The sequence below is a fragment of the Vicia villosa genome, linkage group LG2 (assembly GCF_029867415.1).
Source record: "Vicia villosa cultivar HV-30 ecotype Madison, WI linkage group LG2, Vvil1.0, whole genome shotgun sequence".
Classification (NCBI taxonomy): Eukaryota; Viridiplantae; Streptophyta; class Magnoliopsida; order Fabales; family Fabaceae; genus Vicia; species Vicia villosa.
In genome coordinates this window covers 213,941,630-214,013,718 of record NC_081181.1, presented here as the reverse complement: position 1 = coordinate 214,013,718, position 72,089 = coordinate 213,941,630, and the positions used below count along the sequence as shown (strand labels likewise).

Sequence of the window (72,089 nt, the reverse complement as noted above, 5' to 3'; positions counted from 1 at the left end):
ATCAATACTAAAATATCATAAAATTCATCAAGTTGGTTGTTGTTTTGTTAAACTTTGTGCATGCATCACATTCATTCAACTTTCACTATAAATGATACATTGTATATGTTGTGATTGTGTATTGGTTTTTAGAACTTTTACATGCTTGAGTTAATTATGTTAAATGAATCTTGCAGGGGTGCATGTGACTTTCAAAATTCTATTGGATTATTAGTAGCACAGAATCAACAATAACAATTCATTGTAGCAATTTTTTCAAACACGTGGTGGCTGAAATGCAAATACATAACTTAACAACCTAAAAATGAAATTTCAGCATAAGGTAGAGTTAGCTAATGCATATATCAGTGAGAAAAACTTTCAAAGTTTAATTGAACTTTTATTCATCGGCGTCACAGAAAAGAATGCCCTGTAAAAAAACAAAACAATAGTTCAAGTTTAATGTTCAGAGAGATATAAAAAATTTAAAACAATTAGTTTCATGCTTTTGCTCTGGTGATTTCCGGCGAACGTGTAACAACTTCTGACGAGAATCTCCTTGATACTTCTACGGGGATTTTCTCACTTCTGTTGGTTTAAAATCCTAACCTTAGGGTTAGGGACCACGATGGTGGGGGGAGATTTGTGCGTGAACTGTCTTTACCTGATTGAATAGGATGGGACAAGGGCGAGGACGTCTGAAGGCAAAGGTCTCAACGCCGTTGGTTCAACCACAGGGTCAAAAGGATACAACGAGTGTGCTAGAGGGTCAATTGGGAAGTAACATTGATGATAGGGAGGAGGAGGGAGACACAGAGATTCATGTAACCCTACCGGTAGAAAAGGAAAGTCCGAAAGAGGTTGAGAAAGAGGAAAAGAAACTCTGGGTGGATGTCATTAGCGGAAATAGACTACCGGCAAATGGATTGCAAATCGAGTACCAGGCTCCGAAATATGTTGATGGTGAATTGGAAGTGGATATTGTACAGGAGGATCATATCAGAATTACAGTTCTGGGATAACACGATTATCATGTATGTACTGGGAAGAGATCTAAGTATGAATGCAGTGAAGCAATTCATGACGCGGTGTAGCAACCTGCCCTAAAAATTTAAATGTTTTAGAGTCGCCACCTATTCTACCAGGGCGAATAGGAAACCCTACGCAGTTAAGAGATCGGGGTAAGATATTATATTCAGGTCAAGGGAAGGTGTTAGGCACCCTTAACCCTTTCCTAAGGTTTTGTGTTTAAAGCAAAGGTTTATGGCTAAAATAGTTAGGTTTAATAGCTAAGGAAATGAAGAGGGTGAAAAGTGAGATTTGAATGAAGTGAGGTTTTAGGGAAGGGGACTCGCCTTGTTGCCAAGTGCCTACGTATCTCCTTAGGGAGAATCAGAGTCAACGTAGTTCGGGGCAGGGTTGTACGCCTTATATTTGATATGGATGTTTGAAGGTATTTTGATTTACCTTATCATAGTTTTGAAATGCGAAGTTCGCGAGGTATTTTGAATGACCTTATCGTAGTTTTGAAAATCGCATTATTGAAGAGATGAGTTTTGAGTGTTTTAAATGGCGTACAACCCTGGTTTAATATGTTACCGTTAGTTGCGATGATCAATAGGTTTGATCACCATAGTTAACGGATTGAATGAAGGATTGCTAACCATTCTGATCGATAGATTCAATTATCACGAATAGCGAATGAATATATTTTAAATAATTTTAATTTATCGTTATCCCTCATAATCAATAGGTTTGATTACAAATAATAACGAATTGATAAGGAGAAATGCTAATCATCGTAACCAATAACATGGTTAAAACCTTTTAGCAAGATAAATGTTATTTTTATTTCAATTGATTAAATAATTAGATAATTGATTATTACCCATCGCGACCAATAGATTTATTCGAAACGAATAATAAATTAAATCCTAATACTTTGGCCAAATGGCCAGTAGGATTGGGCAAACCCTAATACCTTGATTGATTCTCTAAGGTTTTTATGATTTTTAATAATTAAAACTAATTAAGTAAATTAATCGAAATAATCGATTAATCAGGAAATAATCTTAAACCTTAGTCATTAGTCTAATCCTAATTTATATTTTAATCCTAATTAAACAAATCAATTAAATTAAACAACATTATTTAATATTTAATCTAAATAATTAAACAAAATAAAAAATATAAAGAAAACCTGGTTTTGATTCTGTGTGGTGAGCCTTTGAATACCCATGGTATGCATGCATCTTCCTGGGCGTTAGATTTGAATTGTAGGAGATCTTGTGGCTGATAACGAGGGTGTATGGTATGCGTTCAGCGCTTGGCTACATGGGATCCGCGAATAAGAAAATGCATGAAAAATACTTGTGTACTACCAGGGATCGAACCCTGGTTTTCAAGGATGGAAAACACTTCACTTGGCCAAGTGAGCTGCACATGTCATTTGTCAAATATGTACCTAATAAGACTCATATAAAAAAACAAAAAAATAAACGAAAGGGTCAAAGGTAAATGGCGCGTGGGGCCCGCTGCTGGAACATTGAGCCAATCTAATGAAGAGAGAGGGACAACCTCGTTGACTGGCCAACACGATACTGCCACGTAACGGTCACAAAGTCCCAGGGACTATTCATCATCTTCTCCACATTTCCTACGGAAATGCCTGCGATTTTTCTTGCGCCTTTACCTGCGATTTATCCTTCGAATTATTCTGCACTCATGAAACCTGCAAAACAGACGTTAATAAGGACGAAGACGAACCCAGGCCCATGTAAAATTGCCCCCTGAGTTCAATGGTGATGCTCATTTTATCAAAAACCCTCGTAAATAGGAAATCGAACGTCATCCTTCCTCATGCCCTAAGAATGGTGTCTTATGATTTTGGTCCCCAAACTCGCATGTAAAGCATCATAATTATTCTAAATCCATCCAGAAACATGTTAGTATCGTCAAATTTCACTAAAACATGGTGATATATAGTATACGAAATTCAAAGATATGAAAAAAAGTGATACTCATGGCATACGAATTCCACACGTGATTAATTGATATATATTACCTGGACCTATTCTATAGTGTATCAGGAATCGAATAGGATGAGTTTTTGGTCTTGAGATTACTTGGAATCATGGATATGAAAACTCACCTATTCTTGAATATTTGGAACTTGAAACCCTAGTCTTCCTTGGCCAATTTTGCGTCCCCCTATTATGTTGTGTGTCTTGTAATATATATAGAGGAAGTAATTAGGGTTGAAACTTGAAGAATGATCAATCAAATGAGTGACATGGAAATTGAAAACTATTTTGTATAAAATCTTTCTATTTTGGACATTATGTTATTCCATGCATATTTCCTCTTTGATCATGGCCATTGAATTGATTTGATTGGATTAAATATTTGGAGAATTGATTTATAAAATGTTATCTCCATAAAACTTGATTTTACTTGATTTAATTTGGATTTAAATGAATAAAAAATCAAATATAAATGAAATAAAATCATGAAATCAATTTATATGACCAATTGGCCTCCCTCAAGCTTAAAATCATGTGGAAAGTCCAAGCCTTAAGGCCCAATTCTCAAAAATATGAAATATGCAACTTAGGGTTTCCAACCTTTCTCAAAATCGCCCAACTTGTGCAAGCCATAACTCCTTCAATTTTTATTATATGGAGATTATCTAGGACTTTTTGGAAAACTTAAAGAGTCCTCTAAATGACCCTTTTGGTTTCATCTCAGTTGGAGCTTCCATGCTCAAGTTATGAGCTTTGACCCAAAAGGTGTTTTTTGTTGACTTTTTGGAGGACCTATAATCTCTTTGCCCATATCTCTTGAATGAAACATTTCTGACCTTGGCTTGTGAGAGACAAAGTTGTATAGAATCCAATTTCCTTCAGAGTAGGCTTTGGTTGAGAAATATTTGATACTCCATGTGAAAGTTATGACCAGTCAAAGTTGAGTTGACTTTTCCTATAAAAAACCCTAATTTGAACCTTTTGACTTTGTTCATTTCTGAGTTTTTATTAATGGATCATGATCAACCTTTGATCAAATGATGGATATAACCTCCAATACTTGATGTTGACCAAAAGTCTTGAAGTTCGACTGTATTTTGACTATAGTTGACTTTTAGGTCAAACTAGTCGACTGTGGATCATCTGAGCATTTGAATGAGAAATTCTTGGGATTGAAGCTTGATAATTGACATGGAGATACCTTGAGACATATGAGACACCTTGAGATCCATTTAAGGCCTTAGAGATTCAAATTCTATTGATGAAGTGCAAACCCTAATTTAGGAGGCCCTCGATTAGGAGAATGTTGCTTGAATAAACCCTTGAACCTTGAACCCTTGAAGATGAAATGAGATGGGAAAATTTTGGGGTATGACACGCGGTACTAGAACTTTGTGAAGCTGCCAAAACTATTCTACCATGATGATGGTTACTTCCTCATGAAATTTCACTGCAGCAAAGACAAGGAGTTGGTTCTAATGAGAGGCCCTTACTCAATTCACAATATGCCTAGGATGCTGAAGGATTGGTACCCAGGATTTGATTTCAAGCGTGATATGGTTAGGATGATACCAGTCTGGGTAAAGCTGCTGAAACTTCCTCTGTGCTAATGGAGTGCTACTAGTCTGGGCAAGATAGGTTTGGGCAAGCCTTTGTTTACGGATGAGTGCACCGCAAATAAGCTTCAGATATCATTTGCGCGTATTCTTTGTGGAGGTGGATATCACGAAGCCAATGAAGGAGACTATCACAATTAGAGATAATGAAGGGAACAAATTGAATCAATTGGTGGAATATGGTGGAAGCCACTTTTCTGTGAATCTTGTCAGAAGATTGGACACCAATGCAATAGAGAAAAGAAGGTTTCAGTTAAGCAATGGCAGCAGGTTAAGGACAAGGAGAAATCACCATTACCTGAGGTATGTACTCCCAACAATCCTATAGAACAAGCATCATCCTCTTGTACTGAATTGACTAAAAACAAGACAGCTAAAGGAAAGATTGTATTGCCTGACCCTGAGAAGATTGATGAAGTGCCTTGCTAAAATGGATTTGACGCTCTTGATGGTAGAGTGGTAATTGGGGAGGGGGACCAATACCTGTCCCATGATTGTGTCCTGGAATATAAGAGGGTTAAATAATGCATGGAAATATAGGGAGATTGTAACCCGTCTCAAACACCTAAACCCTGTTATTAGTATTTTGCTAGAAACTCGAGTTAAGATGAATAAGGCTTCTCACATTAGCAACCAGATAGGTCAGTAGTGGTCTGTTATTGACAACTATGATAAGCATTATAATGGTAGAGTTTGGTTCATGTGGGATAGTACCAGAGTGAGGGTTGAGAAGGTCTTTAGTACGGATCAGTGTATCCATGTGGGCATTTACAACCTAAATGGTACTCTGCAGCAATGGTGCACTACTGTCTATGCCCAGAATACCTTGAATATGAGAAGAAAGCTGTGGGATGATTTAGAGGATATCCACAAGAGAACTAAAGGCACATGGTTTGTTATTGGTTACTATAACAATGTTCTATCTGTGAATGATAGGCTAGGTGGTAATAATGTTAAGGAAAGTGAATACTCGGATCTTGCTAATATGATGGATAGAGTTGGGTTATTTGAGAAAGAGAGTAAGGGAGACCACTATACTTGGAACAACAAGCATAGCTTAGGCATTATTTACTCTCGAATTGATAAAGTGATTGGCAACTTGGATTGGCATCAAGCTAATATTGAAAATATGTTGGAAATCATGGAACCTAGCATATCTGATCACTGTTTGCTAAAGCTACAGCAAAAGGATCAGGATCATCAGCATAAGCAATACTTTAAATTCCCTAATGTTGTAACTATCATAGAGGGATTTCTGAAAGATGTTGAGAATAACTGGAACCAATATATGAGGGGTAATATCATGTATGTGGTGTGGAGGAAACTGTGTAGACTACAACCAACTATCAAAATCTTGATGAAGCCTATGTATGGGATCAAGAACCAGATTGAAGCTGCTAGGGGAGAATTACTTGTAGCCCAACAACGTCTAATGCAAAACAGAATGGATGTTCACATGATTGATAGGGTCAAAATCTGCTCTGAAAAGGTGATTCATCTGAATAACACAGAGGAGGATATGCTGAGACAAAGAGCTAAGATCAATTGGATTAGACTTGGGGACATCAACAATGCATATTTCTATGCAACTTTGAAGGCAAAGTACAACAGGTCAAATATTTGCTATTCGAAGGACAAATATGGGAATCTTATTCAGGATCAAAAAGGTTTGGAGAAGGAGGTCTTGAATTTTTATAAAGAGTTTTTTGGAACTAAAAGAGATAATTTTAGAGAGATAGACATTGTTGCCATGAGGAAGGGTAAACAACTGACCATGGAGCATTGCAATAACCTGACTGCTAAAGTGACTGAGAAAGAAATATATGATGTTATGAAATCCATTAATGACCTAACTGCTCCAGGCATTGATGGATATTGGGTTTTCTGACTCTACATGTTTATCTGTGAACCCTTCCAAATGCAAAACATATTTGGGCAATGTAGAGGAACATGTTGGGAGAAAAATTATGCAAATTACTTCCTTTGCTGAGGGGATTCTTCCTTTTAGGTATTTAGGGATTTCATTAACTAGTAGAAAACTTTTTGTTCATCATTACTTAGGGCTGGTGGAAAAGATAGTGTGCAGGATAAAGCATTGGAGCTCTAGACTTCTCAGCTTTGCTGGTAGAATCCAGTTGATTAAAAGTGTGATGTTTTCTATAAACAATTTCTGGATGCAGTGTTTGCCGATTCCAAATAGCGTGGTGTATAAAGTGTAACCTTTTTTCCGGTCTTTCTTCTGGTCAGGAACTGATGTCATAACCAGGAAATCCCCAGTGGCGTGGAAGAAAGTTTGCTGCCAGAAAAACAAAGGAGGCCTCAATGTCTTAGCCTTACATAATTGGAACAAGGCCTGTTTGATGAAAAATGATTGGAACTTATCGGGTAAACCGGACAACCTATGTATTCGTTGGGTTCACAGTTACTACATCAAGGATAAGGACATTATGGCTATCTCAAGCAAGCAATCAGATTCTTGGATTATGAAGAGTATTATGAAAGTTCGTGATAGCGTTAGCAGCTTGCGGGTATGGCATAATATGATGCAGCAAACTAAATATACTACTAGGAAGATTTATTATGCCTTGTGTAAACCGGGCCAAGATGTTAGTTGGAGGAAACTCATGTTTAACAACCTTGCCATACCTCGTGCGATTCACACTTTTTGGATGGTGTGTCATAACAGTTTGGCCACTAAAGAGAGACTGTGCCAGTTTGGGATGATTAGCAACAATATTTGTCAATTTTGTCAGGAAATTGAGACGCAGAATTATCTTCGGTTCATGTGCGACGGTTTGAGACCTATTTGGGAGAAAATATTGGCTTGGATGGGAATCATTCATAGTCCGGATGAATGGGACAAGGAAATACATTGGTTAATTAGTGAGTGCAAAAAGAAAGGGAGTAAAGCTCGTGTGCTGCTGTGTGCTTTCACGAAGACGGTCCATGAAAGCTGGCGCCTTAGAAACCAAGTGATCTTTGGCAAAGATAATGCAACTAGTTCCGCGATAGACAGAATTGTAGACGTGGTTGTCTATTGGTGTTGGTCCAAAGAAAAGCTTAGGCGATTTATTAGCAATTTATTGATGTGCTCCACATAAGTTTTGTGTTTATGATAGTTTGTTGTCTAGCCTTAGTTGGATCTAGATGAGATCACTTGTACTTCAATGCTTTTGGAATATAATAAAGTTTATTTCTTCCAAATAAAAAATGTTCAGAGAGATATTTCAGGATGCATAATGATAATGCACGTGCAACTATATTGAAGTTAGAGAGATGTCAGGTTGATCTTACAAGGTTTTTTACCCATGAGTTTAGAATATTTATGGGGAAACCAAAGTTCTGGGAAAATGGAGTACAAATTTAAGGTTGACTGGAAAAACATTAGCAGCTAGAAGAAGAGGAAGGAACGTGGGTTTAAGCTACATGGTGAAGAAGAAAAAGAAGAGTAAGAACAAGAAGAAGATTACTATATTTAGGGAGGTTTAAAACTCCTATAATCTAAAGATTTTTTCATTATGTTGACTTTAAATGACGTGGCGTGCCACGTCAGCTTCTGTTAGAGGAAATAGATGGTAGGAACCAAAAGTGTGGACAGAAAACTTTAGAAAGATCATTTTTTAAAGAAATTTTTTTGAGAGACTTAAATTGAATGTTAGGTTATTTCCATGGCCTAAAAACATATTTAACCCTAATATATATAATGATAGTCTACTTGATTTAGAGAATAAAATATAGTGATTATGCCATACAATTATAAGATGTTTTGGGATATTTCACATGAACTAAGAAATTTATATTTATGATCCAACTATTAATTCATTCTTAAAAATAATAAACTCTTTTGGTTAAGAAATTTTGTCTTTCTTTCCTTTCATTTTATTACATTTTATAAACAAATGCGCACAGCATACTAGTACGCGTGCGTAGGCACAGGTATTTTACTTGTTTTAACTAATTATATATGACTTTTAAGTGACTCTAAGAAAATAATTATTTCAACTAATTCTAAATATATTTTAATCAATTAATTATACTTTTATCATATCATTCTTTTAATTAGCTAATTATAATAATTTTATATTTTCCTAGTTGTTTGTAAAATTAATTGAAAGTATTTTTGTTACTCGACTGCAATTATAGTTTGAGACATATAAATACTACTTGTATGCTTTTGTCACTCTATGTCACAAGTATAAGTTGCTTTCGCTAACCAAAAAACTCTCAATCTCCAACTAAATGTTTTCCTTTTCTACTCCCTCGCATGGGGCCAACTGTCCCCTGGCGGCGGCGGCGTCTTGAAGGTAATTTCAGCATTTTTCACTAGGCCTGAGGAGGAAACTGGACCAATTGATTTTTAGTGTATTGTTGATAACAACAACAACCGCAAAGGGTATTGGTGTCGGCATATTAAAGGTGATTTTTACGTTCATCACTTCCATTTCTCCATTAATCTTAAAGTTGTTCACTAGGCCTTAGGAGGAAACTCAATTGATTGATTCTCAACGTATTGCTGTTAACAACAACAACCGCGGCAGAGTCTTTGGTGTCGGCATATTAAAGACGATCTCTTTTCATCACTTCCGTTTCTTCATAAATCTTAAAGTTGTTCTAGGCCCGAGGAGGAAACTGAACTAATTGATTCTCATGTTGTTAGCAACAAGACCGGCCTAATCAACTCGAAGGTCTGATCTAATTTTAAAAATGGAACTAAATTTTTTATTTAAAAATGCAACTATTATAGTTACAAATGACACATAAAAAATGTAATTATATATTAACTAAAATAATTTAATTATAATTATTTTAACTTTTGATAATCTCATTTTTTATGTATTGAATTTTATCATAGTATTTTTTATTGAGTTTTTACTATAGCGTTTTTTTATATCTATTAATATTAATGTGAACAAATATATATTTATTTAGCATAGTCTATAATCATTTAAATTTTAGAAGAATTAAACACAAATTAAAAAGTAAAATCACAAATTAAAAATTAATAAATATAGTTAAGAGATAATTAGCCTTTGATAAATAAAATCACAAATTAAAAAAGAAAATGAAATTAGCAATCGTAAAATAAAAAAATAATAATAATTGAAAGAAAAAAAAACGAGATATATTAAATTTTATTTAGGTAAATTAATTTGTCTTATTTATTCACCCCATCCCTAATTTTTTTCTTTTATTTTAATTTGGTTAAATAACCTATGGAAATAAAATTAGAAAACCATAGCATGTATAGAAACTATAACACATAGGTCCTAATTTTCTACCATCATGTAGGATGCTATTTGTGATAAACTTCTATCTTTTTATTTATATAATATAAATTGAAATACATATTTTTGTTTTGTTTAAAGATAAATCCCTTCAAATTTCGGAGCATTACACTTGCCCATCTTGCTGTTGCCCAAGGGCGGACCTGGTTAACAACCGCGGCAATAGAGTCTTTGATGTTGGCATATTCAATGTGATTTCTATGTATCACATTCGTTTCTCCAGGAATTTCAAAGTTGTTCAATAGACCTGAAATAGAAGACTTCAATTTTTAGAGCAACACTGAGTTACTCATCGAGTGATGCAATAACACTATTGATTTTAATCCTCGTATACTATTGGTCATAAGTTTAAATTTAGTTGTTTTTGTTGATGTAGATTTACTTATATTTGTAACTCGTCATAGTGACAGGGATTTCCCGTTGTTTGATATTAAATGTTAGTCAACACTTAGGGTTTACTAATTCTAGCTAAAATATTGGCTTAGAACATATTTATCAATTGATTTTGTTGGTATTAAAATTTTCAAAATGGTAGCTTGAACTGTATTATTGATCCAGTTACTTTCTATTTTAGGTTATAATTAATTGTCTCTAATATTTATTATTACTCAAACTATGTATAGTATGTAGTAGAAAAATTGCAGACGCCGATATTGACTAAAATATTAGGGATAGCTGTTACTATCAATTAAAATATTATGAATAAAATTTATCATATTTACATAAATATTTTTTAAAGATTTACAATAAATTAAATATATATATATATATATATATATATATATATATATATATATATATATATATATATATATATATATATATATATATATATTTACTCCAAGAGTAAGTGTAGAAGACTTACTCTAAATCTTAACCATTGATTTTCATTAATCTAACGGTTTTAATTGATTATGTAATCTAATTATTTTTGGAAATATTTTTTTAAATAAAAATTTAATTAAAATCGTTAGATTAATGAAAATCAATGGTTAAAATTTGGAGTAAGTCTTCGACACTTACTCTTGGAGTAAATATATCTCTCCTTTTATATATATATATATATATATATATATATATATATATATATATATATATATATATATATATATATATATATATATATATATATATATATATATATATATATATATATATATATATATATATATATATATATATATATATATATATATATATATATATATATATATATATATATATATATATATATATATATATATATATATATATATATATATATATATATATTAGTTTTATCTATAAATTTACTTAAAAATATTCTTAATTTTGGTAATGTCCATAGACAACATAAATGTTATTTATAAGAAAAATATTATAAAAACTTAAAAATAATTATATAAAAAATTAACGTTGTTAACGGAGTAATATAAAAACTCAAAAATGATTATATAAAAACTAATAGTAATTATTAACAATAGATTTTTTAGTAATTAACATTGTTAGCGAAGTAATATAAATATTTTTACTTTTATTTTTATTATTATTATAAAATAATACTATGTTAATATGATTATTTCTAATATTAGTTGTCTTGTAACTTAAAATATAATATAATTATTTTGATCTTCAATAGTACGATATTATTATTTAAAATAAAATTAGTATAAAAATAGTAAATAAGTTAAATTGATCATTTATAAATATTAATACAATAATTTACCACATAAGGTAATGAAATTAAATTGAAACTCTTTTCAAAGTAATAATAAAAATTTATCTTCTAATTAGTCATATCATATAACCCAAAATTTTCAAAAAAACATAAAAATTATATTTTTGAGGTTGAAAGTCAATAGCTAAAAAAACCCAATAAAATTAAAGAAATCAAAATGTTATTTGGAGGAATAAGAGACTTTTTTGTCTACTCCAATAATAAGAAGTTCATTACTTTAGCCTTTTATTTTATTTTTTAAAAATTTTATTATGTTTAAACCTTTTTATTTTATTATGTTTAAACCTTTATTTTTTTTAAACTATATTAAAAATACAAACTATTAAATTATTAATAATTTTTTTATAAATGCAATCAGCATAAAAAATCATATTAACATATTTTAAATAATTTTTTTAAACTTTACTATTTTCTCTGACAATAGATACTTCCATTTATTTTTTTATCTCACCGTCATCAATAGCTTAACTTCTTCGACAACAGTTTTATTAATATATATATATATATATATATATATATATATATATATATATATATATATATATATATATATATTGCGATTTTTCAAACCCTACATCTGCAAAAATAATATAGATGATAATAAGAAAATAATAAAATTAAGAATGAAATAAAACAGAAAAAAATAAAGCAAGACATATTAATAATGATGGTTAAATATGGTTGGATCTCAACCTCAAAAGCTAGCTCTAAAGGTGAGGTTGCCCTCACATATTCATACACCCAACAACTCGAAAACCTAATTAATATGAGATTTCAAACAAACTCCAACAACACAGCTATCAACTTCAACAATAAAAAAATTATGATTCATAAAATAGTAGTTGCATGATGAATATATGGTTTGGGAAACATGACTCAGAAATAACAAATTATTAAAAAAAATATTGGTAAAAATATTGTTGAAGAAGTTGAATTATAGAGAGTGGATTAGAGAAAGAAGTGCAATATCTATGGACTATGGTAACATGTAAATTTTTATCTTTTGTTGCTTCAAAGTTAGCAAATAAAATCAAGGCACGTGAAAAAATAATAATTGAATTAATAGAAAAGTATAACCTTACACAATACACCCCTGCTCTGTCACACCAGAAGCTCTTCTCTGCCGCAGCTTTACGTGACTCTACACATTTTTTATTCTGGAACAGATTAATTATAATAAATACAAGAAATTACAAAAATCAAAATTATCCCTAATTTAGACGCCAATATCTCTTAAGTGACTTAAACAACTATATATATCCATGAGTTACACTCGCTCAATAACTTCACATCGAATAATTATTTTTTAAAATCAACTGTTGGGTTGAAACATATTATCATATAGATCATATGTATAAAGTTTGAGATTAATCTATTTTGATTTACTATGTCATAAAATTACATCAAAATTAACGTTATATGAAAATTTATTTTAACGTTAATCTTTGTGTGTCTTGATCATATATATATATATATATATATATATATATATATATATATATATATATATATATATATATATATATATATATATATATATATATATATATATATATATATATATATATATATATATATATATATATATATATATATATATATATATATATATGGGCATATCACTAAATTTAAATTTTGGGATTAATTTAGTGGTGGTATATCGATCACTAAAAGAGATTTTATGGGTTTCTAATATCTTTTAGATCTTTATTAAATCCTAAAACATCAAAACTCATACAAAATCTAGAACACCGAAACACATCCTATTATACAATATAACCAGGGCCGGCCATCCCCAGGTGCAGCATGAGCTGCAGCACTGGCCCCCAAATTATGGGGGGCCCACATCAAGTTTAATCTTATTTTCTCCTTGCTTCTCGTTCTCACCCTGTTACTTATCTAATTTTCATTTTTTTACTATGATTGTGTGCCATCAAAACTATGCCAAAGGCTAGTATTAACTTTAAATGTGTGAATAATAAAGTACGTCAAAAATACTTGTTTGTGCCATCATAATTAATTAAGTACTACGTAAAATTTATATTAAATATTGTATGTTTAATCTTGAAAAAGTTAAAACCATTTGCTTTAAGACAAAATGTATATATAAGTTAGTTTGATTTGCTGATAAAATATAAGTTAGAATTTTTGAGTGAAATAAATATAAATTAATTAATAGATATTCTTTAAACTCTAAAGTTTTAGAGTGAGATATTATCTCTTCAACTTAAAATAATTTATATAAAAAAGACAACATTTTTATTTATTTTAAGAGAAAATAGACGATGCACTGACATTATAAAATAGTTTTACATTACATATCCATTAAATTCTTATTTTAACTTATTTACCTTACAATTTTTTAATCTTAATAGGACCAAATTTTATTACATTTGAAAACTCATTAATAAAACAATTTTTCTATGTCATTTTCAATCTAACTTAATTATACATTAATTTAGAAAACAAATAGATTTAATTTGTTTATTTGTCTTCATTCTAAATAAAATATAACTCAAATAAATTAACATGTTTTATAAACGGGCTCCAAATGTGTGGAGTCTAATAATTTCTTTTTTAATTATAAAAATAATAAATTTTACATCTATTTAAAAAAAGAGTTTAAAGGTAGTGCACTGACATTGTAAATAAACTATACACATATATCTAATTAAAATCATGGTTGTGATTGGTTGACAGTGTAAAAATATTTTACACTATCAATGCATATTCCTATTTCTCTTAAAAAAAGTGTAATTTGTTTTCAGTAATCAATCATTCTATATATGTTTTTTTAAAATAAAGTGTAAAATTATAATTTTAAAGTATTTCTTAAATTTAGAACAGGGCCTCTAGATTGATTGGGCCAGCCCTGAATATAACTTTGTTAAGTGTGACTTTTCTCTAATCGAAATTTCAATCAAGCAAAACCAACTTACCCTTTGCTTCATATTTCAAACAATTTTAACAAGTGATAAACCGTAAAATGTTACATTTTAAGTGGCCCCTTCGTCCTTTATTCTTCACTATAATAAAGAGTTGTCATGCAAAACTTATAGCAAAATCCATGGATTACAAACTCTCCAATGACTACAATAGCAAAATTTTCCCATTTTTATGCCAAATGATCGACAACCTTGTCAACAAGCACCAAACATTTAGTCATTCAACAACATGCGTAGTTTGTACAACTTGAGCATGTGGTTTTTCCGCTTTTTGCAGTTCCAGTTGGAATTTTTGGAATGATATTAACTTAAAATGGGAGTTGGAATGATTTTATTAACATTAAATGGGTAATAAAAGAGCACAAATAAGAGTTAGTATGAAAATGAATTTGAAAGGATTCATTTTAGTCTCACATTGGAGGGAACACAAATATTAGTAGTGTATATATATATATTCTAACTTGGACAATTGTTGTTGGGCCCAAGGGCACCTAAAATTTTGTAAAGAAGTGAGGACACACTCATATACCATCAAGACACGCACGCGTGCCGCCGCCGACCGGATGGCCGGTTCGGCCGGTCCAGTCTAGATGAATTAATTTTTTGGAACCCGAATTAGTGGAAATTAATTGTCATCGATTAATTAATTAATTCGGTGAAAATTAAATACGAAATAGTGACGTGTCCTGCTTAGACCAAGTCTTAACCTAAATTTTGACTAGTTTACTTGCCCACCAAGAGTCATACGTGTGAGTTAAAAAACGGCTGCTTTGACTTGACCGGTTCCACTCTCCCACGATTTTTTCCACTCAGTTGGATTTGTTGCCTATAAATATAGTCTCTCGATTCATTTGCAACGTACTCTAGAATTCACATTTGAATTCTCTCTTCTCTCTTCCTACTCTGCTTCATCTAAATTCTTTTTTCTCTATTTTCGACTGGATTAATTCCAGATACTACGACTGGTTACTATACCATCTGAAGGTGTACTTCGAACGATCTATCACAATGCAAGTGATACTCGTATTCTCTGAACGGGTTGTTTTATCCTGGAGACGTCGTCGAATCTCGAACTGCAGTGCATAATTATTGGCAGTACGGTGAAATGTCTTAAAGAAAGCGACCTAGTACGCGACTCATCGCGATAATTTTCTTTGTGGTATTTTTTCAAAACTGAAAAACAACATTTTTAAGACGATTTCTATAACTGCCATGGCCACTAAGGAAATTATCGGTACTAATGCGTCTGCTACTGTGAATGACAAACCATTCAAGTTTAAGGGTTCTAATTTCAAACGTTGGGAAGCTAAGATGAAATTTTTCTTAACACTGAAAAAGGTTGCCCACGTTCTAACTGAAGATATCCCTATTGCTCCTTCTGGAGCAATCGAACTAACTAATGGTAAGTCAACTGCTGAATCAGATGGAACTTCCAAAACAGACGGAACTTCTAAAACGTCTGAATTAGACTCTATTGCAAAACTAAAGCTGCTGCAGATAACTTACAGCTCCGTAAAGAAATTTCCCTATGGCAAGAATTTGATTACCTATGCAAAAACCATATTCTGAACAGTCTTGCTGATGACCTTTATGATTACTACAGTAATTACAAGACTGCTAAACAGGTTTGGGAAGCTCTGCAAATGAAATATGACACTGAAGAAGCTGGTGCAAAGAAATATGTTGTTAGCTGCTACTTGAACTACAAGATGGTGGATGAAAAGTCTGTGGAAGCTCAAAGCTACGAACTTCAGAAAATTGCTCATTAAATAATTACTAAAGGTATGCCCCTTAATGAACAATTTCAAATTGCTGTTATCATTGACAAACTGCCCCCTGGTTGGAAAGATTTCAAAAACGTGCTACGGCACAAAACAAAAGAATTTTCAATCGAGAGTCTAATTACTCGCCTTCGAATTGAAGAGGAAGCTCAGAGACAAGATCAGGAAGATGAAGTCTTAGTTGTTTCTAACAATAAAAAGAGACTCGGTGCGGTTCTGAAGCCTGCTAGCAAACCATTAAAGAATCAGAACCGCAATGCTGTGAACCGAATTAGGAATAGGAATCCCTCAAGGGACACATCTGCTCTATTTGCTAGGCAGCAACCACCACCTCAAAGAAATGACGCTCCGGTTTTCACTTGCTACAATTGTAGAAAACCAGGTCATATGGCAAAAACATGTAAGAGCAGGCCTAAACCTATCGCTGGCTCAAATGCTCAGGTTAACTTGACCGATGAGCCATTCGTTGCTATGATCACTGAAGTCAACATGGTTGGTGGAAGTGATGGTTGGTGGATAGACATTGGCACCTCTCGTCATGTCTACTATGATCGTGCTATGTTCAAGACATACAGTAATGCTAAAGATAAGAAAGTGTTGTTGGGAGATGTTCACACCATTAATGTTGCTAGAATTGGAGATATTGAGCTGAAATTCACCTTAGGAAAGACTTTGATCTTGAAGGACGCCATGCACGTTCTTGAAATTAGGAAGAATCTTGTTTCTGGTTTTCTTTTAAATAAGGCAGGGTTTAGTCAAACTATATGGGCAGATTTGTACACCATCACTAAGAATGGTATTTTTGTTGGGAAAGGGTAACCCGCTGATGGCATGTTTATGTTGAATGTTGATTTGAATAAAATTTCTCCTTCTGTTTACTCTTGGTGTGGTTTTAATATTTGACATGCTAGACTTTGTCACATTAATAAGCGAGTTATTTCTAATGCAAGCAACTTAGGCTTAATCCTTAAACTAAATGTCAACGACTCAAATAAATGTGAATATTGTAGTCAAGCTAAAATAACTAAGACTTCGCATAAATAAATTATTAAAGAATCTGATCCCCTAGATCTTATACACTCTGATATATGTGAACTAGATGGAACTTTAACTAAAAATAGTAAACATTATTTTATCACTTTTATTGATGATTGCTCTGATTATACTTACGTATACTTAATGAAGAATAAAAGTGAAGCGCTTGACATGTTTAAGATGTATGTAACTGAAATTGAGAATCAATTTAATAAGAAGATTAAGAGACTTCGTAGTGATAGGGGAACTGAATACGATTCTGGGTTATTCAATATTTTTATATTAAACATGGAATTGTACATGAAACAACTGCTCCATATTCTCCTGAAATGAATGGTAAAGCAGAAAGGAAGAATAGAACTCTCACTGAACTTGTTGTTGCAATTATGATGACTTTTGGTGCTGCACCTCACTGGTGGGGGGAATTTTATTGACTGTTTTCTATGTCCTGAATAGAATACCCAAGTCTAAAAATAAGATCTCACCTTATGAGATATTAAAGAAAAGACAACCAAATTTGTCTTATTTGAGAACTTGGGGCTGTCTGGCTTATATCAGAATTCTGAATCTGAAACGAGTTAAACTCGCTAGTAGAGCATACGAATGTGTATTCATTGGGTATGCAGCAAACAATAAGGCATATAGGTTTTATGACCTAAATGGAAAAGTGATCATAGAATCAAATGATGTTGATTTCTATGAAGACAAATTTCCTTTCAAATCGAGAAATAGTGGAGGCACTCAATCGAGTCAAACTCATGTGATCAGGGACGGACCTAGAAAATTTGAGTTGTGGGGGCAATTTGTAAAAATTTGTGGGGTTAAATAAATATTAAATTATATTTAAAAATATAATTATGTTATTATTATTATTATTATTATTATTATTATTATTATTATTATTATTATTATTATTATTATTATTATTGTTTTCTACAATATTTTATTTTAAAAAAATCTTAAATGTATTTTTATATTCAACATTATAAAAAAAATCTCATGATTAAACAAGTGAGTTTGAATTTTACTCCTTTTATCTTTAATTATAAGCATTATTTAAAAAAAATTCCATAGAGACTACTTATTTACGTTGGGAAGTGAACTTAAACACATCTATATGCAAAAAAAATTAGTTATAGTTATAAATATAATATACACATTTATTATATTATCAACTTTTCCTTAAAATATATATTTAAAAGGCGACAAAATTACTTATTTATAAATAATGAGCAATTATTTAAATTATGTGTATAGACAAGTATTGCTAAAGTTGCATTTTGATAATGGAATGGGCGTAGAAGGTCAAATTATCTACCTGTATACTAGAATTCATATACTTTCTCCGTTTTTTATTATAAGTCGTTTTGGAAAAAAAAAATTGTATTTAAATATAAGTCGTTTTATAATTCCAATGAATAATTAATGCTATTTTTCCTATTATATCCTTAAGTATTTATTATTCTCTCTCATTTCAATTATATAAATTTATCTTCCACATGTCATTAATGAAGGATAATTTTGTAAAAACCTTCATAATTTCTCATTTTCATACAACAATTATTATTTTCTTAATATGTGTGAAAAGTCTAAAACGACTTATAATAAAAAACGGAGGGAGTAGTAGTTAACAAAGTTTAGCAAAACGTAGTGGAGGCACTTGACCCCAGAGTGACTAACGTAAGTCCGTCCCTGCAAGTGATAAGAAGCAAAGAAAGCAACGACAATGTAGAAATAGAACTTCAACGAAGTAAGAGAATAAGATTTTCTAAAGACTATGGGCCTGATTACGCGGCTTATAATGTAGAAGAAGATCCAATAAATCTTCAAGAAGCGTTGTCATCTCTGGATGCAGACTTATGGCAAGAAGCTATTAATGATTCTTTGGAGTCCAACAAGACCTGGCACTTAGTAGACTTGCCTCCTGGTTGCAAACCGATCGGCTGTAAATGGGTTTTGGAAAAGAAACTAAAACCTGATGGAACTATTGATAAATACAAGGCTCGCCTTGTAGTCAAGGGTTTTAGACAAAGAGAAAATGTAGATTTCTTCGACACCTTCTCTCCAGTCACTAGAATTATATCCATTAGGGTACTTATTTCAATTGCTGCTATTTATAACTTAATAGTACACCTAATGTATGTTAAAATAGCTTTTTTTAAACGATGACTTAGAAGAAGAAATCTATATGGAACAACCATAAGGTTTTGTGATCCATGGACAAGAAAACAAGGTCTGTAAGTTAGATAAGTCTCTGTATGGACTAAAACAAGCTCCTAAGTAATGGCATGAAAATTTTGATAACTTAATGACATCGAATGGGTACAAAGTGAATGAAAGTGACAAATGCGTTTATTACAAATCTGAGAATCGCATTTGCACTATCATATGACTATATGTAGACGATCTACTCATATTTGGATCAAACATTCAAGCCGTTAATGTTATGAAATCATTGTTGTGCAATAACTTTGATATGAAAGACCTCGGAGAAGCGAATGTGATTCTTGGTATCAAGATCACGCGATCCGAACAAGGAATTTTTTTGGATCAATCTCACTATGTGGAGAAGATATTAAAGAAATATAAATAATTTGATTGTAAACCAGCATGCACACCATATGTTCCAAGTGTAAAACTATTTAAGAACGCTGGAGAAAGTGTGAGACAATCCGAATATCCGAGCATCATTGGCAGTCTTAGATATGCCACTGATTGTACTAGACCTGACATTGCATATGTCGTTGGACTATTATGTAGGTTTACGAGTAGGCCGAGCAATGAGCCATGGAAATCTATTGAGCGAGTCATGAGGTACCTTAAAAGGACCTTGGATCTCGGCCTACATTATAAGAAATTTCCTGTTGTACTAGAAAGGTACACTGATGCAGATTGGAACACCTTATCGGATGATTCCAAAGCTACTAGTGGCTATATATTTAGTATAATTGGGGGAGCTGTATCTTAGAAATCAAAGAACCAGGCCATCATGGCCCAGTCTACAATGGAGTCTAAGATGATAGCACTAGCCACTACTAGTGAAGAAGCAAGTTGGTTGAGATGCTTGCTATCTGAGATCCCGTTATGGGAAAAACCAATGCCAGTTGTGTTGATCCACTGCGATAGTACCGTGGCTATTACAAAAATTGAGAACCGTTATTATAATGGTAGAAGACGTCAAATAAGAAGAAAGCACAGCACCGTTAGAGATTGTATCTCTAAAGGAGCTGTAAGGGTGGATCATGTATGCACTGATGAAAACTAAGCAGATCCTTTGACGAAAGGATTAGCTAGAGAGAAAGTCCATAATACATCCAAGAATATGGGACTAATGCCTATACAGAAATGAGTTGGTCATGATGGTAACCTGGCCTAAATGACTGGAGATCCCAAGAAATAGGTTCAAGGGTAATAACAAGTTGTGAGTAATATGTAGCAATCATGCTAGAGTAAATATGAGAAGCATGAATCCTGAAGTAATTCGAGGATGAGATGATATAAACTTTTAATTAGATATATACTCTGTATGAGGGAGTACTTAGGCTACAGGAGTACTCTTGATAGACTCAACTATGTGATTGTGGAAGTGAGACCGATTCCTATGGAATTTTGAGGTAGAATTCCTAAAGCCTTCACTAAACCGGGATACACATGCAGGGCCATTAAAAGCACGGGCTATTAAGAATACACCTTAATGAAAAGGTTGTGTGTGGGTCTGATGTCTGAGATAGAGTTCAAGACAATAGTGTCACTCTTGTTGAATCGGAATCCTACTTGCTACGCAAAGGTTCAAGTCGTAGACACCTTTGCTTATGCACAATCTTAGAAACATTTTGACGTACTTTTAAAAATCACCTTTTAAATTCAAGTGGGGGATTGTTGGAATTCTTAATGATGTTAACTTAGAGTGTGAGTTGAAATGATTTATTGACATTAAATGGATAATATGGAAATGAATTTGAAAGGATTCACTTTAGTCCCATTGGAGGAACACAAATATTAGTAGTGTATATATATTCCAACTTGGACAATTGTTGTTGGGGCCAATGGCACCTACAATTTTGTAAAGGAGTAAGGAGACACTCATATGCCATCAAGACACGCGCGCGCACGTCGCCGCCTCCGATCGATCGGCCGGCCAGCTCAGCTCTGTCCGGTCCGGTCTAGATGAATTAATTTTTTGGAACTCGAATTAGTGGAAATTAATTGTCATTGATTAATTAATTAATTCAGTGAAAAATTAAATACTATTATTTAATAATAGGAAATTAATTAATATTTAATATTAATTAATTACGAAATGATGTGTCCTACTTAGACTTAGTCTTAACCTAAATTGGTCGGTTCCACTCTTCCACGATTTTTTCGCCCACGATTTTTTCCACTCTGTTGGAATCGTTGCCTATAAATAGAGTCCTTTCATTCATTTGCAACGTACTCTAGAATTCACATTCAAATTCTCTCTTCTCTCTTCCTACCCTGCTTCATCTAAATTCTTTTTCCTCTGTTTTCGACTGGATTAATTCTAGATACTACGACTGGTTACTATACTATCTGAAGGTGTACTTCGAACGATTTATCACAGTGCAAGTGATACTTGTATTTTCTGAACGGGATGTTTTATCCTGGAGACGTCGCCGAATCTCAAACTGCATTGCATAATTATTGGCAGTACGGCGAAACGTTTTAAAGAAAGCGACCTAGTACACGACTCGTCCCGATAATTTTCTTTGTGGCATTTTTTCAAAATTGAAAAACAACGTTTTAAAGAAAGCGACCTAGTACACGACTCGTCCCGATAATTTTCTTTGTGGCATTTTTTCAAAATTGAAAAACAACAATTCCTTATGAGAAGTAAGGTCGATGATAACATGTGTAACTTTTACATTGATGAACAACAACATCATACTCAATTTCTCGTATATCTTATAATATTATGCCCAAAACAACATATTCCCTCCGTTTTTATTATAAGTCGTTTTAGACTTTTCACACAGTTTAAGAAAAATAATAATTATTGTATGAAAATGAGAAATTATGAAGGTTTTTACAAAATTATCCTTCATTAATAATATATGGAAGATAAATTTATATAATTGAAAGGAGAGAGAATAATAAATATTTAAGGATATAATAGGAAAAATAGCATTAATTATTCATTGAAATTGTAAAGCGACTTATATTTAAATACAAATTTTTTTTCCAAAACGATTTATAATAAAAAACGGAGAGAGTATATAATTATTTAGCAATGCTGCAAAAGTATAGTTTTAGGTGATATATAACTCCTAAACAACATATGTTATTTATAATCTAGCGGATGAACATTTTTTTAGGTGTGTGTCATCACAAGATCCATCCCTTATTTAGAAGTTCCATATTTGCAAAATCCATCTAACCATTATATTTCTCAAAAGCATTATAGAAGTTGCACTTGTTGCACAAGACACCCAAAGAAAGTTAAAAAGGTTTAAAAAAATTATAATTTATAAAGTTTCATTGAAACCTAGAACAATGCATTGCAAGAAAGATGTTTGATGAATTGCCCCAAATAATAGTGATTTTGTGCAAATATGGTTATGTTGGATACAATATGAAATTATAATTAGTGAAAGACTGTAAGTTGTTTTAAGGAAATAAGTTGTTATTACCGTATAAATAATCATGGATGATTTTTCTATTAAGAAGGTCTAATATAACTTTGAACTTGAATTGGTGAGGAGGTATGTCAAGCAGTTCAACTTTACAAATAGTTGTCGCACCGTTGAATATGAGTTTAAGTTTGTTTTCACAAAACCTTCACTGGGAAATTGTTGTCCAATGGTTCCCTATTGTATAATGTATAAGTTTTGTGTTCCCTTAAATTCTCCCTACAATTTTTGTAATCTCTATGGCGTGTCAAAACCTGAATTTGATCAACCAATTAGGATTAAAACTAAATGAGTATTGCATGATTAAGAAAAGCAATACACAGAAAAATGAGTAAAGAATTAAAATGTTGTTCATCTTTGAATCTTGAATCACCATCTCTAGATGTAGCTGACCAGTGCGCTCTTTCACGGTGCATAAATCAACAACTCTGATAGACATTTTCCAAACCTGGTTCTTTTTGTAAATTGTTGATAAAAATTGATAAAAATTAAATGTTTTGGCATCTAAGACAGTAAGATGAAGTTATAGTAGACGAGAGAACATATTTGAAAATCCAAAAAAAAAAACACAACATTGATTATATGCCAACAAATCTAGATTTGGTCCGCCCCCTATAAAACAAAGATTCTGTTTTCAGAAGCCCCTATTCCTTGTTTGAGTGACTAGGCCTGGGGAATCTGCATAGGTGGATCATGTTTTTACTAATTAATTGTTAAAATAATTTATTGGGCCTAAAACACAAGTTCACATCATATAGCAGCCCATTATCTAGATTTTTGTTAACTAAGGTTGCAAAGGTCTTTATAAACAATTCTCCTTCTTATTGATATGTCGATGTGGGACTCTTTGTACATTCTAGAACCTGAAAACTAAAGAGCAACACCTAGTTTTGTATGGTGCTGGAGCATATATTTGTGGTGAGGAAACCGCCCTCTTGGAGAGCCTTGAAGGGAAGCAAGGTAAACCAAGATTGAAGCCTCCTTTCCCAGCCAATGCAGGGTTGTATGGTTGTCCCACCACTGTCACAAATGTTGAAACCATAGCTGTCTCTCCAACCATTTTAAGGCGTGGGCCAGAATGGTTTGCCAATTTTGGTAGGAAAAACAATTCTGGGACAAAGTTGTATTGTGTGTCAGGACATGTGAACAAGCCCTGCACGGTTGAGGAAGAAATGAGTATACCATTGCAAGGCTCTCGTACTTCTACAAGCATGAAAGCTGCGGGCAATGCACACCATGCAGGGAGGGAACAGGATGGCTTTGGATGATCATGGAAAGAATGAAAGTTGGGAATGCCAAGCTAGAAGAAATTGATATGCTTCAGGAGGTGACTAAGCAAAATGAAGGGCACACAATTAAAATCAGGAAAAAAAGGTATAATTTAACTTTTTTTTCTTTCAATATTTTCAAAGTCAAACTCTTATTATATCAAAATCTTGCATTCAATAATGTACTTCATTTGCATGCACGTGTGGACTATTCTGATAGATGAAACCATGGCTGCAATTCTTATATGCACATGTCTCTGTTGAAGAGACAAGAACTGCATTAGTTATTGTTTCAATGCATTCAAATAAAGCTGTAAACTTATTGTTTCAATGCATTACTCTCTGTTGAAGGGCACACAATGAGTAATCCTTTAACTTTTCAGTTTTGTGTCTTTGCCTTTGCATTGAGTATGCATACTGCTTCCAGGTTTTTATTCATCATTTCTTTTTAAAATGACTATTTAAGCAAGATATTCCAACTTGACGCTTCTAATTAGCCTTTCATTTAATGCCCAATTACTTACAGCTGAGAATTAAAATTTCAGTTTGCTGCAATGAATCTATATATAAAGTGTTGGTCTTAGTGTTAGTTGCACAGCCATTTGTGTGTTGAGGATTTTACTTACGGGGAACAACCATCCAGTTGTTGTTTCTGCTTGACTTCTCTATGGCTTTCTCAAAGAAGTCCCACATTGATTTCTACAAAGACAAAATAAGTCTTTATATAGAAAAGACACACACACATATATGAATTTAAAATACATTCATACAAATGGGCTTAAGCTGCAACAAATACAGAATTAGGCCCAAATCTTAAATTTTAGAATTCATAAAAACTAATATAATTTATAAAAATTATTAAAAACGTAAAATAATTTATAATTAAAAAAATGCCACTTGGATTTAAAAAATATTTAAAAGCCACGTGGAACGCCATCTATGCAGATTCTTTGTTTTATAGGGGGCAGATCACACAAAAAAAACTTCAGGGGGTAAAACCAAAACTCGCCCTATTGGCAGGGGGCAATCGTATATTTAACCCCTAAGTTTATTAGTGAAGTGTGTAAATTCACTGAAATGACAGCTAAACAAAAAGAAAGGACGGGCTTAATTAAAGAAAGAATAAAAAATTGTATTTCAAGTTAGCCAAGCATAAAAATGTGTCATGATAACTTTGGTATGTTTTCATAACCCCTAAACATGTGCTACATATTTAAAAGTTGAAGGATCAAAGCAATTTTTTAAAAAATTAAATAATCAAAATGAACTCCTAGCCAAAGATAATACACACTGAAGGATATTAAACTTTTACACTACCTATTCATTTGCAAATATGCTGCCAGAGAAATTGCTCAATGAGTTCAATTTCACCAAGAGCAAAAATCCCTAACCGAGAAATGATAATAATGAGGAAGTACAATAATATCAATCTAGTATCAATTTCATTTTCATTATATTCTCATTCTGGTTAATTATACTCATTATTATAACCCGATATTATAATCCGACCCTTCGCTGAAACAAACATGGCAAATCACCACAAAAGGCTCAATATTTTCACCATATTGAAGCATGTAATATATTACAACAATTCAACTCGTTGCTCGAGCTGTGTTCCAGATTGAAACACGGTGAGCTAGAATATACAACAAAGGAGGAAATGTCGATCCTCATAAAAATTTGGTAATCCAGGAGGTCACTCTATCTAGTGCCTAAGTATAATGCAAGCAAAATATTAGCAACCACATATGTTACAAAAGCAAGCTTCTGCCTGGGTGTAAATAATAAAACTAAAATTTAACTTTCCTATCCAAGTTGTTGGCTGAAACTTTACAGGCTAATTGCTATCCATAGCAGAGACAAAATTGCAGATATAATAATTTGAAGTATCAAATCTGAATGCCTGCCCATCTGGACAAAACAGCACTATCAACTATCATGTGACATTAGGACAACTCTGAACATATCTGCATAAATAAGTGAGGACAGTTGCAGCCAACATCCTTCATTCCCAATAAGGAAATGACACAGTACATGAACATGATTTTGCCGGGGGGGAATTTGTAACGCTGCTCCAAACAGAGAGAGATGCTTCAGAATACAACAGCTTTCACTGACTTAGGACCAAAAATGCTGCTCTAACTTTCTTTGGTTTATTGTAGGTACAAAATGCGGCAGTAAGGGCGTCTAAAGCTGTTATAGTCTAGAGATGGAATATCCTCTACTCTGAATCTGAATCAATAGAAAGATTCAAGCGGGGCCGTACGGAACGTTTTTGACGGGGAAATGAGAAAGGGCCATATGATCTTTTCCTACTTTCTTTGTCAGACCCAGCATCGTTCATACCAAGAGGCAAAGAAGCTGCATGAGAAAAAATAAGTCAAGAAAGTTAGTGAAGGAAAAAAGACATTTAGAATCACTAAATTTGAACATGAATAGTAAGAATACCCATGTTTTAAAAACTAGTTACTAGTTTACTAGTAGCAACATAGAACAACAAAATGCAAGGAAGGAGATGAATAAATAAAAATGCACAATCAAATACAGCTAATGTTTGGGCCAGAGATTAGGTTCCAGGTTTTCAAGATGCACAAAGTAACCATTAACTTTCTACAGAGGCAAACAAATGATAGTCGTTTGGACAAAAGACCAATGCATCATGATTTAATCAGGGCATCATTCTTTGTACGTCCTCTCCCTATGGTTAGATATTTGCTCGTTTACACGAGCAAAATACTTAACCCTAGCAAGCAATGAACGTGTGTTTTTAAACAGAGACTACTCAATAGTAAAACACACAAAAGAATACAAATTCAATTTGTATTAACAAGAATCGAGAAACCAAATTGGTATTGATTATATTGATCCGGAAAAAATAATCTCCAAGTAATTAGTTAACAGGATATCTTAAATCATCATGAAGTATATATGTAGTTTAGTAAAACACTATTTCCTTTTATGCATGGGCTTCCAACTAATCAACAAAATTAGACAACTACATAGTATAGAGATTAACAGAATTATGCAAACTATTTTCCCTGGTCTACATTCGATGTCTGTCCCACAATAGCATCCACGTAAAGAAAATGAAATAGCCAGTTCCCAAACCTCATTCATTGGAGCATAAACAAACTTGATATGGGGCTTAGATAAATCCTAACGACCATCCATGTAAAAGAATTAAGGAAAATATCTTTCCTTCTCAAAAACCTAATAACACATTCATTTAAGAAATACTGGAAGGCAAAGAACGCGGGTGCGGAGGGAGACAAAGAGAAGAATAGTTTTAGAGTTGAAAGTATTTTTTATTTTAAGAATTCATACAATGATCTAAATATATTACTTGCTTCATTGGAATAAGCAATTGGTTGTTTATGCACTTGAAAATGTGAATGATACTATAACCTAGTAACCTCCATATGTAACAAAAAAAAAAAACAGAAATAACTTGCCCACAAAATGAGATTTAGATTCAGAAAGTAACAAACCAGTATCAGTTAAAGAATCGGTAGCATCTTTTCTGGATGTAATCTGCGGTCTGGAATTCAAATCATTTGGGGTTGAAGCATCACCATTACTGTCACCAGCTCCACCCCCAAGCCTAAGAGAGACCCAATCCTCTGTATATTCACCATTTGACACACCATTGTGATCTCTTAATTCATCATGCTGCACAGATGATTCTCCTGGTCTTGTAGGGAGAAAAATCTGAAGCGAGGGATCCTCTCCACCAAATGCCAATGGATTGTCAACTAAGCCACCATTTAAATCAGTGTCAGATGGATCAGTGGATGAATTTGGTATTAGAGTATTAGATCCCAAACCAGTGTTCGGAGCCAATGTATAACTATTCAGTGATGAGGAGCAATTAATATCACCATGGACCAATGCATCAGACACATCCACCTCAGAACTGAACAGTTGGAATCCCGAGGTTGCCTGAGTTTCAGAATGCAATGGCCAGAGGGAGGAAATCCCAAAATCACCTTCACTGGGATTACCAAAAACTTCCAAGGATGGATTTCCACCAATATTGTGATCTTCTGCATATGGGTCGATAATTCCAGGTGGGGGCACTGAGTAAGTATCAACTGGATCGTCAGTTTGATTATTATTGCGACCAACTGTAGGAGATAATAACATATCATCATCTTCAGAATCACTAAGAACAATAACTTCTGCATTAGCCATTGGAGCAGAAGTGTTAGGAATAGTATATCCATAAGTTGAACCAGCATTAGTGTGACACAAAGAATCTGCCTCAATCCCATTGGTAGTAGAATATTCTACATGCCCACCGCCGCTCTGATTTACACTTTGATCATCGCCATCCAATCCACTTCCAGTGCCACTGCTGCTCATTTGAATAACCACAACTTCATTATTTCCTAAATCCGCATTCAACCTATCATCAGAAGAGGTGTTTGTGTCCTTGGGTTTGCTAACTTCCCAAACTCCATTACAATTTTTCCTAATGCCAAGTCTTATGCCGGCAGGACTGTCTGAAACCCCTTCCTTTTTGACATTCAAAGTTTCCACTCTCTTGCCTTCTCCACTAGTAGAAACAGAGACGGAACCGTCAGGAGAGTGCCATTCAGCAAGATTCCCTAACTCGCGGCATTCACTTTCATTCTTAGCCTTGACACGCCAATAACCATCAGGCTTCACCTCCACCTCGGTAAACTCCTCCCCACAATTTTTCATCTGTGCCAGAAAACCAGTTTCAATAAGTACTGGTTCAAAAGACTTAAATGTGAGTGTGTGTGTGTGTGTGTGTGTGCGCGCGCGCGCGTGTGCGTCAAAGAGGAAAACATTACCATAGAAGTGACGCGGTTGAAATAAGGATCAATAATGATATTCTCCAGAGCGTAGTTTTTGAGACATATGGGGCATTGCCACTGCAGAAACGATTAATGCTTCATTTAACACTTATTTTAAAATTGAGAAAGGAATAAGATAAATCATGCACAGTTTCTGAGGATTTTACCTTTCTTGAACGTTGATTCATTTCCACAAAAACTTCAAGATCAAAACAACCTATGTGAACACAAGGTTTGAATCTTCCTGCAATCTTTATTCTTGAACCACTCATCTACAGATTTCACAAAAGCATAAATTTTGTAAAACTTCGACTGGTTTGTAAAATTTCCTGAATTACTAAGATAATCTAATACATCAAAGCCTTACTGGACAACGAAGGTTGATACTAATAGTATCTGAAACCACTTCCAGATCACTGTCACTATCAGCTTCGCCCGCAGAATTTCCACCCCCAACACGACAACAAACACGTGCAAGAGCATCATCAAACCGCTCACCATGGAACTCCTTTGGAATCATGTTCAGGATCTAGATACCAAAGACTAAATTATTTAATTTAATGGAAAATATGGAAGAAATTATGGATCAATCAAAACATAGATGCTTTAAAAAATCAAGTACCAGCAAAACATATTTCAACAGTATAGACCAAAAGAACACATCTTTATTGAATTAAATCTCTGTATTACTCAAGGATTACATTGTTTGTCTTTAGGTGTGAAGGATTCTTAATTTCCTCCTCGCTACTTATGTTTTCACTCTAGTGTTTCTACCCATTTGAGAGGATACCTTGGTTTCTCTCTTATGTTTCTACCCCTTGTAAATTGCTTTATTTTGAAAACATGCACACATCCTTATTGAATTAAATTTGTATCTAACTCAAGGATTATATTGTTTGTCTTAGGCTTGGAGCATTCTTAGTTTTCCCTCGTTATTTATGCTCTCATGTTCCTACTCATTTCAGAGGATATCTTGTTTTCTCTCTTGTGTTTCTACCCCTTGTATATTGTTTTATTTAGAATCCATGCACACACATCTCTCCAAAGTCAACTGCTTAGGTAAGTGGGTGCACTTTGCAAAAGTAACTCGGGAAAAACAAATTTGATCACTAACTAAGATATAAAAAGTATACGTAAATAATAATGTACAATATCATTTGCTATATTTAGGAATACCAAAATGTTATAAAAAAACAACTTCCGTATAACCAAAATGCAGATTGATGAAAACATTCCATAATGAAACCAATAGAATTGAGGTCAAAATGGTTAATAAATCCTCCCCTCCCCCAAAAAATAACCTTAGTAAGATATATCAAAGAAAAAAGTAACAACAATAGAGCACAAAGCCTGAAAAAAGACCAGACTGGACCAGACGAGATGATACAATTAATAGACAAAATCAAAAATCACAACAAATCCACAACTTAGCAACAAAGAGCATCAAAAATTCAAAATCGGGACCGATTCACATATCATAAGGTTTGAAATGACTAAAGATTGAAAGATGATGGAACTGAGCTCCCCTCATTAGTTGGAAATAGATTTGTAGAGCAAGGTCTCAGCTCATCAAAGTTGAGTTCATTCACCTCGTTGGCTTGTTGGGTTCATCGCAAACTTGCAAAAATGGGGTTGTTCGGGTTTTTTGGTTCATGATTTCATTTATGTTGGGAGCTATGAGTCTAGACCAATGTTAAAACATGTATTCATCACATTGACATAGAAAAAGAGCCACACAAGCATTCCAAGTTTTATCAAATTTCTCACGAAACAGCCTCAGATATCAGAACCTTTGGACAGATATATACCATGCAGATTCTCAACATCAAACTTGACTATTCTGATAAGCCTGGATTAAAGAAACCAACAGACATTCATCTTAATAAAGTTTAAAGTTAAAGAAGACAGAAGTCTACCTGTTGCAAGCTGCGCTTTTTAATAATGCGGACCCCGAAACAGAAAATGCGAGTGTCACAGCTCGTCAAAGAAATCTTGTTAATTCCTTCTTTTATTTTTGACGTGATCTAACAAAAGAGAAATAAAATAAGAAATTGAATAAAACCAAAATAGACAAAACTTAACTTAATATAACACTCTAAAATAATTAGACTAAATAGCTCCCCAGCATAAATATCTAAATTTAAAATACACGTTAAATAAGACAACTGCAGAAAATTTGGAATAGTTATAATACTTAATGACAATAAACTCACAATTGCGCCATCATCGCGACCATTAGCCCCAAGCATCTGAGAACCAGGTCTATTAATTGCACGAACATCACAGCCTATATGATCATAATCAAATAGAACAAACATTCAATACAACCACAAAATTCATGAATTCCAAAAAATAATTGATACTTCACATGAAAATTATGAGCTTTTAATTAGATAATAATATAATATGCAAACAAAACAAAATCTACAACACAAAACAAAATCAATTAATGGAACTAAAATAACACCCCAGGAGAAGATTACTTGCAATAATAATAACATACCATTGACCACTAGGTTTGTATGTTGCGGCCATTGCATCCTGAATGGAACTTTGTCATTCAAAAGCATACACCAAGCCTGTATATGATGTGATTTGGCAAACATAACAAAATGCTTAAATAGATTAGTAGAAACTAGAAAGTAACATATTAATACTTACACTGAGAAATCAAACTAACCTGAATATCAAAATCCGATTTTAATACTAAGTCCTTGGTTGCTCTGGTAATTAGAAATGTTTTCTCAAGACTCTGCATGGGATTGGATCTGAACCATTCAAACAGAAATACGGTCAAGTCTTTCAAGTAGAAAGCCACTACAGAAACTAGGTTTTGTCTCATTATTCTTTCATGCACACTTCTTAAGAAAATGACAAGTTATGCAGATGGATTGTCTTAAGTGAAAAATAATTTAAGAAAGAATTACTCCAAAGACGCCACTTATAATGAATCAGAGGGAGTATATGTTTGACAGCCAGACAATTTTAGTTGACACTATAAATATGAAATAACATACATTACAATCCATTTAAATGGCACAAAACCTAAATGTAAAATGTATATAGAAAGTAACCAAAAGATATACACAGCAGTTAAAGCACGCACGTGTATTAAAAATAACATTCACTGTTGGAATTAGATCCCTCCTTCACCCAACCCTCACTTCAACCCACTGCTCTAAATGAAATGGATAGTAGTCAGACCAAAATGAAGAACAGAACATGTATACCAACTTAGGCAACAAAATATCTCCTAGAGGCATATAAGATACTAAGAATATCTAAGTCTCTACTGATTAAGTTTAAGCTTAGGAAACAAAATACCTTCTAATGGCATAGAAGATATTACAAAAACAACACATCTTGCTCAAAGACATATGAACACAATTACACAACTATGTCCAGCTACAACAAAATAACACAAGGTACTCACCCATCAGTTGGAATACGGGTTGTAGTCAACTTCACTGGAAGTAAAGGGTGTGTCATTGAAACCGAAAACCTGTAACAAAGAGAAGGACATGTGTAGTAAAGAAAATGAAAAATAATAAAAGGATAGGAAACTTCTTCCAATTACACGAGAACATAACGAAATAAGAAAACTAAAGAGCCATCTAATGCAACAAAATAGTTAGCATACTCAGGAACCACATTTACTAATTTGAACCTCTAGACCTAGTTATAACTCAGACTAAGGTGTTTGGGTGAATATTTGTTAAATGTAATTTTGGATCAACATGAATTTGAAAATTTTGGTTTGAAGTGAAGTTATCTATATTTTGATATTTTTACTCTAAAGGCAAGTTTGATGTAAAATTTGGTGTGAAGGTTTTAACCTAACGCAGAAGATATTTTTCATCACTTCTGGTCAAACCAAAATTTGGAGGCAAAATCAATTTTATCTAACAAAAACCAAGCATTTTCATTTTTACTAAAATGAAGTTTGATAATAGGCCAAATCATTTTTATACTCTTTATTCATGAAACCAGAGATATACTAAGATATAACTCCTATCATAGATGAATAAATATGCATATATTGACCATCTTTACAACTATCAATATCATTATGATATATTTAGAAGAATTGATAGTTTTTTTTATTTTTTCAGAAAAAAACACTTTTCAATTAAAAGATGTTTGAAAATAATAATTATATAATTAATGTTTGAAAAAGAAAAGACAGTAAACAAAAGTGGGCCTTTCTTGCAAGTTGAAAAGAGTACAGTGGCATCATAAAAAAAAAAAAAGCTTCATGATGGAATCAATTCTTTTTAAACTGAAAACAAAAATGGTTCCTTCTTAGGGTTCAATGGACCAATAGCAGATACAATAGCTCAGTAATAAAAAATCACAACCGAATTACTTCAACCAACACAAACCCTTGTCAAGATAGAAACAGAAATAACTCTGGCAGTGAGCATAAAAATAATTCAACACAATACTATAATATGGAGAAAAAACTAGCAAACAATTTATTCCCACTCCATATAAGCTGAAATAAAAAGGGAAGGGAACATGACATACGGGTCTGCTCGACTGAGACGGCATATTTCACAATAAAATGTATCCGGGATTGGTGGCATTCCTTTACTGGGAATATCCGGAATAACAACGCAGTTGAGATGCTGCGAGACAGGGCATTTTGTATCTTCACACTGTAAACAATGCCATAGTTAGCAAATATAAGCTGTTAGTAGAGTTCTTAATTAAAATCACATGACATCAAGGAAAACAATGGAAATGATCAATGAAATCATATGCAAATGTAAAGAAGCATATACTTTTATGTATCATGAGGATAGAAGAAATATATTGAATATTACACCTTGATCAGTAGATCTGTTTCCATTGAACTCCCACAGAGACAGCGAACCTTCATATCTGCTAGAAAGGAATCATCAAGTTCACCTTTAATTCTCACATTAGCTCTATCTGAAGCACCCTGCCCCTTTGATGCTACATCAGTGGCTCCAGATGCCTGCAGTTTTCTGGGGGAAAAGAAAACACAACATCATGAAAGAAAAACTTTGAAATGAGGGCATTATGGCATGTATACACCAGTACAGTCAACTTAAAGCAAACCTAAAAACAGAACACCATATCATGTGTTAACTATGAGTTTATCTATAAAACCTCAGCCATTACATTAATCTGAAGTATAACAAAACTAGATGAAGAAAATATCATCAACATGTTGTCTCTGACACTAACCTATATGTGTCATCCACTAACTTCACCACTTCTGCTTTTCCAAGAATATTCTTCTTCTTAGCACATGCTCTGAAAACTAAGAAAAAATAAACAAGTTGCTTAGTTTACAAGAGAAAGCGGAGGAACATAAGAAACATAACTTCACATATTAAAATCACAAAATTGAATTAGAAGCATAAAAGTTAAATATTCCAAATTTTTCACATTCGATAAACCATGTCACCGTAGAAGTTACCACTACTCCAGTACTCCTAAAGAACTGTTTGAATAGAAAGTTAAAATTAACAGGTTCAACCAGTCCAAGCCTCAAATAAGATTGGAAATGCAACTCAAACAGTATAAACATGTTTGACTCAGACAGTATAGAGCCAGCCAGCTTTCTCTTTTGAAGATATTCAAAGACAAATAAAACATTGTATAAAAACTTCAGTATAAAATATAAGCTTTCAGTTTTTCACACAAATCAAATAGACAAAAAGTTACAAAATATAAAATAGAATAAGTGAGTACTAAAGGTTGAGCCATCTATGTGTCTATGATAGGAGATAATATAATCATACCTTCTTCATCTGAGAGAATAGATAATATCCTATCAACAAGATCCTACATAAAATGGAGAATTGACATCATTACATTGCCCGAAAACTCCAGAGAATAGATAGCACAGCATGATGTGCAGTTAAGCAATTAAAGATAATAATGTATCGGCTATACTCCAGAGTTACAACAGTCGTGTGAATGTCCATTGCTCGGATTGACAATATCAATACTCTCTTAAGAGTTTGATTTTTAAACTTGTATTCTTGATTGCATGTAACCAAGTGGAAAAAGTGGTACAAATAAATAGTGTAAAAACTTAGCAAGTAATAAGTCAATAAACACCATTCAATCACACTTAAATTTAAAAACCACTCCTCAAGCTTCAAAGACAATATCTCAATATTGAAGATATATGATCAGTAATATTAATTATCTTACCTGCTTCTTTCCTTGCTTTGAAAGTCCTACCTCAGTAAGCACATCTTTGAGATCTTTTACACGAAAATATACCAATTTCTCCTGCATGAAAAGTTACTAGGTCAGTAAAGTAGGAAAGCATACCCTCGTATCATTAAACCCCAAAAATAAAAAATAAAAACAGCACTAAATACCTGGTTAACAAAGTATTACAATAAGTAAACCAAACAAAATAAAAACTGAAAGACCAACCAATGAACTAGATACGAAACTAGACTTAAAAGCATATAATGTCTGTTAAGAGTTGTGGTTGGGCCTAACTCAACCATACAAAACTGGCTTGTCGGGTGAGGATTGCCCTTATTTATAAACGCATGTCCAGGCCATTTATTGTCCGATGTGGCATTCGTAACACACCCCTTCACGCCCATGATTGGGCATCTGGAGCATGGAAATATATGGTGGATGGCCCAATAGCAGAAATCTGATAGCAGGTGGCCTAAGGGATCTTAAACCTGGCTCTAATACCATGTTAATAATTGTGGTTGGGACTAACTCAATCCTACAAAACCAACTTGTAGGGTACCCCCACTTGTAAGCACATGTTCAGGCTATATATTATCCGAAGTGGGACTCTTAACATTGTAATTTACCAGGAAAATCAATAACTGCATTATACATTCGACACTTTAACAATGAGAACCCTAGCCCGCATAACTCATAAGAAATAGGTAAACAGAATCCATCAAGGTAGGCACCACAATTCAAACAAACAACCAAAAAAAAACCTCTTTGATTGCACACGGTCATCAAAAAGGCTACTTTAACATACATTTTAAATTGCAGTCCTCTTACAGAAAAATTGAACATCAAACGTTGCAACTAGAAATCTAGTCAACACAATTCATAAGAACTATGTAAACAGAATCCATCAAGCTAGACACCCAATTCAAACAAACCAAAAAAAAGAAAACTTTTTGATGGAACAATGCCATCAAAAAGGCTACCTCAACATACATTTCAGAGTGATCAACACTTCAGTCACAAAACATGTAAACAAAGAAGCAATCACAAACATTATTGATCTTAAATTGCAATCCCCTAACAGAAAAACTGAATAGCATAACATACCTGGCAAAGAGAAACTAAATCCATTTTGCCCAGAATCCTCAGCAACAACAAACAGCTCTAAGCATGCTGCCACAAGCAATAACTGATCAATTCAATTCAAATCAAATAAACAAATCAAAAGTAAAAACACAAGCAATCAGTGAACATGGAAAAATAATCAGAAGCAGAATGAAAAGCCGAAAATCATAGAAAAAACTCGAAATCATAACGCACCAAGAGAAGGAGAAAGGGTAGTGGCAATTAGGGTTTGGGTTTGGGATGGGATTAGAGCTTATGTAAGCCTGAGTTGGCACTTTACTCTGTTATGGTATGGTGGTGTGCTTTTCGTATTGACCCAAAAAAACAAAACCTTCTAGTTCAATGTTCGGATCTATCGGTGATTATCCAATCCGGTTTATTAACGGCAACACGTCCGGTTTAGATTTCAGGGCATTCATGTCTAAGTTCAATGGAACACACCAACCGTTTCCTTTTTTCTTTGTTTTTGTATAGTACTTTTCCTTTTTTTAGGGTTTATGATGTCGTAATTAGGATTTTTGACCTTGATAGAAGACATAGAGGGTTGTTTTTTATGGTAGAATCTTAGGATTTATGAGATTAATATTTTATGGTTGAATGTTTGAAACAAATTTGATTTTCTATGTCACGCCTGAAAGTTACTCAGACCTGAATGTCTTTTGTTTTGCATTTAAGTTTTCAATAATAGTCGTATAATGTTTTCATCTTAATTTCATTGAAGCTCTAAAGGCGAGCTTCTGCGTCAGGTGGTTTTGGTAAACATGTCGCATCAGCATGCATACGTACTTCTGGTTATAAGTTTGTTGAGGGTTATAGTATAAACAGAGAATCTGTTAGGTACGTAATTACAATCGACGGTTTGAAACAAACTTGATTTTCAACGCCATAGTTGAAAATGACTCAAAATTAACATGTGTTTGGTTTTGCGTTTGAATATTCAATCGTGATCATGTAATATTTTCATCTTAGTTTCATCGGAGCTCCAGAGTCAAGCTTCAATATTTAGGTGGTTTTGGTAAACGGGTTGCATAAACATATATATTTCTGGAAACAAGCCCATTGAAGATTACAGTATAGACATAGAATTAAATTTGATACTTAATAAGGAAGTATATAGGATTCTTCAAACCGTAAGAAAATCTAGTTGTAAAGAATGGCTCAAAATGAATCTCAGCGTGTATAGAAGGGTACCATTTGTCTCTATATCGCCAGTTTATGTTAGAACATCAGACATAATTATGGAGCTTCAATTTTACACTTTTTGATAGAGATGGCAAACATTCATTATTTCTTTATATTTCATTATATTCCATGATATTTACTTTCTCTATGAGTTATAGACTACGTATTTTATCTCTTCTCTTGTTTTTTATTTGTCTTTAAGAATTTGTCGGCATATAAATAACTTTTAAAAAATAATATGTGTTGAATTGAGTTTGAAACGTTATCTATAGAGAAAATAAAATATATATTTATATATTTTCCTTCAAAAATAAATATTCACTCATAATTACAAAACACATAATAACACTATTACTCAATTATTTCTAATCTATGTGGTAAACTTTGTTACATTATGTGCTCGTTTGAACTTAGAAAATAAATGGAATAAGTTTCTTCGACTATAATGTAGAAATGTGTTTTTTTTTAAATTGTTGCGCAATTGATTCAGTTATTATATTATGCAAAATTTTAACTTGATTGCAAAACACAAGAGTTTGATGTCCCAATTATCATAGTCAATTATTTTCAACATCAATGGTAAGTCAAAACTGAAATTTTCTTTGATCAAAATTGAGGTATTCTAATTGGAGCATTAACCATTTAAACATCACTAGTAGACGATGCAATGTATGTGTCTTCCCTTTGTGGTCATGGCATGTGCGTTTCACAACCTCTCAGTCTTGAATACAATTTGATCAGAATTTGTACTTTATTCAATGTCAATGAAACACATCAATTGTTTCCTTTTACTTTGTTTTTGCATCGTACTTTTCCTTTGTTTATGGTTTATGATTATGTAATTAGGATTTTTGAATTTAATAGAAGACAATTGGTGTTTTCTTAGTATAATGTTAGGATTTGTGAGATTAATAAGTTAGGGTTGAATGCTTGAAACAAATTTGATTTTTTACGCCACACATGAAAGAGACTCAACCATAACACGTGTTTGATTTTACATATGATTTTTGTGGTCGTGTAATATTTTCATTTTAATTTCATTGGAGCTCTAAAGGCAAGCTTATATGTCCGGTGACTTTGGTAAACATGTCGCATCGGCATGCATACTTTCGGTTATGAGCATATTAAGGATTATACAATAAACTGAAGCCTTAAGATTGAAGTTCTTATATGATTATTACATCAAGCAAAGAATCTTGAAGCCTCAAAGTAATGAAAGAGAGAAAGCGTGAAAGCTCGCTAGATTGTGTGTCTGTCTGAGTGGCCAGAGTTTTGTAAAAGTAAGGAACTCGCTCCTAAGTTCTAAGGCAACTCACACAGAAACTCAAAAGTATTTTTATAATTTTTTTATCTAAAAAAATATTTGCAAGACCGAGCCAAGTGATTAAGAAACCGTTCCCTATCTTTTAAAAGGTTTTTTGAACTACCTAATTGACCGAGGACTTAAGCTAATCGATTAAAAAAACTTTTCTCAACCACCCAATCGATTTGAGCATTAAGCCAATCGATTAGAGAAGGGATAAAGGTTTAAACAAACGATTAGGACAACATCTTAATGACTTATAACGACTCTGGATCCTTTCTTTCCTTTTAAACAATCATAATCGATTATTTTTAAGGCTTCTAATTGATTAGAGCAAGATGCCAATCGCTTGGCTCATCAATTTCGCACATTGATAATTTTCTTTTCTGGTTTTCCCTTCTCATATATAAAGGAGGGTCCCCTCGCCTTCATTTCATATAGTTTTTCGAAGCTTAAAATTTTCTTTGTAATTAATCTTTCTCTATTTTCTTTCTTTCTCTCTCTAGAAATAATTTTTATTTCACTTTAGTTGCCTTGGTACTTTTAAGTGAAACATTACTTGTAAGGAAGAATTTGTAAATGGTCATGTTTGTTGTTTAATTCTTGAAAGTGCGGTACTCTTTGGGATATTGAGTTTGGTCTGTGAGGTAAACTAGTCATAAATCTTTGTTCTTTGTTTCTTGAGCTTTGCCAAAAAAAAATTGTTTGGTTATTGAGATAAGTCCAAAAATATCTAAACAGTTTGTTAGCTTAGCATGAGGTAAAAACTATCTTTGGTTGGGGATAAGCTTGTAAAACCTCAAGATCAAATTGTATCAAGGTTTATGGACATAACCTGTTAAAGCTCAAAGTTTACCAGGATAAATCTTTGGTGTAATCTATCTAACCCTTATCCTTTTATTTTTCAGTATTTACATGTTATTTTTTAATTTTCCACTGCTATATACTCTATCATTAAAAAATTAAAAACCATTGATGAAATGAATTAGTACATTCTCCAACTGAATGATGAAATGAATTAGTTACATTCTTCAACTGAATTATGTTAGTTTCAACTCATTTTCTCTTATGAAGTTTTTTCTCAATATGAACCTTCATCTTTGTTAAGGACACATGATGACACCCTCCATCATATCTCTCACAATTGATATCTAATCAAACGGCCATCCGCATAGTTTTAACCGCTTATACTATATAAAGATCAAATTGCTCCATGATAGATATTCAATTTATTTCTTCACTCATACTACCTTTTGCTCAGCAAGTAACTTAAGTGTTGAATTAATAACATTGCATGTCCATTGTCATTTTGTTGTATCGAAAGCTCATTTTATCGTGCCAATATCTCATTTCATTACATCAATACTCGTTTCTGATTCTTGAACGAAATAGTTATTACAGTAAACAATTCATAAAAACTACACAATCCATGTTAAAAAAGTAAAATAGTTTGTACTAAATGTCGGTCTTTTCAACCAGGCATCTCATCTTATTTACAAATAAACATTTTAATAATTAAAAATAAATAATTATAAAAATAAAAAAAATGTAGCAAAGTCTAACTTATTAAAAGACCATTGTTAGACCACAAAATTTTTATGAAAATTTCGAAGTTGAAAATTTTTGTTAGAAGATACTTTGTGTAATCTAGTGCTTTTAATGATACTAGAATATTCCTAGTTTTATTAAAAATATGGAAAAATGAATTTGACTAGTAAATGGTAGAAAACTTGGTTCTATTTTTCATACATTATATTTTTTACAAATATATTATTGAGAAAAAGTAAAAAGAAAACCAATAAAAAAAAGAGAAAAAATAGATTTCATTTTTTAAAAACTTCTGTATTATCTTTTTCTTATAAAAATATGATAAAAATATATTATTGAAAAAAACTAAAAGGATCCAATAAAAATGATTAAGGGGGTTTTCATTTTGTTAAAGAAAATAAAAATAAAAAAATAACAAAACGTGTGTTTTATTTTGTTAAAAAATTTTAAATAACTTTTTTTAATAAAAATATAATAATAAATAATATGATAAACTTTTTCATAACTTTTTATTAATATAAATATCGTAAATTTTATATTACTTATTTTAATAAAAATATGATATTATTAGAAGGATACAGTTAGATTTTTTTATCAAGTTAATAGGAGAAAACTTAAATTTTACTAAATAATAAAAAAAATATTAAAAATTAAATGAAAATAAGCAATAATTACTCAAATAAAATTAAAAGTTAGTGAAGGAGAATTTTTTTTTCTAAATAATTATTACTAAAATTAAATAAATATAATAAATTAGTGAAAAAATTATTTCTTACTTATAAATAAAATAAATATTAAAATTACTAAACTAACCTTAATTTTGGTGTCAATTTTTTTCACCTTAATAATTTTTAAATATTTTTTTTTTCTTTTAATAAGTCAGAATGAAGGTAATACTTTTTTTTCTAATAAGTTTTTACTCCATCCAATTTTTTTTTACTCCATCCAAATTTTTTTCTGTTTAGTTGTGATGTTTGCTACATTTTTCTAAATTTTACCGTTTTTGAGTTGTGTCAGTCGGTAAATATTAATTATGTTAATATTTTACTTATTACTTTCCATGTGTGTAATTATTATGTTTTGGTGTTAATTGGTTAGAATTAATGTTTAGTAACATTTGGGCCAAAATTGGAATTTATGAGAGTTGAGTGGGTGAAAATGAGAAGTAGAGAAATAGAAAGAGTTATAGAGAGGTAAAATATATGATGTCTTAGAATAGAAGAGAAAAAGAGATATTTTAGAGAGAAAAGAGAGAAAACTTGTGAAGAGAATAGAAAGAAGAGAAAAACAAAGTGAAGAAGAGAATTGTAGAAATCCAAACCAAGCTAGAATCAAGATTAACCAAGGTAAGGGGGTGAATCTAATTTATCTTGAATGTATGGTTCCTATAGTTTTGTTGTGTTTTTGTTCTTGTTCTTGTTCATCCTATGCTTGACCAACAATGGTAGATTATGAGTTTTGTGAGCTTTGAAGTTATGAACATGATTTTGTGGTGTGTGTGTGTAGTATGATGATAGATATCTTCATTGATCATGTTTGTTTTTCCATTTCTCCATGTTTTCTTGCATTAGAAGGAAAAACTAGGTTATGAGAAGTTTAATGATGTCAACCATGCAAAGTTGGTTGTTTATGTTGCATGATCACACTTTTATGTTGTGTTTGTGATTTATGGATGTTTAGAATGATGTATATGTGTTAGAGTAAGGTTCATAAGAGTCTGGGTGTTGAAAATGGTGATTTTTAGGTTTCTACGAAGCTTAGGTCGACCTACACAGAGGTTTGCGTCGACCTGTGCAGCCTAAAAGGCAAAAATCTGGATTTTCTGATAAATGCGTCGACCTATTGGGTCAGCGTGCGCATACCCGAGGGTGGCAGGAGTTCAATGCGTCGACCTATGATTTCCATGCGTCGACCTACTGCTTTTTCCAATTTTTGACAGATTTTGTAACGATCATAACTTTTGATCCGTAACTCCGTTTTTGACGCCGTTTGAAGCTTTATGAAGCTTATTGAGTATTCTTTATGATAAAGAGGAGTGTGTTGGTGGTTAAATGATTTTTCATAAATGTATTTTTGTGAAACAATATTTGCTAATCAGGTATGTTCTGACGGTATATGTATGTTGTGTGAATTTGAACGCCTGAGTGGCAATTTTGGTGATGTATCCGTGTGGATTAATATGACCGGTGTGATGTGGATATGTGACCGAGTTATATTATCATTGTTGTTGTTATGTAATCGAGTCGTTTGTGTGCATAGCATAACATTTCAATACGTTAATGGTGGAATGCTGTTAACAGATGGCCTGCGGGCATTGGTTACAAGTAGGAGCTTAATGCTCGGTAACGGTATATTAGCCTGAGTGGCAAGAGGTCATCAGTGGGAGCTACATGCTCGATGACAATAGCCTGCGGGCTTCCTGAATGGAATAAAGTCCCAGCATAATGCTCGGCAAGGTGTATTTGTCATAATGACAAGGAGGAGTTTACTCCGGATTTGGTACCACATGCATATGTATAGTCGAGTCTCAATCATCATCGTCTGTCTTTATAATTTATGTTATCATTCATGTGTCGCATTACTTATATATTGATTGTGGTTGACTTAGTGGATTACTTTGTTGTATGATTCTTGATGATACTTGTTGGCATTACTATATTTATCATGCTTTTTCATTATAAATTATATTCTCACCCTTCTGCTTTAATGTTACCTACTCGTGGATAATATGCAGGTGATCCGCAAGTGTAGGTGCTCTTTTAGTAGTCGTCCGTTTTGGTGTCATCCGCTCGTGATACGTAACACCTAGGGGGATCGAACACTTATTTTGTAGATGATGCTTATAGGATCCTTTTGATGTATATTTGATCCTTTTGATGTATTCATATTATGTATTTTGGATACCTTATCATACGTAGTATTTTGGAGGAATATTGTGGATATTCTGTTTACCGATGCATATATATAAGTATGAATACTATCAAGTGTTTGTGAGAATCTTTCCTCTTTGATTATTTGTGTTATGCATCTTTTGCGAGTATGTTATATTTTTGTGATGTGGTTACTTAAGTGTAATACCCTAATTGTTTATATGAATTTAATTTTTATACTCTGATATTTGTACCTATATGCTTGGGTAGAATTGGGGTGTTACATTAGTGGTATCAGAGCGGGTCGGTGTTGTCCGACCAAGTGTCGTGTCGTTTGGTCTAACCATTCTTGTGTTATTCTTTGGGCTAACTTCTCTTGGTGTTATTGTGAAGTTTAGAGATGGCTGGACGTAATGACGCTGCTATTGCTGCTGCATTGCAAGCTATGGCTGAAGCTATGCATACAGATGAGAATGCAAGGTCTCGGAGTTTAGCGACTTTCCAGAGGGAGAATCCTCCTGTGTTTAAGAAAACGCATGACCCCGAGGGAGCCTTGACTTGGATGAAACAGATGGAGAGAATCTTTCGTGTGATGGATTGCACGCAAGAGCAGAAAGTCAGGTATGGCACTCATCAGTTAGCTGTGGAAGCTGATGATTGGTGGCTGGAGACTTTGGCAAGGTTAGAAGCAACAGGTGAAGAGATTTCCTGGACGGTGTTCAAGAGGGAGTTTTTGAGGAAGTATTATCCAGAGGATGTCCGTGGAAAGAAAGAGACTGAGTTTCTAGCATTGGTTCAAGGCAACATGTCTGTGTCTGAGTATGCGGCAAAGTTTAATGAACTTGTGAAATTCTACCCGCACTTTGTTGGTGAGGGAGCAGAATTTTCTAAGTGCATTAAGTTCCAGAATGGGTTGCGTTCTGATATTAAGAAGGCAGTAGGGTATCAGAAGATTCGGGTATTTCCAGATTTGGTAGAGAGCTGTAGGATTTATGATGAGGATAACAATGCTCATCATAAGGTGATTAATGAAAAGAGGAACAAAGGTCCGCAGAATCGTGGGAAGCCGTATGACGGAGGGAAGGGTAAGCAAAAGATGAGTTATGGACAAAGGTTTAGTGGGGGAGATGCTCCTGCTAAGAGTGTATGTTTCAAGTGTGGTAAACTTGGCCACAAAAGTGATGTCTGCCTTAGTGATGCGAGGAGATGTTACAAGTGTGGAAAGACAGGACATATGTCATTCGACTGTGCGTCCAAGGGAATAGTGTGTTTTAATTGTGGTGAAGAAGGACACATGAGCGGTCAATGTCCGAAGAAGAAAGTTCAAGCTGGTGGGAAGGTGTTTGCGTTGGCTGGAACTCAGACGGATAAGGGTGATCGACTGATCAGAGGTACTTATTTTATTAATGGCATTTCTTTAATTTCTATCATTGATATTGGTGCTTCGCATTGTTTTATAGCCACCGATTGTGTTAAAAGATTAGGTCTTGTTCTGTCGGATTTGGGTGGTGAGATGGTTATCGATTTACCAGCAATGGGGTCGGTGACTACTTCTTTAGTTTGTGAGAATTGTCCGGTATCAATCTTCGGTAAGGACTTTACTGTTGATTTGATTTGTTTGCCAATGAACGAGTTAGACGTGGTTTTGAGAATGGATTGGTTGATAAATAATCGTGTCCACATCGATTGTTATCATAAGTTGGTGAGATTTCCATTTCTTGAGAAGGATGCGGAATTTGGTGTCTTATCTACCAAGGAGTTGAATCGACTGTTAGCAGATGGGGCGCAGTTGTTTGGTGTGTTTGCATCATTGACTGTGGAGGGTCGAGCTACAGTTGAGGATTTTCCAGTAGTGCGAGAATTTCCTGAAGTGTTTCCTGAAGACTTTTCTGATGTGCCGCCAAAGAGAGAGGTGGAGTTTTCCATAGATCTAGTTCCTGGTACGAGGCCTGTTTCTATGGCTCCATATAGAATGTCGGCATCAGATTTAGTGGAATTGAAGAAACAATTGGAAGAGTTGCTAGCAAAACATTTTGTGAGGCCTAGTGTTTCACCATGGGGAGGTCCAGTTTTGTTGGTAAAGAAGAAGGATGGAAGCATGAGGTTGTGTATTGATTATCGCCAGTTAAACAATGTGACAATTGAGAATAAGTATCCGCTTCCTAGGATTGACGACTTGATGGATCAGTTGGTGGGAGCCAGTGTGTTTAGCAAGATTGATTTAAGACCTGGTTACCATCAGATTCCGGTGAAGGAGGAGGATATTTTGAAGACTGCGTTTAGGACTCGGTACGGGCATTATGAATTTTTGGTGATGCCGTTCGGGGTTTCTAATGCACCTGGTGTGTTTATGGAGTATATGAATCGCATATTCCATGATCAGTTGGATAAGTTTGTTGTGGTCTTCATAGATGACATCTTGATTTATTCTAAGTCTCCGGAAGAGCATGAGGAGCATTTGTGTGTTGTGCTACGGGTTTTGAAGGAGAAGCAGTTGTATGCTAAGTTATCCAAGTGCGAGTTCTGGTTATCAGAGGTGAGTTTTCTTGGTCATGTGATTTCAGGTAACGGGATGGCAGTGGATCCATCCAAGGTAGATGCAGTGCTACAATGGGAGGTTCCGAGATCGGTTACTGAGATCAGAAGCTTCTTAGGTTTGGCAGGTTATTACCGAAGATTCATAGAAGGCTTTTCGAAGTTGGCACTTCCGTTAACTTAGCTTACTTGCAAAGGTAATGCGTTTATTTGGGACATAGTTTGTGAAAGGAATTTTGAAGAGTTGAAGAGAAAGTTGACTTCAGCTCCGCTTTTGGTTTTACCTGATCCTAATGAACCGTTTGTGGTGTATTGCGATGCATCGCATATGGGGTTAGGTGGTGTTTTGATGCAGGAAGGTAAGGTGGTGGCTTACGCTTCGAGGCAGTTAAGGATTCATGAGAAGAATTATCCCACTCATGATTTAGAGTTAGCTGCGGTTGTTTTTGTATTAAATATTTGGAGGCATTATCTCTACGGTGCAAGGTTCGAGGTCTTTAGTGATCATAAGAGTTTGAAATACTTATTTGATCAGAAAGAATTGAACATGAGACAACATAGGTGGTTGGAATTCCTGAAGGACTATGACTTTAGCTTGAATTACCATCCTGGTAAAGCTAATGTGGTTGCCGATGCTTTGAGTCGGAAATCTTTGCATATGTCCGCGATGATGGCGGAGGAGTGGAAACTTTTGGAGCAGTTTCGTGATCTTAGTTTGGTATGTGAATTGACACCACATAGTGTGAAGTTGGGTATGTTGAAAGTGACGAATGATTTTCTATCGAACGTTAGCGAGAGACAGAAGATGGATGTGAAACTTGTTGATTTGTTTATGGTGGCAAATCAAATTGATGATGGCGACTTCAGAGTGGATGGTCAGGGTGTTTTGAGATTCTGTGGTCGGATTTGTGTACCTGATGATTCCGAGCTGAAGAAGATGATTTTAGAGGAAGGTCACAGGAGCAGTTTGAGTATTAATCCGGGAGCCAATAAGATGTATCAGGATTTGAAGAAGATCTTTTGGTGGTCTGGTTTGAAAAGAGATGTGGCTCAGTTTGTGTATGCGTGTTTGGTATATCAGAAGTCGAAAGTGGAACATCAGCGTCCTGCAGGGTTGTTGCAACCGTTAGATATTCCAGAGTGGAAATGGGATAGTATTTCTATGGACTTTGTGACGAGTTTACCGAATACTGTGAGAGGTTTTGATGCAGTTTAGGTGATTGTTGATAGGATGACAAAGTCTGCTCACTTTATTCCTATTAACATCACTTTTCCAGTTGCGAAGTTAGCTGAGATTTATATCAAGGTGATTGTGAAACTACATGGTATACCGTTGAGTATTGTGTCGGATAGAGATCCGAGGTTCACATCAGATTTTTGGAAAGGTTTACAAGAGGCTCTAGGTTCTAAGTTGAGGCTGAGTTCGGGTTATCATCCTCAGATAGACGGTCAGACCGAAAGGACTATTCAATCATTAGAAGACTTGTTGAGGACGTGTGTTCTTGAGAATGGAGGTTCGTGGGATACTTATCTTCCGTTGATAGAATTCACTTACAACAACAATTTTCATTCTAGTATCGGAATGGCACCTTTTGAAGCGCTATATGGTCGTAAGTATAGAACTCCGTTATGTTGGTTAGAATCGGGCGAGAGTGTAGTACTCGGACCTGAGATGGTAAGAGAGACTACGGAAAAGGTGAAATTTATTCGTGAGAAGATAAGAAGTTCACAAAGTAGGCAAAAGAGTTATCATGACAAGCGAAGGAAGGATTTGGAATTCCAAGCTGGTGATCATGTATTCTTAAGAGTTACGCCTATGACGGGTGTTGGGCGAGCTTTGAAATCGAGGAAGCTTACTCCGTGTTTTATTGGTCCTTATTAGATATCGGAGCGAGTGGGCAAAGTTGCGTATCGGGTGGCGTTACCGCCAAGTCTTGCTAATCTGCACGATGTATTCCATGTGTCTCAGTTGAGGAGATACATTGCGGATCCATCCCATGTGATTCAGATGGATGATGTGCAAGTGCGTGAGAACCTGACGGTTGAGACGATGCCGGTGCGTATTGAGGATCATGAGACTAAGACTCTGAGAGGCAAAGAGATCGCCTTGGTGAAAGTCGTATGGTTAAGTGCGGCAGGTGAGGGTTTGACCTGGGAGTTGGAGAGTAAGATGCGAGACTCCTATCCTGAGTTATTTATAGCAGGTAATTTCTATTTTCGAGGACGAAAATCTTTTAAGTGGGGGAGGGTTGTAACGCCCGTAAATGTGTTTTTCTGTTTAGTTGTGATGTTTGCTACATTTTCCTAAATTTTACCGTTTTTTAGTCGTGTCAGTCGGTAAATATTAATTATGTTAATATTTTACTTATTACTTTCCATGTGTGTAATTATTATGTTTTGGTGTTAATTTGTTAGGATTAATGTTTAGTAACATTTGGGCCAAAATTGGAATTTATGAGAGTTGAGTGGGTGAAAATGAGAAGTAGAGAAATAGAAAGAGTTATAGAGAGGTAAAATATATGATGTCTTAGAATAGAAGAGAAAAAGAGATATTTTAGAGAGAAAAGAGAGAAAACTTGTGAAGAGAAGAGAAAGAAGAGAAAAACAAAGAGAAAAAGAGAATTGTAGAAATCCAAACCAAGCTAGAATCAAGATTAACCAAGGTAAGGGGGTAAATCTAATTTATCTTGAATGTATGGTTCCTATAGTTTTGTTGTGTTTTTGTTCTTGTTCTTGTTCATCCTATGCTTGACCAACAATGGTAGATTATGAGTTTTGTGAGCTTTGAAGTTATGAACATGATTTTGTGGTGTGTATGTGTAGTATGATGATATATATCTTCATTGATCATATTTGTTTTTCCATTTCTCCATGTTTTCTTGCATTAGAAGGAAAAACTAGGTTATGAGAAGTTTAATGATGACAACCATGCAAAGTTGGTTGTTTATGTTGCATGGTCACACTTTTATGTTGTGTTTGTGATTTGTGGATGTTTAGAATGATGTATATGTGTTAGAGTAAGGTTCATAAGAGTCTGGGTGTTGAAAATGGTGATTTTTAGGTTTCTACGAAGCTTAGGTCGACCTACACAGAGGTTTGCGTCGACCTGTGCAGCCTAAAAGGCAAAAATCTAGATTTTCTGATGAATGCGTCGGCCTATTGGGTCAGCGTGCGCATACCCGAGGGTGGCAGGAGTTCAATGCGTCGACCTATGATTTCCATGCGTCGACCTACTGTTTTTTCCAATTTTTGACAGATTTTGTAACGATCATAACTTTTGATCCGTAACTCCGTTTTTGACGCCGTTTGAAGCGTTATGAAGCTTATTGAGTATTCTTTATGATAAAGAGGAGTGTGTTGGTGGATGAATGATTTTTCATAAATGTATTTTTGTGAAATGATATTTGCTAATCAAGTATGTTCTGACGGTATATGTATGATGTGTGAATTTGAACGCCTGAGTGGCAATTTTAGTGATGTATCCGTGTGGATTAATATGACCGGTGTGATGTGGATATGTGACCGAGATATATTATCATTGTTGTTGTTATGTAATCGAGTCGTTTGTGTGCACAGCATAACATTTCAATACGTTAATGGCGGAATGCTGTTAACAGATGGCCTGCGGGCATTGGTTACCAGTAGGAGCTTAATGCTCGGTAACGGTATATTAGCCTGAGTGGCAAGAGGTCATCAGTGGGAGCTACATGCTCGATGACAATAGCCTGCGGGCTTCCTGAGTGGAATAAAGTCCCAGCATAATGCTCGGCAAGGTGTATTTGTCATAATGACAAGGAGGAGTTTACTCCGGATTTGGTACCACATGCATATGCATAGTCGAGTCTCATTCATCATCGTCTGTCTTTATAATTTATGTTATCATTCATGTGTCGCATTACTTATATATTGATTATGGTTGACTTAGTGGATTACTTTGTTGTATGATTCTTGATGATACTTGTTGGCATTACTATATTTATCATGCTTTTTCATTATAAATTATATTCTCATCCTTCTGCTTTAATGTTACCTACTCGTGGGTAATATGCAGGTGATCCGCAAGTGTATGTGCTCTTTTAGTAGTCGTCCGTTTTGGCGTCGTCCGCTCGTGATACGTAACACCTAATGGATCGGACACTTATTTTGTAGATGATGCTTATAGGATCCTTTTGATGTATATTTGATCCTTTGGATGTATTCATATTATGTATTTTGGATACCTTATCATAAGTAGTATTTTGGAGGAATGTTGTGGATATTCTGTTTACCGATGCATATATATAAGTATGAATACTATCAAGTGTTTGTGAGAATCTTTCCTCTTTGATTATTTGTGTTATGCATCTTTTGCGAGTATGTTATATTTTTGTGATGTGGTTACTTAAGTGTAATACCCTAATTATTTATATGAATTTAATTTTTATACTATGATATTTGTACCTATATGCTTGGGTAGAATTGGGGTGTTACACCAATATCTCATTTCATTACATCAATACTCGTTTCTGATTCTTGAACGAAATAGTTATTACAGTAAACAATTCATAAAAACTACACAATCCATGTTAAAAAAGTAAAATAGTTTGCACTAAATGTCGGTCTTTTCAACCAGGCATCTCATCTTATTTACAAATAAACATTTTAATAATTAAAAATAAAATAATTATAAAAATAAAAAAAATGTAGCAAAGTCTAACTTATTAAAAGACCATTGTTAGACCACAAAATTTTTATGAAAATTTCAAAGTTGAAAGTTTTTGTTAGAAGATACTTTGTGTAATCTAGTGCTTTTAATGATACTAGAATATTCCTAGTTTTATTAAAAATATGGAAAAATGAATTTGACTAGTTAATGGTAGAAAACTTGGTTCTATTTTTCATACATTATATTTTTTACAAATATATTATTGAGAAAAAGTAAAAAGAAAACCAATAAAAAAAAGAGAAAAAATAGATTTCATTTTTTAAAAACTTCTGTATTATCTTTTTCTTATAAAAATATGATAAAAATATATTATTGAGAAAAACTAAAAGGATCCAATAAAAATGATTAAGGGGGTTTCATTTTGTTAAAGAAAATAAAAATAAAAAAAGAACAAAACGTGTGTTTTATTTTGTTAAAAAATTTTAAATAACTTTTTTTTAATAAAAATATAATAATAAATAATATGATAAACTTTTTCATAAATTTTTATTAATATAAATATCGTAAATTTTATATTACTTATTTTAATAAAAATATGATATTATTAGAAGGATAAAGTTAGATTTTTTTATCAAATTAATAGGAGAAAACTTAAATTTTACTAAATAATAAAAAAATATTAAAAATTAAATGAAAATAAGCAATAATTACTCAAATAAAATTAAAAGTTAGTGAAGGAGAATTTTTTTTTCTAAATAATTATTACTAAAATTAGATAAATATAATAAATTAGTGAAAAAATTATTTTTTACTTATAAATAAAATAAATATTAAAATTACTAAACTAACCTTAATTTTGGTGTCAATTTTTTTCTCCTTAATAATTTTTAAATATAATTTTTTTTTAATAAGTCAGAATGAAGGTAATGATTTTTTTTCTAATAAGTTTTTACTCCATCCAATTTTTTTTATCATAAGTCACTTTCAGAAACAAGGTAATGCTTGTTCCAAGAATATGAGAAAATATAAAAAATTTATAAAATTATTTAGCATAGATAAGTTTAAAATTTTGTAAAAATAAATAATAAAAATTTAAAAGTATAGTAGAAATATTATATAAAAAATTATTAATATTGTAAAAAACTTATAGTGTAATATATTCTTTAAAATTACATATAATAAAAAATGAAAGTAGCAATTAGTAAAAAAATATTTTTTTTTGGCTAGTGGAAAAAAAAGTTAGGTTTTAATAAATAATTAAAAAAAATTAAATGAATTTAATAATTAATAAAATAATCCAAATTTTAACGCTAAAATAATTTTTATATATAAGATATGAAAATTTTTAAAATAACATTTAACGTGAAAAACAACAACAACAAAACACAAATATATAATAACATACTAGAGAAAAGAGAGTGAAAAGAGTGAAAGTAGGATTATATATACTCATATGAGGAAGAGGAAGGATGAATGATTCCTGAAAGACAGGGAGGAACACAACGGTGATATGGGAAAAATGTTTGGTAATTTGGAGATTTGGTAACTTTGTAACTTTTTTTCTATTCTCTCTAAATCAATTTTATCTCTCAAAATATAATTTATTTTAATCATTCATTTTCCTTTCATTTTGGCTAAAGTCACAAAATTACATAAATAGTAAAGTTACTGAATCTAACCCTCGTGATATGAGTGTTTAACATTGACAATATTATTTTTGGTTAATTTCTTTGAAATAACAATCTTTTCTTGTTGTTTTATGGTTGCATTTCTCTTGTTCAGTCAATAAAGTATGGATCATTTCTCATAGATTCAATTTTATGATTTTATGATATATATATATATATATATATATATATATATATATAAATATAAGGGGAAATTATACCGAACTCCCCTGAGGTCTATCTAAATAACACTGACACTTATATTTTTAAAATATTCACTAACCTCCACTAATGTCTATTAAATTGGTACTGACGCCTCCTCTACTTTTACGTGATAGTAAAAATGTGTAGGTACAAAAGACATTTACTTACAATTTTTTTCCTGTTACTAAAACATTTCATTGGTATATGTAAGCCAAAGAAAGTTAGTGCATATTTTAAAACTAGAGGGGATGTCGGTGTCATTTTAATAGATCTCAGGAGAGGTCAGTGCAATTTCCCCTATATATAACATTGTTGCTTTTAATTTTTTTTAAAAAAAGAGACAAAACAGAAGACATCGTGTATTATGCAAAATCATACCTATATTTTGAAAATAACAACACGATAGAGTTAGTGGTGTTCAAAATCTACCTCTATCATGCTCTCTACCTCTTAGCTCGATACTTTGTGATTTCTTTGACCATGTTCATATGTACTTATGAATAATATAGTTAAAATCTCACACATGTGTTTTTATCATCTTTTTATTATAAATTAGGGTTGTTTCATGTGATTACTTGTTATTTAAGTCAATAAGTGCCTATTTAAAACAAGTAAATTTTACACTTATCAATTCTCCCAACTTATCTTTTCGTTTGTCCTTAAACAAGATCTATGTGATTTGGCAAATGATTCTCAACATCCATATGTTATATGAGGTTTGATGACTTAATCAGAACCTTTGAAAAACCATTGTAAATTGGAATGATTCCTTTATTTGAAATTTCAAATTAAATGTTATAATTAGTCATAAAGCATAACATGAAGAGGAGAATTTTGTTTAGTGTTTAGTCAAAGTATAATTTCAAAACAAGTTAAGCTTAACAGTCAAATTTCAACTAGAATCATGATCTCACTGAGTGTCACTCAATAGGTTATTGACTCCCTGAATTATTAGACATTGCATAAATATAAATCGATCTTGTGCTTCTTCTAAACATTACTATAAAGTATGCATTCAGGCACAGATCATTGTTGTCTTTTAATCGGGTTGTAATGTGGTCGAACTACAAAAATCTTGGTTTTTCTTTGATTCAAATGTGCCTAGAAAATAATAGAGCATAAATCGTTTTTAACTTATTTTCCACAAATACTCCTTCTTTCCACTTACATCTTTTCTTCTTGGTGATTTCTCTTTTGATTACTTTTTTGTCAAAGTCTATTAGCTTTCTCTTGGTTTTGATCACCTTTTACTACTTTATTTCATTTTATATTTAAAATTCTCCACTCTCTAACTTTCCATATTACATACCCTTTAGAGATATAATACTCTCCTATTTCTAAGACAAGATATAATGAACACTATTTTTCATTTTCATGGGCTAAGAATTACAATTGTTTTCAAAACTAAAGAATTTTTCATTTTGGCTCATAATGGGTTGTCAAATGATCACATACTCACAATGCATATACTTTATTTGGCCAAATAACTATATTTTTTCTCGATCAATAAACAATATCTCGATCATATTCATGATGACTTTATACATACCTAACAATAACATGGATTATGAAATATTAACTAAGTTAATTACATGCATAAACTCAATATATCTATGTAAAATATGAGGATTCACAAATCTCACTTAGTTAGATTTTGTATGGTTCTAATTTTAACAACATATTTTCATAAAACAAGAGATGAAATTTTACTTTAAACAATAAATAAAAAATTCCTTTAAAAGGCATAAGTATTGTGAATCTCACCTATCAATACTAATAACTTTGACCCTCACTTCTTCGCCTCGAACAAAAACAACTCTTGCACAAAAAATGTCCCCTATGTTGACATATTTTTTATAAAAGTGTTCTTAGCCAACAAATATTTTCTAATGATAAAAGTGGTTTTGGTTATTCAAAGTTTAATAAACCAAGTATTAGTAAAACTATCTTTGTTAAAGCAAGTGACCAATCTAACAAGGAAGTAAATAAAGCACAAAATATTCATTATTATCATAAAAGAAAAAGTTTTGTTAAGAAGAAATCTTATGTTCTAAGATATCAAAGCAACTTTATGCCTACTTGCTTTTATTGTGGTATTATTGGCCACACACCTAATGCTTGCTATGTTAGAAACTTTAGTGTAGCAAGTGGACATTATGTGTGTGTGTGTTAAGAAGGGAACTAACTATGATGGACCCAAAGCACATTGGGTACCAAATCAAACTTAATTTTTTTTGCAGGTTTGCTTGAGGACCACTTAAAATCTATAGTGTTTTTGATAAGTGGTGGTTCTAAGCATTTGATGGGAGACATAAACTAACTTTCAAATATAGTTCTAAAAATCCAAGGGTTATTTCACATATTTGGATTACCTTAAAGGAAGAATTCTTGACATTGGTAAAATTGGATCACTAACTTTCACATCCAATTGAAGATGTACTTTATGTTAAAAGACTAAAGCAAAATCTTCTAGAGCAAAAGTCAACTTTGTGACAAAGGCTTCAAAATCATATCCACCAAAGATGAATGTTTTGATGAAGTCACTCATGAGGTAAAACTCATAGGTAAAGAAGTAATATTTTTCATAATTTATTTAGATAATTTATCTTGTTCCCATCCTTTTTGCTAATGACAAAGGGGGAGAAGATATATGTGTATGTGTATGCTTGTGTTTAACTATTGCAACCATAAAGAAGTCAAATTATCTATGAATCAAGGGAGGTATTTGATCCAAGGGGAGTTATCAAAGATAGGGGGAACATTCACATACGGTATTCTCATTCACATACATAAGAGATTCAAGCATTCCAACTTTCAATTGTTTGTCATCATCAAAAAGGGGGAGAATGTGAAGTCAAGACTCTCAATCCAATGTGTTTTGATGAAGACAAAATGAATGTCAAATAATCATATAAAAAAGTATGGAAAAGCTTCAAGAACAATGTATCAATTCAAGTGTCCAAGTCTTATCATGAGCAAAAGCTAGCACCAAATTATTCAAGATTAAAGTAGAAGACTAAGCATGGATCTTGATTAATAGAGGTACAAACATGCAATTATATTGATAATTTTAGTGCTCAAATTATTCTCCAAAAAATCACTTGCATGCATTGGTCATTTATGTTCAAAATCACTTTCAAATATATTTATTTTAAATCATATTTGAACCATGTTAAATCACTTTTAAATATAATTTTTTATCATGTTTGAACCATGTTAAATCACTTTCAAATATAATATATTGACTTGAATAAATCAATAAATGTTGCTTTAGGTTGGTTCAAATATTTAGACAATTATTTTAATTTTGTAATTTTTTCAAACATGCAGTTTTTGGTGAATTATGGCGTTTTAAGCGGTCGTAACAGCACAAAAACCGCCACAATTTACAACGTTTTGAAGCAGTATTTTTAAATTTGAAATTTGAAAAATGTTGCGAACTTGTTGAGTCAAGTGACCGTTTTAACTGACTTAAGAAGTGCTGTACAGAATTTAAAATTATGTTTTTTCATGAACCATTGTTATTTTAAACTATTGCAAACCTTCATGAAAATGTTTCAAAATTTACCATGTTTCATAGAGGTGTTATGCACTTATAAATACATGAAATTTTAAATTAAAAATTACCTCTTCCATTGCAATTTAACATCATATTTTTTCACTCAAATTTTTAAACAAGTGTATTTGTTTTTAATATTTCATAAAGAATTTTCTACATGTATGTTCATAACATTCTAGAAAATTCATATCATTCTCATGAACTTTTGAGCACTATATTTTCATCATAACTTACTTGTTTGGAAGAGTGTCTCCGATGGAACTTAAACCCATGCACTTTAGCTCCTTACCAAAGGCGCCCTTACCAATAGGCCAAGACAATTTACTTATCAAATTTTCACCCAGTCTATATATATTACTATTCCTTAATTATTTATGGGTTATTTTTATTCAAATATATCTTCTTTAAAATTGTGAATTGTTTAAATATACTTGTAATTTTAGTCTCACGAAACATATTTAAATGATAAAATGAAACTATATTAAAAATTAATTATTATTTGTAATTTTATATTACAATATATATATATATATATATATATATATATATATATATATATATATATATATATATATATATATATATATATATATATATATATATATATATATATATATATATATATATATATATATATATATATATATATATATATATATGACATTTTTATGTGAGAACATGAAAATGAATCTGAACCATTAGATTTTAAAATAGATGGTGGAGATTATGTGTGATTATTTTTTTAATGGAGGAGAGAGAAAAAAATAATGTCAGATAATCTCCACCATTTATTTTAAAATTTAATGATTCAGATTCATTCTCATGTTCTCACATAAAAATGTCATTCTCATATGATACGTCCTCATATATATATATATATATATATATATATATATATATATATATATATATATATATATATATATATATATATATATATATATATATATATATATATATCAATTGAAATTATAATTTATTCTCATAAAAATATAATTTTATTCTTCCAAATAAACTGAAATTATATATAAATAATAAAATATTAATAAATATATTATTTAATAATATATTATCCTAACATATCCAAATATTATTTGAATATTAATTAAATAAAATAATTATTTAACTTTAATATTAATTTATTATTAATATAACATAAAATTTAATAATGTGATAATATGTCAAAAAGTATGTTTCTTAGAAAAACATATACTTATCATGTATAATACAAACACAAAAGGTTACTTGGTCTAGTAGTAAGGGGGATGTCATTGAAACTTAGGCTATGTTTGGGAGTTTGGAGGGGAGGGAAGGGGGAGGCTTCTGAAATCGAATTTTTTAAAAAATATAGAAAAATATTTGACATTTTTTAAAAAAATGATTTTGTTTAGAATGATAAAAAAGTCGTTATCATTATAAAATTTTTATTTTTCAAAATAGTATAACAACCTAAAAGATATTTGGAAAATTTATGTAAGCCCTCCAAAACCCTCTAAAACCCTCATTCAATACAATTTTTGAGTTCCTCCATTTTATGAGATTTTTGGTGTTATGAATAAAATCAAATCTTCCAAAACCCTCCTACCCAAACTCTTTTTATTCTTTTCATCCAATTCTTTCTATTTTCTAAAGTCCTCCCCTCCCTTCTCCCCCAAACTCCCAAACATAGCATTAGGGGAGGTGGTTTGAATCTGGGCACATCAATCTTTTTTAATGTTTAATTAAAACAAAATTAAAATAATTGAAAAATAAAATAAATATTACGTGAATTTTAAAATAATTCAAAATAAAAAATTACAATTACATTTCAGAATAAATAAAAAGTCCAAGTATCAATAAAAAAATGTTAGTCATCATGTCACATATGCATGAATCTTGAAACAACAATGGTGGTTTTATAAAAAAAAAATATGGCATAAATTAGAAGTCAAATATATGGCCGGAGATAACATGGTATTAACCCATAAAAATATTATTGAGGGTTTTAATAGCGCTTTTGAAATAGACGCTATCGTTGGTACCCCTTTGATAGGGTGTTTTTGTAAACTCTATTGTTAGTATATATTTTTTTCATAAAATTTAACAATTAAAAAAAACAAACTAAATTCTTTTTTGAGTTTCCTCTCATTTAAAAAAAACACTCTACTTTTTTGAGGTTCTTAGTGTCGATATTCCAAAACTCAAAAATACTCTTAGCCTTAAGAATTTAGACTACTACAAAGAGACTATACAACAACGCCCACGTTACCACGAACAAAGTATCCACTGTGGTAGAATCTATTCAATTAGGCGATTTTTTATTTTCATTTTTAAGCCAGTAGTAAAACAACAACAACATCAAGATTCGAACTCATGACCATGTGTCACTTTTGACCACGGTTGGAAGTTTCAACCGTGATAAAAGGTGACACATGGTTATGAGTTTTAATCTTATTGTTGTTGTTGTTTTACTATTGTATTTTTTTATATTTTATTAAAAGACATACAACATCGGTTGTTTAATACAACCGTGGTGAAAAGCCACTTAAGATCATGGACTCGAATCCTAGCATCTACGAATTTGTTTTTTATTTTAATTTTAAGCCACTTTTCACTACGGTTGGAACTTCCAACCATGGTGAAAAGTCACTTAGGATCATGGAGAAATATAAGCGTGTTTATTGAATTTCTTCACCGTTCTTAAAAAATCTTTGTTATCCATTTAGTGAGTATCAACGCTCAAGACACTACCATTAGTGATCTGCGTGAAATCTTAAACTTAGACGAGCTTCATCTTCTACCTCCAAACGTCATCTTTCTTTTACGAAAATCTATTACTCCACTAAACCAAACTCAAAAATATTATTTCTTCCATAAACAAAACTCGAAAACATCATTACTTTCATTAACAAATTTTAGAACTCCATCATCTCTTCTCTAACCTGAATGAGACAACAAAAGTATGGATTCAAGTTATCAATGTTAGTTGTTTGTTCTTGTTATTATTTTATTATTATTATTGTTGTTGTTCTTGTTTTTCTCGTTGTTATTCTTGTTGTTGTTTTATTGTTGTTGTTATTGTAGTAGTGGTTGTTGTTGTTGTTCTTCTTCTTCTTCTTCTTCTTCTTCTTCTTCTGGTTGTTATTATTGTTATTGTTATTGTTATTCTTCTTGTTTTTGTTGTTTTTGTTGTTCTTGTTATTGTTGTTATTCTACTGTTGCACTTTTTAAATTAAAATAATACAACAATTGTTGTTTAATACAACCGCGGTTGTATGTAGCGCTCTATTCAATTTACTACTACGGACAATAGACCGTGATTATGAATAACCCACTTACAACCACACCTACCTAACAACGGTTTTTCAACCGTTATTATAGATCTTTTGCAATAGTTGTTATACGCGTTTTTCGTAGTAGTGTCAGTTTCACCATCCAAACGCACTTCTTCCCCCTTTTTCTTTTCCATAATTAATAAACCAAGTACGTAAGATGAGAAAGACAACCAATATAGTTTCAGCAATTTGCGTTTGAATATAAATCACACAGTAGTAACCAGTTTTCAATGAAATAATACACAAAAATCGACTTTCAATTGATCCTCCAGTTACCGTTACTCCTTCAATAGAACCCTTTCTTCGAAGTTTTCACTCGTCTGAATCTAAATTGTGAATGTATCGTGACCTAAGATTATCAAAGTGATCCTCTAGTTACCGTTACTCCTTTGACAAAACCCCCGTTCTTCAAAACTTTCACTCGACTAAATCTAAATTGCGCAATCTTGTGAGAAACTCTCAAATCAATCCTTGATCTTGGAAGAAAATCTCAATGGATTTATCTTGAAACCCCCATAGAATTTCCAACTCAATTGATTACACAAATTCCTATCCTAGTACAAAGATCAAGATTTAAAATTGTTTATTTGAACTTCTCGTTCATGATTTTTGTCCTTATTCCGCCATAATATTGAAAAAATAATTTATTAAGTGATAATTAGCCTACTAGGTTGCAATCAAGTACTTTATTATTTGCTCAAATTATATCCTCAAAATTGGAATTCATATCAATTATATTTTTTCAATATTCTTTCATGGATCATCTTAATGTATTATATTGGAGCAATTGAAATATACACAACACATCCAAATGTTCACTTAGATGAGAAATATTAGAATAAATGGTAAGTTAAGGGAGAGTTAAGATATAGTATCATGTTGGCTTAATGCGAATAAATATTTAATGTACTTGATTGCATGTTCCCAAAGCATACTTTAGAAGTTATAATCTCATAAGTATCAATCATACAACTGACTTTAGACGTCTAAAAGAATGAATCTTCAAGTCCATTTTTTTATATATATGAACATATGCTACAAGATGTTCAATATCAATTTTTAGTAATATATGTGATACTTATCAAGAAAGTTTTGGAAGGAAAAAAATTCAGAAAATGAGATCGTAGTTTGAAAAAACAATTTCACAAACTTTTTGTTGTGAGTAGACAATAATTATTTTGCATGATATTTTTGTCAATGCAACAATTAATGTCATGAAAAACTCAACCTCTTTGATTTTTAATTTCCTTTAGAAACACAAAAATTTACTGCATTGAAAAAACTTTTGGTTCTTCAATATTAATTATTCGCATCATATTATATCCGAGATGACTCAACTGATTTTACCAATGACACATTTAATTAAGTGTAATTTATAAACTTCTGGTTTACAATAGCATGTGGTTTAATACTAATATAAGTGTAGTACAAACTCGAAGTAAAAGCTGGTAGTTGTTCTATAATAAATGTCATCCATACACTATACTTGTAAATATAAAAGAATAATATAATGAAGATTTATATGAGAAATCTAAGCACTATTAGAACAACTTTAAAATATGTAGCAACTTTATACTATTGATATTTTATCTAATAGGTTGCAACATATTTTTACACAAAAAATTCTGTAATGCAAAATTGTAGTCTATACAATAAAAAAAAATGATACATGTTAATTATATAAACCAAGTCAGTAATTATTGACATAAGAAACTAATTTGTTTGACTACTACCAATGAATATGGAGAGTGAGGTTACTCTCTTAGGCTATGTACAATGGTTTGTATATTCAACACCCTCTTTTTTCACTTTTTATTCTCCACATCATCTTCTCTTTCTTCCACATAATAATTCAACACTCATTTAATTTTTACTCACTACAATGATTTTGTTTAATAAAATTCAACACTCAATCCCACCATTTTAAACAATCACAACAACCAATAAAATTTTGCAAAGTAATATATGTGGGCCCACACTTTCTCATTCAACATGTTGAATGTTTACAACACATATTAATCCACATCACTTTCAACTCTTTATTCAACACCTCATTGCACCTATTCAACTATTGAATAATTTTTTCAACATTCCCATTGTAAATGGTCTTAGTGACAATAAAATTCTGACTCCCTCTCTATATCCGACTCTTACGATCCCAAAATTGACCTTTTATTTTCTCCTCTAGTAATCAATGTCTCAATTCTCTTGTTAAAATATCAATATTTAGAAATAATAAGTTATAAAGAAATTGTATCAACAAGACTTTGTTTAATATGAGATATTACAATTGAGGATACAAGTTAAACACTGTTCATCCTAATTTTGGAGCATCAAGAACTGTATCTAATTTGTGCAATGGTTGGCAATATATTCAAAACCAATATAATAGTAACTCATGATTAAACACTTTAGTCATACACATGCATATGAACATATTATCATATAATTATCAAAATCATACAAAATCATATCACTAAAATCATATAATCATATAATTAATTTGTTTTACTATCCTTCAGGGATGCTAGATAAGTTCTTCAGAAACTATATAAATAATTTATTTTGTTATCCTTCAGGGATGCTTGATAAGTTCTTCCGAAACTATATAAATAATTTGTTATAAACAATAAAGTAAAAAATATAATCATCCTTCTGGAATGCGTTAAAATTATTTGTGTCATTCTTCTAGAATGTCAATCTTTTTATGAACATATTAGAAATTATAAATTTTTAGATCAATATAACAAATAAATATTTATGAAATCCTTCTGTGATATTTTAATAGTCTTCTTGCAATCCTTCTGAGATGCATTGAAATTACAATTGATATTATCCTAATCAAATAAGATATAATAAGTTGAATAACTAATATATTATATTTTATGAGACTAAAACAAACAAATAACAATATACCTGAGAGCTTCGTGCTGATAACATGTTATGTAATTCACCAAAATAATATAGAGATGAATGAGAGATAGAGAAGAGAGAAAATTATATCATATTATATTCTTCAAGTACTATTTATATTGCAATGTGGATCTTATTTATAAGACATTATAAAGATGGAAAATCATAACGGTTAATAAGGAGAAAATGTATAGACTACTAAGTAAGATGGATATCCACATTTATATTTATTCATAACATTTCACATATAATTCAATCATTTATAAATATTTTTGTAATTACTTAATTATTTAAAATTTCAATAAAAAAATAAGAATTAAAAATAATTTAATTGTTATTTAAAAAAATAGATTTTTTTAAAAAATTTAAATATCAATTATAATTAAATAATATTATTTAATTAATTTTTTATTTTTAATCTATAACATGACAAAATTACATGATGACATAGGCACTGCCAAATCAACGCCACGTCACAAAAAATGCCCACTACTCAAATGTGATGGGGGACCAAACAAAAGTCCTAAAATGTTGAATAGAAGAAAAAAAACTGATTTTTTTAATGAATAATTAAAAATAAAAAAATAAAAAAGGGGAACTAAATCTGGACTTATTTAATATTATGTCTATGAGAAATACTAATAACACTCTCTTAAATACTTTCTCTTTTATTGGATGAAATATGTATGTGTCCTACCATTTTATGGAGGACTTATTTCCAAAGTGAGGGACCCACACATGTTTCAACCAATAAGAGAATGAGCGTTTGAGAGAGTGTTGAAAAGAGAGTATTGCTAGCTCTCTCCTTACTGATCCGAAGGAGATTGAGGAGTGCTTCGTCAATTACTTCAAAAATTTGTTTACTAATAACACTTTTTCTTGTAGGATTGCAGCTTGATTAACAGTACCATTCCTTCCTTGGTTGACGATGCTATGAATCATATTTTAACTGTCACCCCCTTGTTGGATGAGATTTCTGCTGCGGTTTTTAATCTGAATTGTGATAGTGCGCCTAGGCCGGATGGGTTCAGAGCTGTGTTCTACCAAAAGTTCTGGGATATTATCAAGACGGGCGTTTCAAATGCGGTTATTCAATTTTTCACTATAGGTTGGGTGCTTCTTGGGTTCAATGCAAATACTATCATCCTTATTCCCAAAGTTACCGGGGCTGATTCATTGGACCTTTTTAGACCTATTGCGGTTGCTAATTTCATATTCAAAATTATCTCAAAGATTACCGCGGACCGGCTTGCAGCTATTATGCCTATTCTTATCTCGAAGAAGCAACGAGGTTTTATTCGTGGGAGACACATTCATGATTGTATTGGGTTGGCTTCTGAAGCAATCAATCTCCTGGACTCGAAGGCGTAGTGTGGTAACGTTGCTCTGAAAGTGGACATTACTAAAGCTTTCAATACTATAAATTGAGATTTTTTATCAAAGGTTCTTCAAATTTTTGGGTTTAATTCCAAATTATGTTTTTGGATCAAGAACATTCTTCATTCTGCTATGTTGTCGGTTAATGTTAATGGAGTTCTTAACGGATATTTCCCTTGTTCTCGTGGGGTTCGACAAGGTAATCTGCTCTCTCCCCTGTTATTTTATCTTGCGGAAGAGGTTCTCAGTCGCAAGATTGGCTTACTGGTGGCGGATAAGGAGCTTGAGTTAATCAAGGGGCCTAACGATGTTACGCTTCTTTCCCATATTCTATATGAGATGATGTTTTCATTTTCTGCAAAGGTAAAGTTTCAAACATTAATCTTCTCATCTCTACTTTTGACGAGTATGCGGATGTTTCAGGTCAAAGGGTTAATTGCTCTAAGTCTCACATTTTTGGTGGAGCCATGAAATCTTCTAGGCTGAACATTCTTTCGAAGATTTCCGGATTCAAGATTGGCGCTTATCCTTTTGTGTATCTTGGAATTACTATCTTCAAGGGCAAGCCTAAAGCGGTGTATTTACGTCCTATTGCAGATAGGGTGAAAAATAAATTAGCTTCTTGGAAGGGCTCTTTATTATCGTTTGCCGGCAGGGTGGAACTTTTTAAATCCTTTATCCAGAGCATGCTTATTCACAGCTTTGCAATTTATGCGTGGCCGATTTTTCTCATTCGAGACAACAAGCAGGCGATTAAAAGGTTTATTTGGAGTGGGGAGGTAACTAAGTCTAAGGTTATAACAGTTTCGTGGACTCGGTCTTCGTTCGTTGGTTAAGCTTAATGAAGCTTATAAGTTGAAGTTAGCTTGGGACTTGTTAAATTCTGGGAATGCTTAGACAACAGTGCTTCGGCTGAGGGTTCAGAGAAAAGGTAGTTTCATCAAGCATCACATTTACTCCTCCCTTTGGTCTAGTCTCAAGGCAAAATTGGCAACAGTGGTGGATAACTCTTCGTGGTGTTTAGGCAACGGTGCTTCTATTAATCTTTGGTTCGATAATTGGTGCGGTATGCCTTTTCACCTCGACATGTCTGATGGAGTTTAGCTGGAAGATCAAAAAGTCAGTAGCCTTATGGTTAATGGTAAATGAGATTTTTCTAATTCTTGCATTCCTATCCCTCATTCGATGCAGCGCCGGATCCTTGCTCATCATATTCCATTTGATCTTCGTCTGGGTGCGAGAGTTTGGAATCACTCTCAAAATGGCGATTTATCCGCTAAAGCTTATTTTGAATTCAAAAGGGCCCAAGGTATCCGTAAAAGCTGGTGGCGTTGGATATGGTCAAAATCTATTCGCCCCTCGAAGTCGTGTTTTATGTGGAAGTTTCTTAATAACAAGGTGTCCACAGATGACCAATTGAAGCAGCATAGCTTTGCTTTACCATCTTGTTGTGATCTTTGTCGAGAAGCGGAAGAATCGATTCTGTATCTTTTCTTTGAGTGTAAAGATGCTTCTTAACTTTGGCATTGGTTTAAAGACCGATTGAATCGTAACATGCCTATCTTTGGATGGGATGATGTGGAAAACCTCCTCACTTCTACATTTCTCCTAAAATTTTCCTTGAATTAACTGCCTTATTAATTAAATATTCCACCAAATAGGATTCTCTCTAGTCACAATAATGCATTCACCTTTCACAATGTTGACGGCAGTTCGATTATGATTGAACAATCTAGAGAAATACACATTTTAAAATTTACTTTACAATTTAAAACATTAAACATTGAATTTAAACTATGAATGAGGAAAATTTAGAATGCGGAAAAGCAATCTAATGGACAAAATATAGTTTATAATCCAACACAAAGAATCTCATACTTGAATAATTTAAACAGAAGGACACAGTGAAAGAAAATAGGGAATGAAATGGGTGAATTTGGTCTCTATAATTTTGGATAACTTGTTTGATTTTAACGAGTGAATCTAATATTTTAAGAGAATTTAAAATAATTTAGACAAAATTTATTATTTGAATAAAAAACACAAATAATTATTAAAGGAGGTGTATCTGCAAGATACTCTGATATAAAAGTAAAATTCATAGTGAAAAAGTGCAAGTACGAAATTAGAGAAAATGATTAGAATATCTAACCCTCTTGTAAAAGAGGGTATTTATAGTGCCCCTAGTGCTAGGTCAAGGTCTCTATTGTGGGATACATTCTCCGGCCCATAATAGAAGACATACGGGATCCTACGTGGGTAAGAAAGACTAGCATATGATCTTCGTCTTAGGTCAACTGTCCCGCGATCTTTGGATGTTGGAAGATTGGTTCTTTCGGAGGGCAGTTGGCCACGTGTCCTTAGAGGGGCATGTGGATGAGAAACTCTCCAGCGGCTATGATAGTTTGGGCCACTCCGTTGGATCTTCCTTACAGTAGCGTTGGACTAGGCTCTACTTGACGGTGGGTCAGCCACAAGCCCAATCCAAAATAGTAAGTATTATTATTTTAAATTTTACAAGTTGGTCTCTATATATTTAAAAATCATAAAATTAAACCTCAAAATTTTCAAAAAAAAATTATAAATTAGTCATTAAAAATTTTCAAATCGATCCCTCAAATTTTAAAAATTTAAATTAGTCTTTATTTTTAAAATTTGGTCTTAAAACTTTAAAATTTATAAAAAATAACTCAAAAATCTATCAATAATTTATCTTAATACTCTATCCAATATTTTTTTTTAAAATAAATAATTTTTTTTGAATCATTGAAATTGTTTAAAATTGTAAATTTCATAAAAAAAATTAATTACCTCATTTAAAAAAATGAGAGAGAAAGTGAGTAAGAGAGAGATGAGAACAAAGTCATTGTAATTTTTACAAACTTAAGGGTGGACAAATTAAATTGATTGACTCATTATTCGTATTGTGCTAATGGATCGGATTGGATCAGATGTCAGATTGATCCAGTAACTTAATTTTAATAGAATTTAGTTGGTTCAATCGAACTCAAATTATTATTTGGTTCTGTCGAAAACCAAATTCGTGTAAAGTCAGCTAAAAATTACACTCACCTCCTTAAAATATATTAAAATAGCACTTATATCTCCTTAAATTTTAAAATATACATTCTTTTCAAAAAGTGTGAGTATATATGACATTTATTTATGATTTTTTTCTTGTCACTATAAAAATTTTCATTAGTATATTTTAAAAACTAGAGGGAATATTTATGTCATTTTATCAAACATCAAGAGATGTAGGGATGTGAGTGTAATTTTTCTATTTATTTTTATTACTAAAGGGTTGATTTTTGTAAAATTATTTTTAATTTTTATAATTTAATAATAATATTATGTACTCAAAAGAATAAAAAGACACGCAATATAAAATTCTAAATATTATTTAATTTATTATTTAAAAATAATTGTTTGTAAATTTTATAAAAAAAAATTAAATCCACCAAACCCATCCTACTTATTCATCAAATCATCTGAGCCGAATCCACTATAAATAAAAAAATTCAACCGTAAAAATTTACTTTTAGAATAAAACTATGATTATTTGAGTTAAATCTAAATTTTGGTTCTCATATAGTCATATTGATCCAAACCATTCTAGGAGACCTATCTCAAGAAAAGATGACATGAAGACGAAGGTGTGCAGCTTTTTGTTGACAATGATGTAGCAGCCACCAGTGACGTTAAATCTATGACCTCATCAAATTTGTTTCTTTCAAGTACCACTGCACCAATCAATTACTCCACACCACATGCAAACACAAACAATACCATTCTATCATTAGTGCAAACATTCCAGACCACATATAAGAAAATGAAACGTAAGTCTGTACTACCAATTTAAGCTCGGTTTGGATTCACGAGAGTGTTCTTTTTGTCTCATTATCTCAATCAAAACCGGATTCTCATAGTTGCCACAATTTCGTTTTCTAGACAACGTGTGTTTGGTTCTGCGGTAAAAGAAATTGATTTTGAGTGAATTGATTATGTAAAATTGATTTTGAATGAAAGTGAGTTAAAAATAAAATGATTAATATTTGGAGAAATTCTTGCAAAAGTGAGTTGGACAATAAATTTCAGTATAAAATTTATGTTTGATAAAAAACTATAAGCACTAACTTCAAGTAGAATCAATTCTCGAAAGCATAATCAATTCTATTAGGCGATCAACCAAATACGTCAAAATCAATTGTAGGTGTTCAGAATCAATTCTGGATGCCTCAAACGTGAAACCAAACATAGACATAAAGTAACTGTATAATGCAATGGATCCGAATCTAACAAATAACAGTTAGTTAATTGACTGATACATAACTACCTTTAACAAACCAATCTGATCTAACAAACACTTAATAGATTTTAACTAAATCAGTTAACTCTCGTAAAGAGAGTCCTAACTTGCTCTTAAGCTAATATCTCTAATACTCCTCCACAAGAACAAGGAGGTTTACAACAAATAACCTTGAGTTTAGTCTTCAAATCTCGAAAAGTTGATGTACCAAGTGGTTTTGTTAGTGTGTCAAGGGTTGCTTATTTCCTTGGATGAGGTAACGCTCTCTTTGTTGCGCTCATGGGTGCAATCTTGACTATGAAACATGCCCTGTCAACGAATTGGTTACACTTTTGGTTGGAAAAATATTTCATGTTAGTGGTTAGGGCAATTTCTAAACCAACTTTGGTTTCTCAGGCGATAAGAAATAGATGGAACAATTGCTTACTTGGATTCAAAATTAGGATTTTTAGGTATCTCATTTATATGTTAGCTAACATATGTGTAACAATTAACAACGATACTTGATGGAATGGTATACACACCAATATAATTATGGATTTTAATAAGAACTTGCTAGGGCTTTCTAGCTTTAGGATTTTAAACTTTTGAGGTTTTGGCCTAGTTCCTCTCAGTTTTGCACCTATCTTTTCTTTTATACCAAGGGTTCAATGCCCACTTTTGCATCGTAAAATTCATTTTTAGTGCTTCCCAGAGAGTGTCAAGAGGCGATGAAGCCTATTTATTAGATAACATTAGAGGTGGAAATAGGCCAGACCGATAACAGGGGCCTATAGGCTAGCCTACATAGGCTTAGGCCTTCAAACTTATAGCTTATCCTTCAAACTTTCCGACACATATTAGAACTCGTCAAACGACCCCGCAACTCAAGTTATGATCTGCACAACAATAACGTGTCAAATTACTGTTTATTCAGAAAATAACTAACGAAATTAAAATAAAAGCAAAAATAAACTAAACAGGAAGCATGCTAAAAATATTAAAAAATAATATAGAAAACTATAAAAGTGTTGTGGTACAATTATAAACGAGTGTGTATCAAAATACACTGATCAAATAACTTTAAAGTGATTTGGATGGATTAAATTGAAAATGGCCATTGAAGTTGGAGATCGTAGCTTAAAGAAGACGAATGGAAGGGTGGTTTGGTTCTTAACCGCTTCTCATACCATATTAAAAATAAAAAAATACTTAATAGTACGAAATTAAATTCGTGAAAATCATGCAAATGTATTAATAACTTAATTTTAAAGTATTATTATTTTAATTATTGGATCCCACCATGTTTTTACGCAAAACAAATATAATTGAAACCAACAATTACAAAAACAATAGGCATGTCAATTTGATTTTCTACAATTTTATAATAGTCACCTAGTCAAAGAATCGATGAAAATCACAATATAGAATAAAATGAAGACAAATTATGCATCGATGATTATATCATACTACTTACCCATCCACCTATATGTATTTTTATCTGGCAAACTTTTGTATGTAAAAGATATTTTCACTCCTATTATTTATTCAAAAAAAAATTTAAGTTACATGGTCTTTGACCGGTTTCTAAACACATCCCTTTGTGAAAATTAGTGAGAAAAATTTTCGCGCTATACAACATTCCTCTAAAAATAAACATCATTTAGGATGTGTTTGTTTAGAAATGTAATAATTTCATGTTTGTTTCAAGTTTTTGAAAATTATTCCAGGATATTTTTTATTCCCAGGAACCTATTTTACACATGATTTCTTCCTTACTTATTCCCATGTTAAAGAATGGGAATCCGAAATTCCCATGAGAATAAAGTCCAACTAACTCTAACTTCTCACTAACACTCACATTTAATTTAATTTTATTTTTTATAATTTTTTAATTAAATTAAATTTATAAACATTCATTGGAAAATCTAACTTTTGACCAAACACATACATATGAATCTTTTTCCTAAGAATAATAATCTCAGAAATATAATTCCAAAGAATATAATTTTATAATTTGAAACTAACACACCCTTAATTTTTGCCTAACTTCTTTTCAACTTGCAACAAATTTATATACACCATTGCTATTTATATACAAGATTGAATGGTGAAGACTAACAACTAATGTTAGTTAATTGACAGTTAGCTAACTTCTAACTAGTTTTAACTAATCAATCTAACATCTAACAAACACTTAACATATTGATTATAACTAAATCTATTAATTTAACTTGGTCTTAAACTTATATCTCTTGCTTCAACAAAACTAAAAAAGCCCCCCGCAACTACGATCGAAAGGGCGGTAGAACTATTTGATACCAAAACTGACTCCCAAAGCGGACTATTCATATGGTGATAAAAAAAAGGATGAGAACCAAAAATTTTAGAGAAATTGAAATCCAGATCATAAAATTGATTTTTTTTAAAGGGAAATGTTAATTAGTGTTTTTGGGACACTTTTTAAGTGATTAAATTAGTAAAAAAATTTAAAAATACGTATATTCAATGCATTGAAGGTTGAAATGTTGACTTTTGTAAAAAAAAAATTTATTTAGTATTTTTAAAGAGCTCTCTGAAGGTACTCGTTGTCATGGCTTTTTTAAAAATAGAGATAAAGATTTTATTTTCAAGAAAATAGAGAGATTGAAGGTATATTTAAGCCAAAAATTATTTCAACTCTTTTATTGCTGGCAGAATTTATACAAACGGGCTCAATGCACATATGTGGTTAAGATTTATACCACAAGTAGCATTCAGTAAAGAGAATCGTACTACACAGCAAATATAAACAAAACAAACAGATATAAAATCTATTGAACTCTGGTGGTCTCTATATATTAATGGTTGGCTTCTTTGTCTAGAATTCAAGAAACAGTGATAATCAAGATTGAAAGAGTAATGGCATGTGTAAAAGGTTCGTTACGCAGGAGAGATGACGCCGTCAATTTGCTTCCTAAAGCACAGTTGACTGCGTCATATCTTCTCCGTAACAAACCTTACATATGCAAAATAAAATAATTTATGATGTTGTAACTTTTCATTGCAGTTTGAGTGATTAAGCTAACAAATTTTTTTTTTGGAAAGTTTTAGGTTGAAAAGTCTTGATGTTTTCTGAGGAACTGCTATAAGATCCATTGCTCATGAAACAAAGTTTTCATCTAGAATCACTCACAGCCAAAACCCTCCAATTTGTTTGGAAATAGAATGAAAGTGAGAAATTCAGAGTTGTTCAAAAGGGAAAATTAGGTTGAGATTTATTTTAATTAGTTGAACACATCTCAGTTTTTGTTCTCGATAATTGGTGCGTTTTTTAGTGTAATTTCTTGCAAGTTTCATGATATTTAAACAAGATCAATATCTTGGAAATTTACTGAAGGTAAGTCTTCTCTTGTCTTATTCAATTTGTTATTCTTGAAGAGTTTTTATGCTTAAAAGTTTGTTAGTTATGTTGTGAATCTACCTACAAATTAAGTTCAATTATTGTATGTATAGGAGATAAGAGGCTTAATATAATTATTGTATATTTTGAATCTACCTAAAAAATTAAAAATTAAAAATAGTGTTTACATTTTTTTAGATGTTCTTTTTTCTTTAAAATATATCAATTTTCTTATGTTCAACTAATGTTTCACTTCTTAAAAATATATATGAACCTACTACTACTAAACAAGAAGTTTAACTTTTAATTATCAATTTCATCTTTTATATTTTTAAGTAGGCACAACTTCTTTGTAAAAACAATAAAATTAGATTATCAAAACACTAAAATCAAACTAGTGCAACACCAATACAGTTAAATATTTAATATTATGACTAATATCAAAAACTAAAATCAAATTTCTCTAACACCAATAACAAAAAAAAAGCACAAAAATTTAAGAAATATTAGGACTTGTATAATTATGTAATATGCAATCAAACTTAAAAATATCAATTGATAATAAACAAGAGAAAAAACTATTTTCAATCTAAACCCTTTTTCGATTTAAATATAAATATAGTTGAGTTTAGAATTTTTACTCAAATTTATTTAAGTAATTTATAGTTAAAAAAAATCTTTATTTTGATATAATTAAAAGACTTCTTACATCACTTTATTATAGCTAAATTTATTATTAGACCATTAAAAATAAAACAACTCAAACTAATGTTCATGTTCATAACATAAAAAAAATTACTTAATTTTTTTAAAAACAATTGCAATATATTAAAAAATAGTTACTCCTGAGGGGTTGAGGGGT

At 32.0% G+C, this 72,089-nt stretch overlaps 3 protein-coding genes across 4 annotated transcripts; 2 read left to right on the top strand and 1 right to left on the bottom strand.

Moving 5' to 3' along the window:
• The first annotated feature begins 20,385 nt into the window (after positions 1-20,385).
• On the top strand, positions 20,386-24,300 carry LOC131651285 (NADH dehydrogenase [ubiquinone] flavoprotein 1, mitochondrial-like). The gene is made up of 2 exons (XM_058920957.1): positions 20,386-20,625; positions 23,893-24,300. Exons 1-2 carry the CDS (start codon positions 20,386-20,388, stop codon positions 24,298-24,300), a joined length of 648 nt encoding a protein of 215 aa, XP_058776940.1.
• A 1,534-nt stretch (positions 24,301-25,834) lies between these two features.
• On the bottom strand, positions 25,835-36,916 carry LOC131653815 (E3 SUMO-protein ligase SIZ1-like). Of its 2 annotated transcripts, none has more exons than XM_058924108.1 (17): positions 36,636-36,916; positions 36,423-36,504; positions 35,313-35,393; positions 34,895-34,937; positions 34,335-34,410; positions 33,949-34,111; positions 33,648-33,778; positions 32,554-32,622; positions 31,801-31,888; positions 31,624-31,699; positions 31,334-31,407; positions 31,037-31,144; positions 29,488-29,649; positions 29,288-29,392; positions 29,118-29,198; positions 27,789-29,004; positions 25,835-26,661 (listed from the first exon to the last, which is right to left on the bottom strand). In XM_058924108.1, the coding sequence occupies exons 2-17, from the start codon at positions 36,444-36,446 to the stop codon at positions 26,522-26,524; spliced, it is 2,637 nt and encodes an 878-aa protein (XP_058780091.1). In that variant the 5' UTR covers positions 36,447-36,504; positions 36,636-36,916; the 3' UTR covers positions 25,835-26,521. The 2 variants fall into 2 exon arrangements, with proteins under 2 accessions (XP_058780091.1, XP_058780090.1); XM_058924107.1 differs by having other exon boundaries at positions 36,423-36,488.
• A 26,773-nt stretch (positions 36,917-63,689) lies between these two features.
• LOC131651284 (uncharacterized) lies at positions 63,690-64,661 on the top strand. The gene is made up of 3 exons (XM_058920956.1): positions 63,690-63,756; positions 63,921-64,336; positions 64,455-64,661. The coding sequence occupies exons 1-3, from the start codon at positions 63,690-63,692 to the stop codon at positions 64,659-64,661; spliced, it is 690 nt and encodes a 229-aa protein (XP_058776939.1).
• The last annotated feature ends 7,428 nt before the right edge of the window (positions 64,662-72,089 follow it).

Bases quoted from the DNA above. Each gene is read 5' to 3' on its own strand.
- LOC131651285 (XM_058920957.1), top strand. From the start codon at position 20,386: ATGGAGTCTAAGATGATAGCACTAGCCACTACTAGTGAAGAAGCAAGT. The intron at 20,626-23,892 runs GTATGCACTGAT...TGTACATTCTAG, and splicing joins GAGCTGTAAGGGTGGATCAT to AACCTGAAAACTAAAGAGCA.
- LOC131653815 (XM_058924108.1), bottom strand. From the start codon at position 36,446: ATGGATTTAGTTTCTCTTTGCCAG. The intron at 33,779-33,948 runs GTGTAATATTCA...CATTGTTTACAG, and splicing joins AAACAGATCTACTGATCAAG to TGTGAAGATACAAAATGCCC. The intron at 31,145-31,333 runs GTGAGTTTATTG...CTCTTTTGTTAG, and splicing joins GTCGCGATGATGGCGCAATT to ATCACGTCAAAAATAAAAGA.
- LOC131651284 (XM_058920956.1), top strand. From the start codon at position 63,690: ATGTTGTCGGTTAATGTTAATGGAGTTCTTAACGGATATTTCCCTTGT. The intron at 63,757-63,920 runs GTAATCTGCTCT...TTTTCTGCAAAG, and splicing joins TTCTCGTGGGGTTCGACAAG to GTAAAGTTTCAAACATTAAT. The intron at 64,337-64,454 runs GTAACTAAGTCT...GGGAATGCTTAG, and splicing joins GGTTTATTTGGAGTGGGGAG to ACAACAGTGCTTCGGCTGAG.